The 71,240-nt window shown below is 37.3% G+C and overlaps 5 protein-coding genes across 14 annotated transcripts in view; 2 read left to right on the top strand and 3 right to left on the bottom strand.

The window, feature by feature from the left end:
* Positions 1–12,651: 12,651 nt before the first annotated feature.
* Positions 12,652–14,375, top strand: LOC137718650 (2-oxoglutarate (2OG) and Fe(II)-dependent oxygenase superfamily protein). Its single transcript, XM_068458203.2, has 3 exons — positions 12,652–12,806; positions 12,970–13,178; positions 13,443–14,375. The coding sequence occupies exons 1-3, from the start codon at positions 12,705–12,707 to the stop codon at positions 14,038–14,040; spliced, it is 909 nt and encodes a 302-aa protein (XP_068314304.2). The 5' UTR covers positions 12,652–12,704; the 3' UTR covers positions 14,041–14,375.
* A 1,011-nt stretch (positions 14,376–15,386) lies between these two features.
* NADK2 (NAD kinase 2) lies at positions 15,387–21,919 on the bottom strand. 2 transcript variants are annotated; one of them, XM_068457365.2, is made up of 8 exons: positions 21,507–21,919; positions 18,597–20,528; positions 17,467–17,588; positions 17,238–17,379; positions 16,919–17,143; positions 16,584–16,658; positions 15,898–15,999; positions 15,387–15,775 (listed from the first exon to the last, which is right to left on the bottom strand). In XM_068457365.2, the coding sequence occupies exons 1-8, from the start codon at positions 21,735–21,737 to the stop codon at positions 15,572–15,574; spliced, it is 3,033 nt and encodes a 1,010-aa protein (XP_068313466.2). In that variant the 5' UTR covers positions 21,738–21,919; the 3' UTR covers positions 15,387–15,571. The 2 variants fall into 2 exon arrangements, with proteins under 2 accessions (XP_068313466.2, XP_068313467.2); XM_068457366.2 differs by having other exon boundaries at positions 15,898–16,010; positions 21,507–21,845.
* Positions 21,920–33,427: 11,508 nt separating this feature from the next.
* On the bottom strand, positions 33,428–41,412 carry MEI1 (transcription coactivator). 2 transcript variants are annotated; one of them, XM_088699033.1, is made up of 17 exons: positions 41,082–41,412; positions 40,942–40,984; positions 40,351–40,472; positions 39,883–39,990; positions 39,403–39,547; positions 39,179–39,313; positions 38,492–38,584; positions 37,846–38,350; positions 37,622–37,764; positions 37,118–37,476; positions 36,851–37,018; positions 35,640–35,930; positions 35,168–35,545; positions 35,040–35,084; positions 34,870–34,958; positions 34,210–34,300; positions 33,428–33,976 (listed from the first exon to the last, which is right to left on the bottom strand). In XM_088699033.1, exons 1-17 carry the CDS (start codon positions 41,259–41,261, stop codon positions 33,899–33,901), a joined length of 2,973 nt encoding a protein of 990 aa, XP_088555159.1. In that variant the 5' UTR covers positions 41,262–41,412; the 3' UTR covers positions 33,428–33,898. The 2 variants fall into 2 exon arrangements, with proteins under 2 accessions (XP_088555159.1, XP_088555160.1); XM_088699034.1 differs by lacking the exon at positions 35,040–35,084.
* Positions 41,413–53,280: 11,868 nt separating this feature from the next.
* Positions 53,281–60,514, bottom strand: LOC137718359 (wound-responsive family protein). Of its 8 annotated transcripts, none has more exons than XM_068457895.2 (14): positions 60,031–60,501; positions 59,329–59,439; positions 59,122–59,214; positions 58,891–58,967; positions 58,304–58,416; positions 57,816–58,210; positions 56,992–57,091; positions 56,734–56,843; positions 56,498–56,584; positions 55,763–55,888; positions 54,624–54,761; positions 54,469–54,516; positions 54,061–54,162; positions 53,281–53,859 (listed from the first exon to the last, which is right to left on the bottom strand). In XM_068457895.2, the coding sequence occupies exons 1-14, from the start codon at positions 60,259–60,261 to the stop codon at positions 53,401–53,403; spliced, it is 2,190 nt and encodes a 729-aa protein (XP_068313996.2). In that variant the 5' UTR covers positions 60,262–60,501; the 3' UTR covers positions 53,281–53,400. The 8 variants fall into 8 exon arrangements, with proteins under 8 accessions (XP_068313996.2, XP_088554738.1, XP_088554739.1 ...); XM_088698612.1 differs by having other exon boundaries at positions 56,498–56,581; XM_088698613.1 differs by having other exon boundaries at positions 59,329–59,430; positions 60,031–60,495.
* Positions 60,515–68,521: 8,007 nt separating this feature from the next.
* The window catches only part of PTAC6 (plastid transcriptionally active 6), a 2,931-nt gene continuing 212 nt past the window's right edge, over positions 68,522–71,240 (top strand). The window contains exons 1-6 of the mRNA XM_068457597.2: positions 68,522–69,142; positions 69,231–69,299; positions 69,387–69,491; positions 69,764–69,883; positions 70,734–70,823; positions 70,913–71,240. The exon at positions 70,913–71,240 is cut by the window's right edge and continues 212 nt beyond it. Of these exons, the coding sequence (XP_068313698.1) occupies positions 68,642–69,142; positions 69,231–69,299; positions 69,387–69,491; positions 69,764–69,883; positions 70,734–70,823; positions 70,913–71,029 (1,002 nt within the window). The 5' untranslated portion in view covers positions 68,522–68,641 and the 3' untranslated portion in view covers positions 71,030–71,240. The remainder of the gene's footprint in view (positions 69,143–69,230; positions 69,300–69,386; positions 69,492–69,763; positions 69,884–70,733; positions 70,824–70,912) is intronic.

Here is a 71,240-nt window from a genome sequence, read left to right as displayed (position 1 = left end):
CCTCTTGTGATTAGGACTCCTCACACCTTTAGGTCTTCAATTTCGTCCATTCCTTTTGCTCCAAGCATATGCTATCCATTCCAAGTCCAATTTTGCTCCAAAATGCACCTTTTTGCTTCCTTAGCCATATGAACCTAAAAACACACGAAAATAGCTTAAACTACTAAAATAACTATGAACTAACAACATAAATGTATGAAAACAAGCTAACTAAGTCGCCTAAATATGCTCCTATCAGTGACTCCGACTTGTGTGCTAGTATAGATTAATTGAACACCTGATTTTATTTATATTCCTGTTAACATATTGTGATGTGGTATACTTCTGAATTTACTGTTGATTTGCATTGATTTCATATCTATACGTAGTATGATTTTCTGGAAACTATACATGTTTTACAGCTAGGGGTTAGTATGTTTAGAAAATAAATGGATTTTATAAACTTTTGTTTTTGCCCACTCACCCTTTTGTTTTTCGCCCCTCCAGCTCCTAGATAGCTGAATTACTCTGTGGTGTACGAGTATTAGCCGGCGACTCTGACATATCCTATTTAAATGTAGGAACTATTCCCGTTGTGTATTAAGTATTTAACTAGTTTCGACTGCACTATTTGTCATCTATGCTCTGAATATTTGTATTCTATGGATTCTACCCACTATTGCGCACTCACTCTATTAGTTTAAATTAGTTCTAGTTTTGATCTTAATTTGTTCACATTTTTGCATCACTTACACTTTTGGTTATAGCATGCCTCGACTCCGGTCGGGGTGTGTCATTTATGCATCCTTTTTCCCATGTACTTTACTCCCCTATCTATAACGCAAAATGAAACTGAAAAAAAAAAAAAAAAAAAAAAAAACGAGATGATTATCAAACGGACTCTACGAAATGATCATCAAACAAACTCTAGGCCTCGTTTAGAATTTAATTAATTGAAATACCAACTATTTTCAAGGTATATTGAAGCTAGAGATGAATAATTTTCAATTGTAGACAATTAGATATATGAAGGAAATCGACCCTTCTAATTCTACCATAATAGTTATGACCAGAATGGTTAAGTAATTTTAATGATTAATCATCTTTTACTACCTTCAAGTTTGGGACGACTTTTAAAATGCAATGAAGTTTCAATTTTCTCATTTTACACCATAAAGTATTTTTTTCGTCAACACACCATAAAGTATTGAGATTGTATCAATTTATGTCTTTGATCAAATTGGTTCTTTTGTTCTTCATTAAATTGATGACACGGTGAGCATGAGATCCCTATCTAGGGTAACATATAAGCCACATTTACACTGTGACAACCCGTTCCAAATTTTACGTTTTTATTTTATTTTAAAAGCGTGAATTTACGAAATTGCCCTAGAGGTAAGGACTTTGACTTCCGTTGACCATCGACTTGAGAGATGTGGGACTTATTCTTTTAGCATATCCTCGTAGTTCTCGTTGATACAAACGTATAGGCGAAAGCCGTTTGCAAGTCCGAATAATAACGGTATAGTTACGGACGTTCAAAATTGGTTATTCAAGGTTTAGTGTTAATTAAATTAAATCCCCACTTTGTGGGGGTGAAGCCAAAAATCAGAAATGAGAAAGAAAAAAAAAAAAAAAAAAAAAAAAAAGGAGGAAAGAAAGAAAAAAAAGGGGGGAAAAGCTCCCGTGGGTTCCGTCCGTACACCTCTCCGACTACCCATTTTTCAAGGCCGATTCCGGCCAACTCCGGTGGAGTTTTTCAATGCCACCACCACCATCTTGAAGCTCTCGTTCCCCTCTACAAAACCCACCCAAGAACCACCTTGATTAACCATGGAATGTGGCGGTTTGAGGCCACGAAAGTTGACGAAAATCAATAGTGCTCCGGCCACCCTTTTCGATTTTCCGGAAAATCGACAAAGCGATGGCTGATGCCACCACTTGGGCTTTGTAGCCCATCATCCCAGGAGCAAAACCCAACCAACCTTGACCCTGTTGGACCACCGTAGACGACGAATCGACGTCGGGAAGTTTTAGGCACCGGCCGACTTTGTGGGCAAAATTGACCATCTTCCGTCCACTTTTGGACTTCATGGCAGGTATGAAAGTTGCTCCACTCACTGAGATATTCATTTCTGTGAAGTTTGAGAATTTTTGGAAATAGTTGGATTTTCCGGCGAGTTGGGGCGGCCAACCGCCACCCGCGGCGGCGCGTGCGGCGGCGCATGGCCAGTGGGCCTTCAATGCTATTTTTAGGCTATGTCGAATGTCTTGAATTCAGTTTTGTTATTTGAATGACATAGGTTGATCGTTAGAACCTAAATTCGTTACGATACGTTGCTTGATGAAAATGTGAATCGACGATCCGACCGTTGGATCGTTACCAAACTTGGATACATTATAATATGTAATATTTAAAGATCATAGGAATTTATGGATCGGGAATCCGATGTATGGATCTTCCCAAATTGAATTTGTAAGTTAGTAAAATAAATGTTCACGTCCACTTGGTTTTGGGTAAATGGCGGAGATCCAACCGTTGGATCGTAATGAAATTTTAATATGTTATTCTAGAAACATATTGTGGATCGTTGGGAGTTGCAGATTGGAAATCTGATATGCAGATCTTCCAAATCGAGCTATACAGGGTTGTAGACCCTACCGTCGATCTTTGATCGACGGTTGACTTTTGGTCAATGGGTCTCAAATTATTCACATTTTTCTACACTCTATCACATTTTATGACTTCGTCACCTTCCAGGTGTCGGCCAGCACAGCTCTATTCAGGGTCCAAGTGGACTTTCTGGGTCGAGGTGTGTCATACACCATATTGATAAAAAATTAAAAAAAAAAGAAAAAAAACTCATCAACTTAAAGAAAGATTAGATGTTCAACGAGACAAAAGATATAAATTGATCCAATTTCAAAACCTCATGGTGCATTGTGAGAAAATTAAGATCTCATGGATCATTGTGAGACTCACCTCAAACATGGAGGATGTAAAATGTAATTGACCTAATACTTATTTTCATTTACTTCTTCAACACATTTTAATTATCGTGAGTTTCAATTTAAGTCCAAATTTAAATACTAAACGAAACCTGAAAGAGTTTATAATAACACCAACAAAAATGAGAAAAACTAATTGTAGAGGCTTTGACATTGTTAACAAATAAACCCTAGGACAGTTTACGTAACCCTATAATACGGTTATGTAAGGTAGTTATAACTAATCGTTGATAAATTAATCAAAGGGCTTGAATTGCTCAGTTGGTCATGGCTGACACACAACCAGGCTCTTGAAGCCTTCCATTTGTGACATTTTCAATTCTTAATTATAATTGACATAGGTTTATAATATTATCCACAAGAATATGCCCTATTGTTAATCAACCCAGCTGCTTAGTCTGCTTTCCCAATGAAATATTATATCTTTAAGCTTAAAATATCTGGAAACTGAGTGACTGCCGACCACGCCAATGACTTTCTAACCCAATTAATTATACAATTAAATAATAATTTTCTTAATTAATTAGCAAAGTATTAATCTCTGCGATGACTGATGAGACGCAGAGGTTGATTTAAAAGGAAGGGAACGACAAAGAGCATTATTAGGCAAATCTATGTATAGGGTTCAGGCACCCTAGACTCATTTTTTCCATCTTTGCCACCCCCAATGGCTCCTTGTGAGAGACACCATTACGCAGCACCATGTGAGAGTAGACACAGATGAGAGAATACTACTGAGACGTCTTGGAAAGAAAGGCAAGTCACAGTGAATTTGATTAGTTATTTAAAACACTGTGCATGAATATTAACTACGCAGACTCGATTCTCTCGAGGCACTTCTAAGCTACTCTCTGTTAGAAAATGTTTTGGGGGAATGTATTGAGTCAGTCACTTGGATCATGGACGACCCGTCACATTTTAAGAAATGAAACTTCATTAAAAAGGATCAAGAATTTACATAGGCTATGGATGTTAGGTGCGAACCACACAGCATACAAAAACCACATGGAAGATTATTTGAGCATCCATAAGAGCAAAAGAAATAGCACAACTCCATAATTACAAACTCATTATAAATACAATACAATTTTTCACCCACAGAGAATTTACATTCAACCAACATGAAAGATAACACTCACAAGGACTAAATCTTGCATGCCAAAAAACTAACATCAACAAAGAACAACAGTGATGAGTCACCTCCAATAAATGCCAAGTTTCCTCCTCATAGTCCTTTGCCAAACACATAAACCACAATTTTATATCTAAATTATAGTCACTGCTCTAATCCAAGGTTGAACAATAAGCTATAATCGCTACACAACAAGCTCTCATCAACAGAGCGAGTTACCATAGCCACATAGTGAAAGAGTGACCACAAACATGAGTTGTAGATTGTTAGAGGATGTGAGAAACATGGAGGTGAATAGACCAAAAGAGATTGCAACTCACCCTAAAACCAAGGGCACGTAAGGGTCGACAGTGGTAAATTTTTCCATGGGTTAAACGATATCACCAACTCATTTGAAAGTTACTTTCAAAGAAAAAGTCATAAGATGCATACATTAACGACTAACAATCTTTCATGTATTCATGAATGAATGTCTATGCCAATTTACGTGATAGCCTTCTATTTAGTAATAATTATAAGTGGTCTAAATTCACAATTTAACAATATAAATTCACAGTTTTACATCAATCTTCGGAGAAATTGTTGGAACTAGAGCTAGGTCTAGGGTTAGAACTATTGTTGTATATTGCTTCACTAACCGTTGACATAGGCTGATCCTCCAAACCGTTATTAGTACCGTTTCAATGATTAAGTGTGCTAAAATTCAGGAGATCATCGAGTTAGGACCACCTGCGTGGCTAGGCTTTAATTAGTAGCTCGGGAAATTCTGTTTCAGCTGATCTTGGGTTTCACCCTTTTGCTGGAGAGAAGTTTAAGCCTCAAATTAAGTAGAGTCAGAAAAGTTGAATTAAAATGCACCAATTTCAATCGGTTTACCTTTCGGCATTCAAACTAGTTGCATTAGCATGTGTTTGTTGGTGATGCCGCATTGTCTAAAAGTTGAGTATAGTTTAATTTGTTTTCTTGGTTAAAAAATAGGTGGAGGAGCAATCTTATTCAGACTGTCTCAAAAAACAAATAAAGTTTAGATTTTTTAATTTTTACTTTCACCTTCCTACTAGTTGACAATGCTTCGACTAATTTCTTGGCCGAGACTGTTGAAATATCCCACATCGATTGTATATCTGAGAAAAAAAGAGTTTAAATATCATAACCTCACTTTAATTAATACTGAAGCCCTTTGTGATAAAACCTCACACCTAATAGATTGTGCAGATGGTAATTATCAAGTTGGAAACCATATCGATGTTGTTGGTAGTGAGTCTTCGGCCCGTTTCTCTGATAATTCTACATTATTCTTATCTTCAAGGTGAAGTTGTATGGTTATGGTTGTTTGGGGTGGATCGTCATCCATTTTGCCTGTTCGAGGTAAGTTGTATGCTTATGGTGGTTCACCTTTAGTTTTGGCAGCGCCTCATGGTAGCAAGTGATTTTGTTGGCTTTAGGACAAGGGTTGTTGTTTTGTCTTGTAACAAGTCTAGAAGCTCATATTAAGTTGTCTGTGTTAAGTAACTAGTCTCGTTTTAGGAGAGGTTGAGTTCTCAAATATGCTCTCATCATACATATATATGTCACATCCCGGCCATGGCCCCCACCACATCTCGGGCTCGTCTCCACCGTAGCATGATATTGTCCGCTTTGGATCCCGACCATGCCCTCATGGTTTTGTTTCTGGGAACTCACACGAGAACTTCCCAGTGGGTCACCCATCCTGGGAATGCTCTCGCCCGAACTCGCTTAATTTTGAAGTTCCAATGGAATCTGAAGCCAGTGATTTCCCAAAAAGTCTCGTGCTATATGGAGGTGGGCATGTACATATAAGGCATAGAGGATCCTTTCCTCGTCAGCACACTTCCGGTCAAGGATTGGCTCCGATACCAAACTGACACACCCCGACCTCAATCGAGGCATGCTGGCCATCACGTGAGGGTGACGTAACCATTTCCGCACAGCGCATGTGGTTACGTCACCCTCACGTGACGGTCAGCATGCCTTGATTGAGGTCGGGGTCTGTCATATATGTGTTAAATAATCACTAAAATTTACGTTGGTTGTGCGTTATTCTCTCTAAATAATATCAGCTCTTATGTTAAGATTGATCACTAAAAATTGTTTATCCATATTTAGTCTTGTATCTTTAAGATTGGTCACCAAAAATTGTTTATCCATATTTAGTCTTGTAATCTTCTAGTCTTTTCAAATTTATTATATCTTTTATTTTATTTTATTTTTAAAAAAGGAATTGATGTTAGCACTCCAAATATTTCATTCTACACTCTTCACAAGTTTAATTTTCATATTAATTATGAAAAATTTGAAATGTAAAATGAGATTTTTGAACTATCTATAACAATTCCTTTAAAAAAAAAGTTATTATGAAGTTAGAAAACATCCTAAAATCAAACTAAAGTCAGCCTGGCCATTATAATCGTGCCTCACCCGCCTAGTTCTTTTCGATTTTATTTGTCTTGAGGGTCAGATTTGCCAACTCAAGTAAATATTGCATAATGAAAAGTTTACTCTTGAGAATATTAATTTCACATCAAAGAAAAAAAATGATCTTTGCTTGTAAATAATTGGATTACTCTCTAGTATATATAGCTAACTGGTTTTATGGTAAAACCCTAATTTCTTTATCCTGCATGTACTTATAAATAATTAGATTATTCTCTAGTATATATAGTCAATTGGTTTTATGGTAGAATCTTAATTTCTTTATGGCATTATGGCCGGTTGTGTCATGTGTGAAACTCAACAACCAGGCTTGAAAATCGCTAGACATGAAAAAGCGTGTTGATAGTATTAATCACATCAAGAAAATAAAAAGCATTAGATTTACTTATAAATATGTATTACCCTCCATATTATTAATTAATTTTCCAATAACCTTTTTACACAACTCTTAATTAATTAAAGGTTCAAGTTGAGTTGTCCTTTGACCTTCGTGCCCATGTTCTGTTCAAAAAATTTCACAATATTTTAACTTTAGCAAACTCGCTTGGCTCTTGACCCTTAATTACGACACCCTTATTACAACCACTACTTTAGTTTGAACTAGACAACTCCTTCTATACCAAATTAGGTTTTGGTTGTTTATTGTGTGGTTTAACCGAATTCTTTCTCCCCTTAATGTAAAAATATCGATGTATTAAAAAAAAAAAAAAAAACTCCCTCTATATGCAATGAGGGTTACAACGAGATGGGTTAGAGGAGGTAGGATTTGAATTCACTGGAGTCATGATAATTGAAGAAGTAAATGTGGTAACATTTTGTGACTTAGATATATACTTCATGATTGGTTCTTACAATTTGAACTCGGTATTGTACGAGATCATTATCAATAGTGTCATCATTATGCATTATGACCTAAACAAACAAGTTATAACCATATAGTACCTTAACTGTATAATGTTAGATTTTTCCACTTAAGCAGCCACAACCTTTCATTTGAATGCCAAAAGCAAATACACCAACTTTTGTGAAAGATTATTGATCAATCTTTTCAATTGATCGAACTCACTAGGAAATACTGTAGTGTTTTCATAAATAATGAAAACCAAAAGCATGTTGTAAACATGAAAATCCTGTAACGAATGAAACGAGAACACATGTACAAAGTAGATTTGTATTGATTTGCATTTGTAGGTTACAATCTCTGTTTACAATTTTTCCTCTGATTCAGTCTTCAAATTTGATGTAGATGCATAGGTTGTTGATCCAAGGGTCGTGATGACTTGATCTCGGACAAAAGATTGAAAGATTGCTTCAAGTTTTGAGCTTGAAAACAAAGTGTGGATGATCTTGACCTCAAGGGTGCGACAAAGGTAGTGTTTGATGCAGGATTTTATTGCTTCAAGGGTCTTGGCGAGTTGATCTTGAAATGAACGTTGCTACAAGTTTATAAGCTTGCAACAAAGTCTTGAAGGAATCGGCACAAGGGCTTGTTGATTATTCAAGGGAGTGTTTCGGCTTTGGTCGAGAGAAAGCTTCGGCTTTGGCTAAATGTTCTTCGAAGAGAGCTTTGGCGGCGTATTAGTCTACAAAGGTTTGGCAAAGGTTCTTCTATGTAGAGATTTTTCCGACCCTCATGCTTGTGGAAGGACCTTGTATTTATAGGCTTCTCAAAGCTTGCCTTTAGGTGGATTTGGCTTTGATTTATGTCCTAATTTGTCCATGGGAGAATTTCAGCCACTTTACTCCCTTGGCCGAAATTATGAGGCCTTGTTGCCTATTTTGTGAGCAATCTTCAATTCTTGCTTGTTTTATGAAGATGCCTTAACTTTTTTTTTTTTTTTTTTTTCCAATTTTGAGAGTATTTTGAGCCCTTGCCAAATTTAAGAGGGATTCTCCCTTGTTTGCCGAGTTTTTGGGAAGTTTTAAGCTTCCTTTGCTTGATTTGTGCCACATGAAGTTTTACGATGCATAATTTGTATGCAACGAAATTTACATGTCTACACATGCAGACATAAACTTAAATTGAACCTAAAACTTAAACCGAACTTAATTATTTTTTTCTCTTCGTGAACAACTGAACTTAATTATTGGAAGTTCTTATTGGGGTATATATTGGGACCAACAGCAAAAACTCTGTGAGTTGTTGGGTCAGGTAACGGAACGTAAATTATCCAACTCCGAAATATGTAAATAAAAACCTACATTTACATTTTTTGGTGATGCGTCCCACTAATTAAAGAGTGAAAATTATATGAAATCTCAAATTTACAATTCTTCCATTAAGGTTGAACTTTTACTTACATCTGCCGAAAATGTATGGGGATGCAAATATAATTTTTACATCTCAAATTTGCATTTTTTATTGGACATGCCCTAATCATTTTTAGTAGGTACAGAGAGACCATATGGTCCATACACGTACATATACGCATTGCTGTTCACACCTATATTCTACATTTTTTAGGGTTTTTCCCCGTTAGGAGAGAGGAGAGAAGAGATCAATACTCTGATTGGCAGTGGCTCCAGTAATTATTGATATATCAAATTATATCAAACCTAATGAGAATTATGTTGACCTTGCCTCAGCGTACGTACCATGGACAAGGAAAATGGTACTAATGATAATCCACCTATATACCACATGATATGGTCACTCCACAACATGACATGCCAGCATGCCATATACAGGAAACGATTTGGTAGTCTAAGCTAGCTAGCATGCCACATAACGTTATCCAGGTCCTGTTTATGGAAGTAATGATTAAGCCAGCTAGAGCGTAAGACCTTGTAGTCGAGCCTTTCAAACCGAAGAATTTATATGGCAATACACAATCCCGATAGAATTTCGTATCAATGAAATAAAAACGTGTAAGTTTTTGTCTGGTAGGAGTACATAATAGTATAATTGTATCATGTAAGTTGTTCTCCTCAAACCATACATACATATACAAAACAAAAACTTTACACCCTTAATACAACATCATGCATAGCATATCAAATTAATAATATAATATAATATGAAAAAGTTAAATTAAGTATTTCGTTATTCGTCTAGGATGTCATGCATGGTAGCGTACGAATTATTGCTAAGTCCTCTACAAATGCAGAAATTCATAAAGATAGGCTTTTTTGGTTTTAAGCTTGTCAACCAATCAAATTACACATATTATATATAGCATTATCCTAACTAACCTAATTACTTTAATCTACGTGATTCAAACTTCGGTTCCAGCTAGCACATTTTTTCATAAACATAAACATATGAGCCAAAACATGCAACGTGGCTAAATCTGTATCTCGAGAACCAAATGCCTACAAGCAGTCAACCGTTGGATCCTTGCAAATTTGACAATGGTTTTGAAGTACCACAAGTACAGCAATGCCTTTATTTGTTTCCTAAGCCTGAGTTCTTGATCAGACGGCCATGATCATCTCTGTCATCTGAATTGTACCCTTAAATTCGGACAACTGGAATCAAATCAGAAGGTTGTATGATGTGCCCTAGTACCTCTTAACATACATATAGTTGAATTCCAGATCACTAGCCCTACTAAAAACAATTCATGTTAATTAATTCACCCTGCGTGTATGTATCTGTGGAGGTTTTGCTAATTCCATGATCGATGCTGGTTAGTTGCGGCAATGGCAAAGTCAGAAATCGATCTCAGGAAGGACCTTTTAAGACATACAAAAGAAATTAAACCGATCATATCAATATAATTAATTGGAGAATATTTAAGGTTTTTTTTTTTATTGGAATGGAAAATTTATCAAACAAGAGTGATGGGTGTTTAACTTTTTATGAAAAATTTACTATTGAAATGATTATAGCAAAAGAACATAACTTGTTTACGAGCTTTAATAAAAGGGGAAGATTCGAACAAAAATTTAAGTTCATATTCTCAAAACTCTTACATGAGAGGAATTAGTTTTTCTATTGTTAAACAAAAGGAGTTCAGATTCAAAAACGAAGGCTAATTACAAGGTTTATAGACTTTATATATATAAACTGAATAAAAAATGAATTAGTTTTTCTGTGGTAAAACAATTAGTTTTTCTATGGTTACACAAAAGGGGTTCAATTCAAGGCTAATTACAAGGTCTGTAGACTTATTTTATATAAACTGAATAAAAAAGGAATTAGTTTTTGTTTTTCTATGGTAAAACAAAAGGGGTTCAGTTTGAAAAACGAAGGCTAATTACAAGGTCTGTAGACTTATTTTATATAAACTGGATTAAAAATGAATTAGTTTTTGTTTTTCTATGGTAAAACAAAAGGGGTTTAGTAAAAACAAAAAACAAGTTGTTCGACGTCAGTGAACCTCGAACTCATGACAACTTGGAACCATCAAACTACAAGTTCTTTATTGTAAATATTTGCAAGCCACACATATATACTCAATAGATGTCAGGATGGGCCTAGGCCCTCCTTGTGGCTCCGCCGCTGAGTTGCGGGATGTGAATTCCCAATCCATCTGCAAAACAACAGTGGTGTCATTCACATCCATCAACTATACAGTAAGATTTTTGACACTAAAAGAGTATGTACTTGCTTAAACTTTTTATTTTTTTCTTGTTTTGTTAGAATTCGGTTAGGTTTAGAATTTGAATATTCGATCCTCTCCAACATAAGAGGAAAAATAAAAAAATTACCATATGTTAACTATAAAATTATTAATCTCGTCAACATATAGTAATGGAGTTGACAATGTATAACATTTAAATTAATTATTGTTTGATGACGATTGCTTTGTTTATAAAGGTCTTCGCCCTTGCCTTCCTTAACCCTCAAACTATGCCTGCAAATCAGTGTATTATAAGTTTAAACAAGTAACCACTTGTCACAGAAAGCATTTGATTTCCATGTGTGTGAAAGGCCGATAGGGGCCACAAGGTATTGCTGGTCACTGTCAACATGGTGAACCATCGTCGGCAGAGATTTATGCCGTAAGTAAAATAAGCTTAAAATAATAATATTAGTGGATTAGTAATATATGGGGAAGAAACACCAGAAAAGAAAAGGAATAATAATGCACATGATCAAGGACATGCTATGTATGTTGCCATGAGATCATTGGAATCTATTATCTGGCAGATGAATGAACTAGAACCATTTCATTTGAAGAATTCTTTTTCTCATATCTATTCCCCCATCACGGTAAAAATCAACTTGATCTTACTTATGATTTTGAAATGTATATTTTTTAAAAAAACACATATGTCAAACTCCCTCCATAAAGTAATCTTACGTTATAATCCAAACCATTTGTAGGTCGCTATTCATAGATCATCTTTATGAATATTCATTGAAATAAAATAAAAAATTATTTAGATATTTGTATGTGACCGAAAAAAATAATCCATTTAGGTTATTAGAGATGTTATAAAAAAGTTTGATCACAAGTAGGGCTAGTTAAATATAGAAATAAACTCCACATTGTAATAAGTTAGAAGTCAAAGTATAACTTGATACAGAAGTGGTCCTCTACCACACTGGTGGGGAGTGTTGCCTCTACCACGACGTGAGTTCGAATCTCGTGAACTCTAATATAACAAACTTATCGTTTGACATTAAAAGGAAAAAAAAAGTATAACTTGATATAGATAAGATAACAATGATTTTCACACCCTAAAGTCAAAAAAATAATTTTTGTAACGATACCTTGTCACACTTCTTCCATATTTTATTTTGTTGTAGTAGTAAATTCTTAGTGGCCATCAAGATATCTATCCAATGGCAGCTAATTAATTTGGACATGATTATATGGTTCATGTAATTGATATAGTAATTAAAAAGAATAAGGGAAACTCAACGAGGTGAATCACCTGCAGGAAGAGTATGCTTATGTTGTGGGTTGCCAATGCTACCTCACAAAGCATTGACCTTGTATCTAATTTTAAAATGCGAAGGGTCACCGTCCCGTACCTTTTACCCTAACGGCTACATTGGAAGTAACAACAAAGGGGAAAAAAATATTAAAAGAATCAACAGTTAACGTCCAACAGATGGCGGGAAATTTTTCTATAAATAGGCTGATCACCACCCTTTCTTCCTCACCACATCCACCAACCTTCTCTCTCTCTCTCTCTCTATTTGTGAAGCGTAATTTTTTTTGTTTTAATCAGATCAATGGCAATCCCAGTTATTGATTTCTCAAAACTTGATGGTGAAGAAAGGGCCAAAACATTGGCTGAGGTTGCTAATGGATGTGAGGAATGGGGATTCTTCCAGGTACTAATTATTATCCATCTTTGATTTAGCTTATATGTTTGGTGGGGAACAACGTAATTTTAGCTCACTACTCATGTATTTGTGCTTCTCATTACTTTGTTGTGCTTTGTTTTTCTCTTCGTTTACAAAAGTGTTTAATTTTGGATGTTTGTGTTTTTCACAGCTGGTGAACCATGGAATATCGGAGGAGCTTCTCGAGAGGGTGAAGAAGGTGACTGGGGACTTCTTTAGGATGGAAAGACAGGAGAACTTTAAGAATTCCACACTAATGAAGGCGGTAAATGAAAACAAAAAATTGGAGAATGTGGACTGGGAGGATGTCTTCACCCTCTTGGATGACAACGAATGGCCCTCGAAAACCCCTGGATTCAAGTAAGTAATATGTAGAACTAGTAAGCAGCACGCTTCAAGCAATGCTCTCAAATTCCTAACATAATATGTTGTCTGGCTATCAATTTGACTCGTATTCCTCCTAAAATTCCTAATCAGTTATTCAGATTAACAGTTTGGCAACATAGCATGTTAGATTGTATGACAATGTCACATTTTAAGGGGAGTAGAATTTGTAAATATGTGATATATTATATCGCAGTGTTCAATTATATGGAATCTGATAATTATTTTTCATATTGATAGGGAAACCATGGAAGAATACAGAAGAGAACTGAAGAAACTTGCTGAGAGGGTTATGGAAGTGATGGATGAGAACTTAGGGTTACCAAAGGGATACATGAAGAAAGCCTTCAACGGTGGCGAAGAAGACAATGCCTTTTTCGGCACCAAGGTGAGCCACTACCCACCATGCCCTAAGCCAGAGCTGGTGACTGGTCTCCGAGCTCACACTGATGCAGGCGGTGTAATATTGCTCTTCCAAGATGACAAAGTTGGAGGCCTCCAAATCCTGAAAGATGGGCAGTGGATAGACGTGCAGCCATTGCGCAACTCGATTGTCATCAACACTGGGGACCAGATTGAGGTCCTGAGCAATGGCCGCTACAAGAGTGTTTGGCACAGGGTTTTGGCTACCCCAACTGGGAATCGAAGGTCAATTGCTTCGTTTTATAACCCATCAATGAAGGCCACCATAGCTCCTGCGCCGGAATTGGTCAAAAAGGAGAACCAAGAAGTGGATCAGACTTATCCCAAGTTTGTGTTTGGTGACTACCTCTCTGTATATGCTGAGCAGAAGTTCCTCCCCAAGGAACCAAGGTTCCAGTCTGTGAGGGCCGTGTGAAAAACATAAGATCCAAATTAAATGGGGATAAATTTAATTCGCTTTTTATCACTTGGGTGGTTAAGCACGTACTATTATTACATACTCGCTCGTCTCTCTCTCAACTGAAAAACTTCTGTGTGGGAGGAGAAAGCTGAAGTGGGTGTAAGTCAGTCTGCGTGTTATGTGCATGATGTTGCTTTTTTCTGATGTATTGGTGTGTAATCCTGAGGATGCTTAAAAGCTCCATTTCAGATTTGCTAGGTAAATAGTAAAATATTATGGATTGCAATCTTAAATTTTGTTATTGGTTATGCCCTTCTCCTTCTTTCCTTATGTAGCAATGAAACTTCCTTTTTTTTTTTTTTTTTTTTTTTTTTGACAAGACAATATCATATACGTACTATTGTTAGGGAGATTTAAGTTTTGAGTGTAAGGAGATGCATTTTGGCAATGCAGTACTCTTACCAACTGATCTAACCAATCTACATGTATCAATGGACTTTGATGGTCACTTTTTGGTTAATAGACTTGTCATAATTAGCTAGATGCATTTTAGCAATGCATAGATTCAACATAACTAGAAATTAAAATCTTTTTTTTTTTTGTGTTTTTCTTTTTTTTTGGTTTTATACTAACGAAGTTGAGAGGGAAGAATCTAGCCCTGGACCTCAGGTTACTCACTTCAGCTATAAGCCTATTACGTATTGTTTTTTATGTTTAACAGTTCTTTACGTGTTTTAGCAATGCATATAATCAACTTAACTAGAAATTAAATCTACTTTCCTTGGGTTTTTTTTCCTTTTTTTTATTTTTTTATTTTTTTAATTTTTTTTTTATACTAGCGATGTTGCGAGGAAAGAATCTAGCATTCGACCTCAGATTATTCTTAACCGCTTCAACTGCCAGCCTTTTACGTATTTTTTTATGTTTAACGGTTCTTTACATTCGTCTTTGATGGTTCCCTATATGTTCAGCAAATCCTAAGTATATCCACATGGCACAGCCTAATGACAAAATTCACAAAACCTAAAAGGAAGCAAGCCACCAATTGCCATAAAAACTTATTGACCATAAGGAATTAGTCATGCCACCTAATACTATAGTTTAGTGTATTCCTCTTCACTGGTAAGTGAGAAGTCTTAGTTCGATTCTTGCCAAAAGCCGATTTGAACCACATTATTGCTAGTACATTTTGAGACTTAACCCACTCCTCCACCCCCTTCAGCAAGTAATATCATTTGTTAGAAAGAAAAGAAAAAAAAAGAAATTGGTCCTACTTTCTCTAGTAAGATTTTCAATTCTAGTCTCTCTCATGAAAAAAAAAAAAAAATAGATGTGCTGGAAAATTAATAGCACTTAAAAAATGAAAAGAGGATCACTCAATAACATCCATGAAAGAGTAAGTATAATTTCTACTGCTTTATACTGAGAATGAACATACTTACTCTCAGTTTGATTTCCTCTAATCTGTAATATGTACAATAATATACAGAATCATTAAGCAAGAATGAAGAGTGGAGTAGGTTTCCTTTTTTTTCGTTTCGGAGGCTTAAAGGGCCTTTTGATCTAGTCTTTCGTTCCAGTTTAGGCAACGAATCAAGCTTCGAAACCAATCACCTGTTTGGTCACGTTTGTTAACAGTTGGAAGTGGGTGTTCGCTCATAGATATTCGGACAGAGTCTCCTCTTGAGAGTTGCTGCCTTCTCTTTCCGTCAAAAGAAACCCAGGCATTGCTTCGAGCATCGCTTGGAATCTGTACAAGTAAATGAGTTATCTCATGAATACAACAGCTCGCTATCATTATAAAAATCCTCTCCTAGTCCTCCAGATATAACAATAAATAATGCTGGAAGCGTGGGGGAAAACAAGATTCACCTTCAATTCAAGCTTTGCAGAATCTGGAAGTATAACTGGTCTAAATGAGAGGGAGTGTGGGCAGATTGGGGTAAACAACATGCACGGGACATTTGGATGCACCTGCATTTCATCTTATCTAGTGTTAGAAGCACAATGACTTTGTTAAAAATCAACCGCAACAACGAGAGACAAATAATAAAAATTGTGGTTTCAGCATGAATTTCTACTTTGATTGGTCAATATGTATAATATCTTCAAATTGAAAGTCAGCAACTTGCTTATAAACTTGCCCCACACTAGTTTGAATTAGCCAAATAAATAAGGACTCCTACGTGTGCTTAAACACAAACTAGCAATTTTCTGAGCAAACACCTCATCAACGTTCAGGCAAAAAGCAACTAAATGTCTAGCATAAATTAGGAATACACACACGCACGCATATGTACTAATATAGACTTTGAGCACCACTTCTAAGTACATTAAAACAGACGTCTGCCATACGAATTTCCATAATCTTTATAGTAGGAACTAGCATTTTTAAACAAATCATATACAGAAATAAGTATATGGAAGAGAATTTCTCTTTCATTAGGAAATATCACACCTAACGCAAACCGAACCACCCAAGCCCTTCAATTTGCACAAGTTCCAGGTACCAAATATTGAAAGATGGTCACTACGACACTGAAGAGGACTTTGCTTACCATGGAACCTCCTGCAGCTGTAGAGTATGCAGTACTTCCTGTAGGTGTAGCGATAATGACCCCATCACCTTGGACCTAAAAGATGTGGCATTTTTCAATAGACAGCATGACAACATAATTGTTACGGAAACTCTCCATGTTATATGAATTTCATCACATCAGATGCCATCCATATAGTAATTACTCTCACAGATTTGACAGCTAGGAAAAGAAAAAGAAACGGCCTTCTATGACTGTGGAGAACAAAGTACAACTCATTTACTCGTGAAAAGTTTAGGACATTATTAGAGCCTATTACAATAATCATTTTATAAGATATGCAATAACAATCTCACCTTGGTTATAAGCCGGTCTTGTTCATAACATTCAATCTTAGAAAGGTATGGATTAGAACCTCGATCAACAACTATTTCATTCAAGACATCAAATACTTTCCCAGGCATTGCTTTACCCTTTCGAAAAATCTCACACCTGAGCCGCATTCTAAGAGTTATATAAACACCATCACTTGTGTTATTTCCATGGATCACTTGCCTTAAGTCCTGCATATAGTCATCAAACTGATACAAAAATATAAGATGGGTTAGACAACTGACAATCTATGAGAGAACATAAATCAACTACAAGCCTACAAAAGACAATCAAAGAACTCACCGTATGGGAAGTCAAAAATCCAAGAGATCCAAGATTAAATGATACAATTGGGGGAACAGCACCTTTAAACAGATTTGAAGCATGGAGTATAACCCCATCTCCTCCCAGGCATGCCACAAAATCAACCCTCTCATGCAAATCACTGAATGTATCAATCAAGTATAGCAAATTTCCAATAAGGTCGTGAAATATACAAACTGCTATCCAACTTTAGGTACAAGTTTGGTACCTGGTATCTTGACTATAGAAGGTCTGAACAAATCCAAACCCTGGGATTCTAGCAAACACATCATGCACATCCGGTTCCACCAGAACATTCATTTTCTCTTGGTAATACAAGAAAGAGACAACCTACACAAAGACATGGAAAAAGCGATAAGAATATCCAGCGAACAAACTCACAAATTAAATAATCGTACATTTAAAAATAACTGCTGACATAGTAAGATATCTTCCAATATACCAGCAGAAAATAAAAATGCATCCATATACTGTATGGTGCACACAAGGCCCTTTCACAGAGGGATCCCTACATTTGCAAAACTGGGAATCCCTTTGTGGGGACCATGGGGCATTGTCGCTTAACGATCTAAACAGTTTTAAGTCTTCCTAAATGATCATCCTTGTTTATGATAATAATCCCAATCAGAAATCATTAAGATATCTGACTACATTAACGAAATAGACAAACACAATGTTTCTGGTAAACACTTGCATGATCATGAATCCGTGATGATAATCAAAGGGTTTGACTGGTTTTTTACTAGGATGATTTGTGGATGTAGAATGAAAAAGATAGTCAGTTCGGAACATTGAACTATAAGAGGAGAAAGCCCACCTGGGATCCCACTATATGTATGCTACTGAATGCCAAATTGTTTGAAATACATGTGTGGAGGAGCTGTAGTAAGAACATGTTCCTCTTAATTTAGCCTTTAGTTTGTTCAAGTTCATGTACTAGCAAAGCAAGCAATCTTTAATGCTTAATGAACTAACCCCATTGCCTAAGTTGTTCATTCTCATTGTAGTGGATGTAGAAATTTTGTAATGAGCATGATCTTTCCGGTTTACACTCTTGTATTCATACACATTAATCGTTGATACAAACTCTGTATTTTTTTTTAAGAGAAAATTTATATATAAAAAAAATAATAAAAAATAAAAAAAGTAAAAAAAGAGAGATGCAAAACAATATGGACAAGACTTCCAACTAAATAACAGAGTTTAGAAACTCTGACTGACACCAGTTCTATCATTAGACCACATTGCAAGTAAAAAATGAAAAGTATCATCTAAAAACAGATAGTAGGTTTTAGATATGAGTAGAATATTTACAGATACTAGATTCTCAGATGGTACCTCTTTAGCTTGTTGCATGAGTTCTTGCCCTAGCTTCTTCAACACTAATACTGTCTTTGGTGAGGATTTCCACATAAGCATTTGCTGCTGGGTACTTGGATGAGTGAAGGCCAAGGAGGATTCCGTCACCTTTTCTCGGCTACAAGAGAATCCATCTGTTCGAACTAAAAACATCTCAGCTTTCTTTCTTGACTGCACCCTTACAACACCAGTTGCAGAAGCACACATATTTCCTTCAATTGACCCCAGGTCATCGTCTCCTGAAGCTAAGGTGGCTCCACCATTACTCTTCCTATCCTCATTTACTGCTTTAGGTAAGACACTCTCATCATAACTACTACTCGGAGTAGTAGACACATTACTTGCAATTTCATTCACTTCATCAAATCCGTTCACAACTGGACGAACAGAACCAGAATTAACACTAGTCAAATACTTCCCATTTCCAGAAGTAGAGGTCTGGACATCTGGAGACAGATCCTTTCTGTAAGGTGGCCCATATGAATTTTGTACCACCACAAGCTCGGGTGCTGAATTGGTACCGCCTCTCTGCATTGTTTTAATATTGATACTTCTGGAAATTGGTAATGTAGCCAACCTTTTTAACTGATGATTAAAATAGGAGTGAGGTGAGATGCTTTTTCTCCCCAGAAACCTGGACATTTCTTTTCTAGAGAAAACATTACAAGGAGGAACTTGGGCATTCAGGGGTTCAACTTCCCTGCAAAAGTTCATCATATTTCCTTCCCCATTTTTATCTGGTTCTACTGATGTCATGCCTTGGACAGACATAAGGCTGTTATATGTCCCATTTGAGCTCTGATTTGTTTCATCCCTATCTGAAGACAGATCCTTTTGAAATACACCATTTAAACCATAAGTTTTGTCCAGTTCCCCTTGCAGTGGCTTGTTCTTTCCCGGGATAGACCTTTTCTTAGAAGTGGAAGGCTCCAGCACTTCGCCTGCCCCATTTGTATTTCGTAGTAACACATCGTTGATAGCGCTTGACTGCTTGGAGACAAACTGCACATTATAACGCGATGAGTATTGCCTCCATCTAGAAACCATGGCAGAAGTTCTCAAGGCTCCTTCCTTACTATGAAGATAGATCGGCTTCTTGCTGCAATCTGAAACCAAAGATGCAAATTTCTCAACCTGCTCCATTGAAGGTGCAGTCCCAACTTCAACTGGAATTTTGACCAATTCAACTTTCCCAGATGCAATAGCATCATCTATGGCTGAATGATAAGCTTTGTCTTTTACAGTCTCTGCCCTAAGGTCAACAATAGTTTTATATCCTTTCTCTAGTAACCACTTCAGACCTTCTTCTGTTACCTGGCCACCCCTCCAAAAAGCTATCTCCGAATCTATGGACCTAATGTCCTCTTTACAAGAGGATAAGTAAACAGGAGCCCAATTCGCAAAAAGTGTATGGCAAGGATAATCCTCCCCGCGGGGAAAACCAGAATCATAACAGACATTCTTCAGTCTCTGAAGTTTCCTCCATACATCCAAGCTTCGATCATCCCCAGGAACCAACCAGTTTTCAAGAGCAACGTGCAAGCTCTCGCAACACCTTTTCACCTCACTCCTGAAAATGGCAAGTGGAGGAAGCTCATCCTCCATTACACTTAAATCTGCAAGGCGAATGGCCGATCTACCAGAAAGCACATCCTCCCTTCCTTTGTTCAACAGGGATACCATACACCCAATCACAGAGACAATTTTATCCTCCAAAAGTGGTTTTTCCTCTGATGGGTAATCATAATAAACACTACATTCACCCGTTACTGGATTGCATAATGTGTCCATCAATGCACTATGAAGCCGTTCAGCACATCTAAAGATTCTACAGTATGCCTCAATTTCTGCAATATCTCCAGGAATAGGACCAATTCTAGGTAATTGTGAAGGATCATGAGGCCGAAAGCTCTTCAAATTCAGAAGCAGTGTTAGTCTACTATACAAAACTTGCAAGAGGTCATCAAGTTACTAAGTTTCCACTATAAATCATACACTTCTTCATATGATTAATATCATCAAAATAAGGTTATATACACAAGGTTCGCAAATTAAGCACACGTTTTGAAACCAACAAAGACATGCACGCTGTATACAAAAACAAAGGGTAAACTAACAAACTGAAAGGGATGAAGGGGGGTGTATTCAATTGGGGATTTGAGAGATTTAAATGGATTTTTATGGAGTTTAATTGGTTTGTAGAGATTCTATGTAAAATTTTGATTCAATTCCCACGAAATCTCATGGGTAGAGGTGAGATTTGTGGATGCTTAAAACACACTACGAAATCTCTCCAATTCCCTCTAATTCCTCAACTTTTTCAAATTCTTTAAAATCAAATTCTAATTGAATACACCTGGAATGTTACAAACTTTTTTAAAATCCTAATTGAATACACATTGAATTTCAGAGAATCACTTAAAATCATGTAGATTCATTAAAAGAATTAAATTCCCTCAAAATTCCAACTGAATACACCCCAAAATTTATTCCATGACAACACGTATTTCTTGCCGCCGGATTACGAATGACATAAACACGGTTCGATTGGTTTGTGTTGATTCCAAATTCCAAAATCCAGTTGAGAGATTTTCAACTAGTAAATAGCAACAAAAATCACCAATAAAAGTGCGAGCACTAATGATCGAAACAATTCGAAAGCATATAAATTTAGACAAAATTGATTTTATACACAAAATCTAACATAACTCTGACAGTAGATTATCAAACAAATCCCAATCAAACCCATTTCTTTGTTTTGGCCAATCAATGAAACCCATTTGCAGTTTTAGCATAATCTCAGTCCTTCTGTTACCAATTCAACAACTCCACCGCCACTCAAATGTCAGAAACAAGGGAGAGAATTAATACTAGAATGAGTAGTCTAACCTGAGAGTCCAAGCCGAAGCTGAGAGCGAATGGCTTCGAAAGCTCTGCACTGACAACGAACTTAAGCCGCCGCCTGAATCGCTCTTTCCTCTGGAACTCGAACCCGAACCTGAAGAACTTGACGGCAGTGGTGCTGCTGCCGGAGAACTGGCACGGCGTAAAGACGCAGAGATGGGGAGGCGATGAAGCGCACCGATTCATGTCGACGACGACGATGGCCAGCTGGCACATGAGGCTGCATGCCACCTTGTGTGAATTTTTCACTGCCCAATTTGCATTTTCTCTCTCTCCTTTTTTTTTTTCAGTTGTTAAACACTTGTTTGGATGACGAGAAAATGAAATGTGTTGTGGAGAAATTGAAAAATTATTATATACTTATTGAGAAATTATCTAAAATCTTTTTGTTTTGTGGTAATTTATTTTCTTGGTGGAGATTGGTTCTTGTTGGATAATAATTTTATTTTGAATCAAATCATGTAATTGGAGGAAATTGATTGGATTATTTGGACATTTTATTGGATTAAGTGCTACTCTTTTTGGAGCCTTGTAGAACGCATGAGAGCTGCGTTTAACCATCTCAGTTATCAAGAAAATGCAAATCATGCCCACATAATAAACATCGGCTATCTTTTCCTCCTTAATAAGTTCAAAGTTGGTTTGGAAATACCTTTAAAATAATTAAAAGCATTTTTAATGAAAATATTTTTAAAATCAACATTTAATAAAAATTCAAGTAGATCGTGAAAAAATATTTAAAATACTTCCTACAAGAAGCACATACATGGTGTTTTTTTCAAAAAGTACTTGATGTACTTTTGAAACCAAAATCAATTTCACCAAAAACGTTTTCAATCATTTTAAAAATACTTTCAAACCACTCCCAAATCTTGTGTACTTATTTTGTGTGAGACATTTATGTGACATGTCCATTATTTTGACACCTGGTCATTCACTTGACACCTTCAAATCAAACTATGATGATCTCCTAAATAAATAAATAAACAATTGATAATACCAAGCGTCCGCTACAAATTGTTCTTGCCTTCTGCGCACGGCTTTCTTCTTCTTCACTAGTACGCTTCTAATGGAACAATTCTCTTCAACTTCTTTCCACACAACCTTCATATCCAAGTACTGAACCATGCAACTATATACACCAATATTGTTCTCAAATATGATCAATCGCCTATCTCCATAGGTTGTCTTCCGAAAATACGAACTTTAATCTTCAAATGGGTTCCCTATAGCTCATCTTTTCCAACCATTCATCCCAATTTTTTCACTTAAGAACAAAAATCTTCTAATTACTTGGCAATCAGTTTATTCCCTTATTATCTCCGATCCCTAAATCGGATTCCACAACCCTCACAAAAGACCATGTCAAAAGTGACAGATCGTATCCCCGCGGATGTTACTGCTGGTGAAATGGTTGTAGGAATCCTTGATGTCGATCAGCATTTGGATTGGCAGTGTTCTAAAAATCGGCTTAGGGGGCCACCTAGGTGCGGGTCGGTGACATGTTGTTCCAATTAGGTGCCAATAGGTCGACAAAAACGAGGAGGTGTTAGGCGCCTGCCTGGGGCCTAGGCGGTGCTAGGCGTTCCTTTTTTTTTTTTTTTTTTCTTGCCTTCTCTCCCAATTGCCGTTCTCCCGTCGCCTTCCACCTCTGGTTGCACGAGTCATGAAATCTTAGTGAAGGAGAGAGAGGGAGAGAGAGAGAGAAGGGGGCGAGAGAGAGGGAGGGTGAGATAGAACGACCTGCTGCAGAGAGGGATGAAGGGGGAGAAAGAAAGAGATCCCTGGTCTGTGCAGAGAGGAGACGAGAGAAACAGCAGTCTCATCTGACGAGAAAAGTGGGTGGGTGCGGCTAACTCTGCTAGGGTTAGTAAAGTTTATTAGTTAAAAGTTTGGGCAATTTTTTAAAGATTTTCAGCAAACACAACTTCAATTTTTTTAAAGAAAACATGGGCCCAATAATAATTTAAGGTTATGGTCTTAACAAAAACTCTAAGGCTTTATACAATAATAAAGTTATGGTCATAATAAATATATATTTTTGGTTTTTTTTATTAACACTCCACATTTTGTTAAATACACCTTACTTAAAAATGTAATACTAAACAACTTGTAACTCTAATATGAAATGACTATTCGAGCCCTCATAGCTACTCTTACTCATCATTGTAGAACAAAACTCTAAAAACACAAACACGTTGATGAAAAAATATCTTTTGATGAATGGAACAAAAAATCTAGTTTTGCTCCTCGTTCATTCCTTGGCTTTCACATTCAAGAAATTATTTAAATAATGGAATAAAAATTTGACTTTTTGCAAAGCCCTGCTCTAATTGGAATCCAAGAAATAGAAAGAAAACTAAAGAATATTATAAAATTTTAAGATGTAATTATATGTAATATTCTTGTGGCTGTTTGATGAAGAAATTCAATATTTTTTGGCTGGTTGGAACTGACATGACCTTATAAGAACAGTTCCTACCATTTGTCCATTAGCCTTCTTAGAATCCAACGTGATTGTTCAAGAAAATTTGACGGATGTTTATAAATCAAATAGCAAGATGGAAATTTTATTCCACAATTTTATTCATCTTTCTTGTCTTTAAAATGTGGATTATTCTTTTGTTTGAAAGAGATGAGGAGTCTAATGTGTGGCTAATTAGTTGATGATGGTGGGGTGTGGGGTGTGTGAGATGTGAGGTGTCACGTGTTAGGTGTCAGGTATAAGGTGTGAGGATAGTATTGGAAAAAACGTGAGATGTATTAAGAAAAGTTTTAATTTAAAAAGTAAATGTGGAGTTTATTAAGTATATGAGGTGTAGTCAACAAAATGTGGGATGTTAATAAAACAAGTCTATATTTTTTATTGTTTTGTATTTTTTTTTTTAAGATGTATTATTTTTAGTGTAAACATGTATTTATTTAGGCTTATTATATTAACACCCCACATATTGTTGAATGCATCCCACATTTGCTTTCTCAATTAAAATTTATCTTAATACACCCCACATACTTTCCCATAATACCCTCACACCCCACACTCTCAACATTTATTTTATATTTTCTACACCCCACATTTTCTATATACACTTCACACTCTTCGCATCTTACATCTTAGGTGCAAGTGAAAAATCATGGAATTATCCTTCTTCTATTTATTTTAAGTAAAGAAATAACATGGAATTGAAAAAAGATTAAGGAAGTATCCTTCTTCTTGTTTTAAGATCATTATGTGTGCGCAGAGAGACATATGGAGAGAGCCATAAGGGATGTCTAGCTCTTGGGTGTCAAACAATTACTGCAGTTTTTGTTTATGTATTTGAACTCAACCACAAAAACAAAAACCCATGAATAAAAAACAAAAAGTACAAAACTTTCAACATGTTCTTATATCTACATTCAATGTTCTAAAAAACAGCTTAGGCGCTGGGCAGTGGTGAGCTGAGACGTTTTCTTGCAAATTGGTGGGAAAAATCAGATGGGCTCTAGGCGGCTGCCTAGGCGGGCTAGGCGGCTAATCGGGGCTAGACGGGGCTAGGTGGGGCTAGGCGGTGCTAGGCGGAGCTAGGAGGTTTTTTTTTTTAATGAAATTAAAAAAAATAATAAAAAATCCTATCTAAATCTAAGTGGTTTAAAATTGTGAACTTGTTGTAGATGTGTCATCCTACAATACTCCTCACTATGGTTATATGGCATATATGCTTAATGTGTTTTTAAATTTTGGACTTGTTGGATACTCTTTTTGCATATCATCATTCTTTTATTATCTTATCTATGGATTTCGTACAAGTATAATTTTTTGTAAGTGTCAATATGCACTTATTTACAAGATATACAACAAATTTACCTAAATCCGTCTAGGCGCCCGCCTAGACCCCGCCTAGCCGCCTAGGCGCTAGGCGCCAACCCACTGCCCGACTAGTGCTTAGCGTTTTTTAGAACCTTCTCTGCATTGCTTTAATAAACAGCTCACAAGAAACCAACGAAGCATTGATAGGCGTTGCTTATGTTTTGTAACAGGTTATGACTTCCTTCCCTGTTCCTGGAGATGCATTGATATCACTACTTCATGACAGTTTTCTTTGCCTAATAAGAAAGAGAAAGCTTTATCAACAAAAACTAGCACCTTCATCTAAGGGTCATCAAGAACATTCACTTTGTCTGAGAGTTGAAGAAGATAAAACAATTTAAAATGATTTGGGGTGTATTTAGAAATTGTGTAAATTACACTTTACCACCTCAAGTTTGGGGTCGATTTCAATTTCTTACAACATCTTTAAAACATTTCAATTTCATACCTCAAGTACTATTTTATTTCAATATAATGCATCCGTTACATTTTACATCCATTGATCCTTTAAGAGCTTACATGGCTGCCACATTTATGCCACGCGGCTGCCAAATGTATGCCACGTGGAAAAAGAAATCCTGAATCTTCTCAAAAAAAAAAAAAAATTTAAATTGAAAACTGATGTGGTAGAAACGAACATACAAACTAAACCCTTTTAATGCAATTGTAGTATGAGTAAATAGGGATCGTTCTATCCGGGGATTAGAAGGGATGTTAATCAACATAATTTTGACACAAAAACCCTAAAAACTAACTAACACACACTAAAACAATGATATGGGGATTTTTGGACGAATTTTAAAAAACTAAAGTAAATTGCATCAAACAAAGTAAATTGTGAATGAAAATTGGGTGAAAGGCTAGCTAGAGGATTCTTCTCCACACATAAATCATATGCATACAAATCGATTTCCAGTTATTATTCCTATAAACCATGAATGACAATGCCCAAATTAATCGTGAACAGCACTAATTAACTCTCAGATTTTCCTAATTTCATTGAATTGGACTCAGCGACGCAATCAAATTATTCTTATCAAGTTCCCTAGATAAACAGTATGATAAAGATACATATCAAAGATCATTAAGTTCTATGAGAATCATAAGCATTGACAAGGCATTCATAACTATAAAAAGCATGATACTCCTGTCAGGAATTTACTTAATGCAATCATAACTAGTGACTTTTACTACTTGTGAATATAAGTTCATAACGATTAGGTGAAATTCCCTTATACTCTAGCATCAAATCCCTGCATGCATACTAAGTAGGTCTCCTTAATAAACATACAAGAATAAGTTCTTTATAAAACAGATAAGTAAATCGCATTCATGCTTTATGAAACAATAATTGGAGGAAATCAATTCATATAAAACATATATCCATGGCTTCGAATTCACCTCTAGCTAAAACGAAACTTAGCCACTCATGTTCATTGTATTTGAAAAGTAATATAAAATAAACATTGAAATTATGAAAGGATAGAAATAACTCTGGATATCTCCAAGGCTTGATTGCAATTTGCGGCACAAGACTTGGGTGTATCTTTGCACGGCACAAGCTCTCATTTTCCTATTACAGGTCACAGCACACTTGATTTCTTCTTGGAATGCTCATAAAACCTGCGGCACCCCTGAATGTTGCAGCACAATACAATTTATAAGGCAAGGGTGCAGCTGAAACCAATGAGGAAAAGGATCGATGTGTTTAGATGGAGTAGGACTCCTAAATTTAGATGGGAAGGATTTAAAATAGGTTAAGGACTCATTTTTCAGCTGGAGATAAGTTTAGATAATGTTGGATTAAATAGGATAATGTTTGAATAATATAGGATAAGATAAGATAAGACTGGATAAGATAATGTTTTTCCTTGTCTTCCAAGCTTCAATGCCGATTTCTCCAAATCTTAAGCACATGTTTAACACATGTTAAACACCTTTTAAACCTCAAAAACGTCCATCCCACTTGTTCTCCACGCATGTTATCCATTCCAAATCCAAAACTGCTCCAAATTGCTCATTTTGTCCATTTATTGTCATCTTAACCAACTGAACCTGCAATAACTCTTTTGACCTCCCCTCCCATCCAAAAACCCACCCCATCCCACCCCCACCTTCCCTGAAGTTTGAAGCACAGTAGGTCGAGAAGGCGTGATAAGAACTGGTGGCCCTATGTTCGGATTTCAACCAATCGGAGCTTCCCAAAACCTGGGGGGTGGCGATGGAGGAGGCGGAGGAGAAAGTCTTATTGGAACAAAACTTTTATTTCTCTCTGGAGAGTGATTCTTCAGCTCGAAAAGGTTAGATTTTATTGGGGACGACAAGGATAATGATGGGGACGATGATACTGATATCTAATGAGGTCGCGACGGAGCTGGGAAATTGATTACTGAGTCCAGCAACTTCGATTTCAAGCCTATGAGGCTCAAATTCAACACTAGCGAGACCGTGAGAGACCCAAAACTTGATGAGGAAGCAGATTTCGAACATGGGTATGATGCAATTCGAGAATTGAAGCTTCTTCTTCCGAAGTTGACGCCATCGACGACCTTAAACACTCTATCGAAGCTTGTTATTCTTAAGCTACCATGTTTGGGACTTGGGGAAGATCCTCTGGGAGAAAAGAACTCATTTTTGTCGTCGGAACCCAATTGGGAATTCTTGAAGCTCCATCTAAAATTATGCTTGTGAAGTGGAGGAAGCGGCTGCAGCTCCGGGAAGGTGAAGAGGAGAAAAGGCTTGGGGAAAGTGAGGGTGGGGTGGGTTTTTGGATGGGAGGGGAGGTGAAGAGAGTGGAGGAAAGGGAGGTGGTTGGGAGGCTCGGGAGGGAGAAGAGGGGTGGGGGTAAGTTCTGCATTTTATTTTTATTATTATTATTTTTTTAGAAGATTTAGGTTTTTTTTAATTAAAAAATTTTTTTTTTTGCCATGTGGCACAAATGTGGCAGCCACGTCAGCTCTAGTACTTGAGGTATGAAATTGAAATGTTTTAAAGATGTTGTAAGAAATTTAAATCAACCCCAAACTTGAGGTGGTAAAGTGTAATTTACCCTTAGAAAATTTTTAATTATTTTAAGGTTGAAATTGTCATTGTATAGTAGGTTAAATAAGTTATTTAATATTAAATTTAATGTGGGTTGCATTCAACATAATATGGGGTGTTTAAAAACAAACCATTTATTTATATAATATAATAAATTTATTCAAAAAAAAATAAAAAATTTGCCTAGTCCGCCTAGGCGCTAGAGCCTAGCCCATCGCCCGATTAGCGTCTAGCATTTTTTAGAACCATGTTGATTGGTATTAGGGATAACATTATGAAGATGACTGATACTGCTAAAATTTTTAATTTCATGGATGTTGACATCAGAGAAAAGTTGTTGATGTTCATGATTCTTCAAACACTTCATAACAAGTACAGCCAGTTGAAAGTATCCTACACTACACATGACAAGAACTGGGATGTTGATGAATTGATTGAATACTGTTTTCAAGAGGAGACTTGACAAAAAGCAAGAAAAAAGGCAAATATGTCCAGTTATGAATTTTGTGGAATTTGGCAAAGGGAAGAAGGGGTTCAATGTATCTTCTAGTTACCCTGGTAAGAATTCTAAGTCCTTTAAGAACTCTTTTAAGTTCAATGCATCTGATAAAGTAAATGACTCTTTAAAGGGATCTAACAATTAGAAAACTAAAACTAAAAACATTGATGTTGTGGAACTAAATTCCCACACCATAGCGGATAAAAGAGGTGAGCAAGTCTGGTTACCTGTAAGAAAGCAAATAACTGAAGCCAGACCTTGGACCAGTTGGGTACTGGCCAAAGGCTTTCTAACAGTCAAGTTAATAAGCAATATTAAGACTCAAGCAGTGGGCAAGAGAATATGTGTTAAGGAAGCATTACCAGAGGTTTGCCCTAGATGAGGGTATTTATACTAGCGAAGAGATAAACCTTTTAGGATATGGCATTCATATTAAACCAGGAGAATCAAGAGGATATATAGGATTAGATATTGTTTCCTCTTAGAAGTGTGATTACTTGCAGCGTACACCAATTCTAAAAAAAATTGTAGGAATCTCCAAGAATATAGGAAGCTCGTCTGATCCCCAATCGGATCAGGTTTCTCTATCTTTGGACAAGAATGGTTAATCTCATAGAAGTAGGTGGACTTCGCCTACCTTTTCGGAGTATAACAAAATGTGGTGGTTCGTTGGTTCGTTTAAGCGACTCAATCCAATCGGAGCTATTGAATCTATGATCGGAATTCCGAGGAAAGAGTATTCCGACCTCACTTTGGTCCTGAAAAATCATGGTCTCACTATTGCCCCTAACTATGTATTTGAAAAGGCGTTCTGCTTGAGGATGGATAGTTATCCAATGACCATGTTTTTCCGAGTAAATTCGGATAGCTACCGTTTGATATTCTTTTGACATGTGTCGATCCAGTCTCGTTATTGTTGAGAGGTAGTGGAGATGTTTCGGATTCAAGGGTGTTATCTTAGGAATTGTTCCATAAAGACAGCAATGATGGGAGACATCAATTTGCGTGTACATGAGGAATGAGGAGCTGTTTTTTATATTTACGAGTGAATTCGACCGCCGGATGCACAAAACTCGAGGCGAGACGTTTAGGATTCAACAGTGAGATGATTTTGAAAAATCCTCTTTAAATAGCCTGAAACTTCTCCTTTACTTTTTGTATTTTCTTCTTCATACTTCTGATTAAACTATGGTCTTCGTAATGTTCCACCAATGTCAATAAACAACAATGAGACAGTCCTTGAACTTCCAAAGTGCGTAGCCAGAGGGTTGCGATTTTTTCTTTAAGGTTCATCAAAATTTGGTGGTCGACTTCAAAATCCAATGAAGATATACCAAGTCTTCTGCTAGATTCTCCTTTTCTTAAGCGTCCTCATACTGGGATCCACTTCCTTCCTGGATTTTCATGGCATCTTTTTGCTAACTCCTTGGTGAAGTAAGGGAGTTGTAGAAGCATCGAGTCGCGGTTGCATATACCTTGAGTCACCTCTTTGATTATGTTTGCCAAGTGTATTTTCCTTTAGGTGCTAGAACAATTTTCGCTAAGGGTGAGGGCTTATCTCCCCCGATGTTGTACTTTTTTGCCTTATTCATGGGACTTTGACTATTCAATGAATATTTGCACATCTTTCCAGAGTAAACTTAACTCGGAGTACTAAGTGACAAACTTAAACACGAATAACGTTGTAGGCTTAGGTTGGGTTTCAGAGTACTAAGTGACAGATTTAAACACGAATAACTTTGTAGGCTTAGGTTGGGTTTCGACCAACTTGATAACATTGCAAAAAAATGTTATTCTCAAAACTTAGTGTTTATAAAGATTTCCGCAATAAGTAGAGTACTACCATTCTCCAACACTAGGTCTAAAACCCATGAAAAACTCATTCTTCGAAACTTGCTTTAATGCATGGATTGGATTAAGGATAAGAAAATAATTAATCTTGTCTGGAATGTCCTCCAGATCTTAATGTCAGCCTAATATTTCATCGCAACATGTAACCAAGAAAGGCTTTCCTTCTTAGTCCAAATTGCATGCCTGTTCCTAGTGAACATTAAACAAAATGTTCGTTAGGGACTTGGTCCCTAACACATGGGATCAAAAACACTTTTGGAATCCTTTTGACAGACCCTATATGCATCAGACTTGATAGTTTCTTATCGGATGACACATAACTGGCTTTGCTAAGTTACTTCCTCAAATTAGAGCTCCGTTGGTATAAAATTTCCCTTCAGGATTTCCTAGTCTGGATGCCTCCTTCAAACCTACATTAGGCATGAGATCGCCGCAGAACGTACTTGACTTAATATGTTGGTTTAAGATAGAAATAATCGTACTCCGGAGTCAGAGTTCAGAGCCACTACTAGGATGATTTATGGGTCGCCCTTCTCTAGGTCACACCCTTCACTTGCTTAATACGCTTTGGGCCTCTTAAGTAGTTAACATAAACACCACGTAATGGGTTATAGAAGACTCCTCTAACTCTAATACTTTGAATTTTTTAGACTTGCACTTTTGCATAGTTGTCAAAGCAGTGTAATACGTAGTGTCTTGGCGTATTCCATATACAGCAAAAAAGAAAAAGGAAAGGAAAAATTGTGAGATTTCGGTGCATTATGGTAGCTTGGATGAGGTTCGGAATCGGAATAAGATGATAGTCAAAGATACATTTGCATGCACAGTAACTACTAAAATCATGCTAAAGCAATGACATTGAACTGCATTCCCTTGATGAATGTTGACGTAGAACTGATTGGTCAAATTGGAAACAAGCAATCAATGTCGAGTTTGATTCACTTGTGAAACTTAAAGTGTTTGGACCTGTAATTCCTAGAACTCCACATATGAAGTCCACTGGCTATAAGTGGGTTTTTGTGAGAAAGCGTAATGCCAAAAGTAAAATAGTATGATATAAGGCACACCTTGTGGCGCAAGGTTTCTCTAAACTTCCTAGGATTGATTACAAAGAGGTGTACTCCCCCATACGGACGTCATAACGTGCCGCTACCTTATTAGTTTGGTAGCTTCCAAAAAACTAGATATACAGCTTATAGACGTGGTAACCACGTATCTTTATAAGGATCTTAATATGTAAACCTACATCATTAGTTCCCGAATGACTAATATTGAGTGGATCAAATAGTTCTAGACCACGGAATAGCCTCTCAATTAGATTGAGGCATTCGCTCCACCAATTGAAACAATTTGGGCATATGTGGTATAATCGTCTAACTGAGTATTTGATTAGTCAAGGATATGTGAATAATGAACTATGCCCATGCATGTTTACCAGGATATCACATTCTAGATTTGCGTTTGTTTCAATTTATGTCGATGCATGAATCTCATTGGCACTCCTAAAAAGCTTGAGAAAATTGTCTTGCACCTGAAGTCGAAATTTGAGATGAAAGATCTAGGGAAAACTCGATACTGTATGGGCCCGGAGTTCGAACATTGTTCAAATGGTATTTTGGTACATCAATCGAACTACACCCATAAGGTGTTAAGATGCCTTAGCGAGGATAGAGCGAACCCTTCGAGTACTCCTATGGTTGTCCGAACGCTAGATGCAAAATGCGACCCTTTTTTTCTAAAGATGATGAGGAGGTTTTGGAGCCTGAAGTTTCATACTTGAGTGCAATTGGTGCTTTGTTGACTTAGCACAGTGCACTAGACTAGACAAGACATCTCATTCATTGTTAATCTTTTGGCAAGATATAACGATGTGCCTACGTGCATACACTTGACTGGTGCTAGAGACATCCCTTGTTACCTTAAGGTAGTACGGATTTGGGCTTATCATATCCCTTTGGATTCTTGAGTGGAGTGATGTGGTAGAAACTAACACACAAATTAAACCCTATAAATTATGCAATCGTAGTACGAGTAAATAGGGATTGTTCTGCTCCGGCGATTAGAAGGGATGTTAATCAACACAAATTAAACTTACAAAACTGAAAACTAAGTTAAACTAACATCAAAACAATGACTGGGGGGATTTTGGACAAATTTAACTAAAACAAAATTAAATGGCAACAAGTGAATTAAGTTGTGAATGAGGTATGGATGAAAGAATGGCTAAAGGATTCTTCTCCACACACGAAACATATGCATACAAATCGATTCTTCATATAAACCATGAATGACGACGTCCCAAATTAACTGTGAACAACACTAATTAACTCTCAGATTTTCCTTAGTTCATTAAATTGGACTCAAGATGCAACCAAATTATTCTTCTCAAGTTCCCTAACTATGAAAAGCATGATAGAGATACATCTCAAAGATCATTAAGTTCTGTGAAAATCATAAGCACTGACAAAACATTTGTAACTATGAAAAGCATGATACTCCTGTCAATTTACTTAACTCAATTATGACTAGTGACTTTTACTACTTACAAATATAAGTTCATAGCGATTAGGTGAAATTCCCTTATATTCTAGCATCAAATCCCTGCATGCAAACTAAGTATGCATCCTTAATAAACATACAAGAATAAGTTTTCTATAAAGCAGATAAGTAAATCGCACTCATGTTTTATAAAACAATAACTGGATGTAATCAATTTATATAAAACATATGATCATGGCTTCGAATTCACCTCTAGCTAAAAACAAACTTAGTTACACATGTTCATCCTAACTTATAAGCAGCTCGATTACCGGTTGACGGAAAGCAAGCATTGTTGTAATACAAAGATTATCGAAATTATGTGTAAACACATCCAGGCACGCACAAGAGATATAGTTTGCCATCAAACCCTCAATCTTCAAAACTTGCACAAATGCCTGCCGAATAATTGCCACTACCGCCTTTGCTGAAACTTTCAGCAAACAAGGTTTACCTGAAACAACCACTTGAAGAAGTAATTGGTCTGCTACCACCAGTGGTTCGAATATATATTTCATCATACGGCATTTAGCAAGAAGCCTTCGAGTTAGCAAGTGGTTTGACAATATAGATGGGGGACTGCACTAGTATTTCAATTCAAGACAGGCTGCTTCGGGTTCGTACTCTGTCTATAAGCATTTGCCGGCCTGACAAATCTTCCTCGTATCCAACAACCTGCGTTGTAAAATTTGAGCATGAGGATGTAAAATTGGAAGGAATTTGGTTAGAGCCATAGACGTTTTTCTAAATGTGTCACAAGTGCATAAGGTTCACCGAAATTGACAAAATTATGTTTCCTAAATCCTAATGTTAATATACTAATAACAAAAAACTATAATAAGAACTTGATAGGCATCAGATAAGCATTCAGATTTAGATAGAGCAATGCAGTTGAGTATCAGCTGAACCTGAGACTCGGTCTGTGTTTCGCTAAAACCATCGTAAAAGCCAGCCTTTTGTTCTCCGGAAGGATTGTGGATGTCATCTTTTTTCCCAGCACTGAAAAAGAAAATAAGTTCAATATCAGAGTCAAATGAGACCAGAAACATAATGCAGAACTGTCATCTTTTGAAGCAGGATCAGCAAATTCTTTATACAGAAGCCTAGTAGCAAAGGAATTCTTTTAACGGAATTTTCGCATGACATGATTGCCTTGTTTTTACACCAAAAGGAATCTATGTCACACCATAACCATGCGACAAGTCTCACGACAATTTGGTCAATCATAGATCAGGGATAGAATCATATATTGAAATCCACATACATGAAATCAAACTCATATTTCTGATTCATAAAGCATAAGAAAGATACCGCATACTATCACTCAACCAATATCAAGACAAAAATTAAAAAAGTAAATCATACACATGCTCAAAGTTAACAATCCCTAATAATATCCTAAGGGAGAGGAAGTGTGGGAGTGAGGGAGGGACAAGGGCATCATCCGTTCAAGAAAGTAAAGAAAACATTTATTTTCATTAGTCAAACACATGCAACGATTCATTGGAACTTTGGTGTGAAAGGACATATATGAAATAAGTTATACGAGTAAAAAGATATAATGTCACCTGTTTAACCAGTTAGATCTCGATAATCCAATGGCAGAGTGAGAATCTGAGCGCTCTTCACGAAGAGTTGAACAATCCGGTGAAAAAATCTGTTTGACAATCAAGCAATGTAGTCATACAAAAGTTGATAGTGAAACAATGAAATTTAGCATCTAAGGGTAAAAGGATACATTGCTATCACACAAACTCCTCCCTGGTGATTGCTGATCATGAATCTACAGAGAAAAACAGATAAAACTTACAAAACCGATAAACTTGAAAGGCAACCTAAAGATTGTAAGATATCCAACATATTTACCTTACTTGTCTGCTCCAGTAAGTCCTCAATAGCAGAAGCTACATCAGGAACAACTGAAGAAACTTCACCCGGAACTTTCTTGGTACAGACAGGAATACTTAAATGCACCCCAGAAGAGTCAACTTTTGAAACCCTTGCCTTCTTATTGGTAAAGCTTGATTCTTTGGCCTCTTCTCTAAGGCTGTCATTTCTATTGCCAATAAATTCAGCTGATGAGTTTCTCAGGTCTTGTAACTGACTTGGACACTCAGATGAATTGCTGCCAAATATTGTTTGAACAGCTTGTGTAGGATACTGACTCGTGGTGCACAGCCCTGCCTCTTGATCTTCAGCAGTGACTTCTTTTGGACAAAATTGGTCAAGAGTAACGACTTTATTCTGCCAAACAGTGAGGAGTTAAGGCATGAACAACAACAACAACAAAGCCTTTTCCCACTAAGTGAGGAGTTAAACAATGATAACAAAGGCATACCTGCTTCACACATTCATATATCCAGTCGGACGTAATTGTGTGTATACCATATTTAAGAGCAGCCTCATACTTTGGTCCATTGGTAAACTTGCATAGCAAATGGGTAACCTTCCTCGTAAACTTTTCCACAAATTTAGCTCCAAGTGTATAACATAAATTTCTTAGTAAAACTCTATCTTTCTCATTATATTGAGAAACACAAAACCGAAAGTTTTCATATCCAGGCAAAGGAATCAGGCAGGGAAGTGGAGCATATAGAATGTGACTAGTAACATCCACCAAGCATCCGTCCTTCAAAATTGTTTTAATCTCATCAGCATTTGGAATGAGCAGAGTACATACTTATTTTAATGGGAATTCACTAAGTCAGGAGCTAATCAAATGATAACATACAGATATAAAAGGCAATAATAAACGACAATAAGAGAAATAAATGTTAGAACAGTAAAACTAATTCAACTTTATGCATCTAGGTCTTGGAATATATGGTGAGGTGTGGGTGAGATCTATAGAGGTCTTTGTTTAAAATCATACCCATCATGTAAAAATATAACATAATACATAACAGCAAAATCCGCTTTAACAAATGAGTTTTAAAGTGTTTCCAAAGATAATACAAGGACTGAGGAAAACATAATGGTGATGAGAAAATTATTTAAATAATATAAAAAAAAGGATACATCTCTCAGTCCCCATTAATTGATCCTTTTGTTTATTTCTTACAGAAAGTGGAGAGTAAAGAAAGACCAATGATGGGTCCAAATTTCGTGAAACACTTTAAGTCATGTTGGCATTCCATATCAGAAATCCAATCTAAGTTCCCTGTCCCTTAAAATCATCACGCTTGTGAGATGAAGATTTTTGCAGCCTCAAAGAAAGTAGGCTTTACCTCACAGCACCCACAACTCAATATTCTTGTTTTCTCAGTTAGGAAAACTCAATATTCTGATCTTAAGAGAGAGAAGAAAAGAAATAACAGTTTCTATTTTCTTCTCTCCTCCCCATCAAGTGGAAAACACAATACCAGGTTGAAGATGCATGCATATAATTTTTTACGATGTATTCAGATATGCATGCATAAATGTCAAGTCATGTTGCAGCATGTGGAAGAATTGGTTATCCAAACATGTGTCGGCATATGGTCATGGAACAGAAGGAAAGGCCTCGTAGACATTGATCGAGACAATGCATTTATGAATTACAGAATATACCTCCAAACATGACCTGATCCAGTGACTTGATACATATGTACTTTCAGTAGCATCCAGGGATATAGGTCTCGCACCATGACATTCAATAGTGAAGTGCACTTTCTGTTTTATATGGCCATCAACTAACTCTCCTCCCCCTTGAATTACCCATTCAATGATTTGACCTCTCTGGCAGTTAAAATAAAAAATATTACACATAACAACGAAATCAAATCAAATGTTAAAGTTATGAGGACTAATTGTAAAATCTGCATTTAAAGAAATTACCTTATCTTCAGGAAAGGAATTTGAAAAGCAAAATATTCTCCCCTTAAAGACGGATGATGGCTTGCCATTCTGAACATTGAAATCATGTTGCACCTTCTGTAGACCATTTGTTTTATCATTTAATTGAACCTTACTTTTGCCATTTAGGACAGTTAGCTTACTTCGTTTGGATAGTCCAACAGCTGCTACCATGGATCCGTCACCTTTCATGTTAATTTCTGGTTTCTCTTCTCTGTTCTTCTCCAACATTCCCATTCCAGTTGCAGCACTTGTTTTCCTTTGTAATTGATCAGCAGGCATGCTTAGATGAGCCATCGAGATTCCACCTTTAACCTTGCTAGTCATACTTGTTAGTGCTCCTGGATAAACAAAATTACATATATATCTGAAAGACACAAAGACAGATAAAGCTACAATTTCAATCCCACAACATAAAAATTTGCATGTGCTTGGGAACAAATATAGAACTAATTAACAAAAATGCATGTTTAACTTATTAAAAACCTTCAGGAAGAAGTAGATCATGGGCGATGTGCCTTTGGAGAACAGGGATCTCTTTTTTCTCATGATCACAATCTTCAAGCCAGGCAGTTCTAACAACATGAATGACACCTAAAGCTGCAAGACCCCTTACCTCTTTCTTTTCGCTGAGAAATTATAAAAGAAAGTCAGATATTCCAACAACAAAGCAATAATTATGTCTTAACCATCCAAAAAGAACAACTTACATTTCTGAAGGAATTCCAACTACTATGTGCGTCAATTTATCATTGAATGACATATACCGGGAGCCCCCACCTCTGCGAACCATATTAACCAGTCTACGCAATTCGGAAGCTTCAAAGCCAATAAGAGATATTCTACATTCTGACAAGTACAGGTCATCACCTTCAGACTGAGAATCATCGGCAACACAACCATCAAGGTTAACTTCACTTTTGGACTCCAAGGGATCCAAGGTAGGTGCCTTACTATCCTCATTTTTCACAACAAAAGGAGCATAAGAAAATATAGTGGTCATCTTTTGTGAGACAGTAGCTTCTAAATCAGAATCCACAGTTCCAGAACAAGGGGCAGCTGTCAAGTTTGAATCTGCAACCACCGATGGTGGCACAAATTGCAAGTTCCCACTAGCATTGCTTTGGCTATTCTGCAAAGTAAAGCAACCCCTTACACTTTTATTTGAAGATATAGAAGCACCTTGAACAGGATAGGACTCCTCATTAAGACAAGCTATTCATCCAAAAAAAGGGGAAGATAGTGAGAGAGATGATTGCAAGGGCTGACATATAGCATAAAAACCCAAGAGATGGAAGAGTATAAAGTAAAATCCCATAAATTCAAAGATTGCCATAAGCTGTAGTGAAGCCTTACCTCTTTTAGAAATAGATTGATCAAACCATGTTTGAGTTACAATCTGAATGTGGCCCCATCTTCGTGCAACCTTGTATTTGTCACCTTCTGGAGCTTACAAATAGTCAAGAAAACCGACACATAGAATTGAATAACACGCATTCTCGAAACTCAATGCTGATTGATGATGCAGGATTAGAAGGAAGATATTCGTGAATGCACTTTAAGTAAAAAGAACACACGCATATAACTGACCACTAACCCGAACAGAGATTGAAAAACAACAGTCACAACAAAGTGTTCATGCAACCTAATTGTTTTCACATCAAGGGAGCGAAAGAAAAAGCAGCAATGCATGCAAAAATAATGCACTTACTCATAAAATCAAATTAATTTACAAAGAAAACTTAGGATTGTGTAGAATATGTTTCTCATAAACCTGTCTTTATGAAAATCAATCAAGTAATTAAGAAATACTGAATAATTTGAGGTTGCAGAAAATTAGAAAAGGTGTTGTACACTATAAGAAGTCGAAGGTGGGGTTGAAGTAGTGATTCAGAAAAAAAAATGCAGCTACGAATAAAACTAAATCTGGGTTTATAGCATATTGAAGATAAAATACCAAACATAATATTTAAAGGTTTGCTTCATAAAGTTGAGACTTGTACTTCTATATATGCGGATATGAAGAAATAAAATAACACATACAATGCAAAACAGTTGTCTTCATCTTCGAACCCCAAAAGGATATATCAGAAATTAAATGAGTGCACTTCTTTGTTAGTTCAGCAGAATATTTTCCACCATTTTCTATGATAAGCTTTTCAATCTTCTTTCGCTCATCTGAAGAGAAAAGCACATTTAGCAACACATTTAAGAATAACAAAAATATACTTACTTCTTACACAGAAAATAGGTTGCTACTTGAGAACCTGCTGGAATTCTGGTTACAGAAATTGTCAGCCCAGAAAAAGGAAGAACCCTAAATGAATCTTGAGACACAGTGCGATGCTCTTTCCAGCACTGATACAACCAATTAACAGTGATAATTGGCTTCTTCAAAGTATTTAAAGCCCACTGCATAAAGAATAATAACTCAGTAACTACATCTCTTACCATAAAATATCTGCTATAATCCCTTTTCCCAAAATACCTTCTCAGATAGTGTCTGATTTATCGTCAGACCCCAAATATAAAAATCCTTCTTCTTTAAAGCGATTGCAAGAGAACCCCATCATTGAGTTCCATTTAGAATTTACAAACATAGTCAAATTATATGAAATTGCACGTGAGAGTTTGTAAATAAGTTTTTTAAGTTTTGTTATTAACTGACATGTATAGAAATTTCAAATTCCAATACACTGATGGAGAAATGAATCAAATTAAAGAAACAGAAAGGTTAAGTTCCTAACCTTGTATTTTCCAGCCAATACATTCTTCACAATGACAAAGTTAACATCCAAAGATGTTTGCGTTTGCAAAACTCCCCCCATTGCTGTTACTAACTTCTCTATCTTAATCTGCAACACAATGATAAGCAATGGAATATCAATGATGAAAGAGAGGGGGTTGTTATGCTGCTAATAAATGTAATAGATAGGAGTGGAGATGAACAAAATCGAATATAAGAATGCATGTTTCTAAATAGTAACAGTAGAAGACAATTGAAAAACCTGGATAATAAACTTTATCAAATGGAAGTAACAAAGATTGAAAGATTTTTCTGCTGAACTCAGAAAGAACAATCAAGAAAAAAAAACTCAAATAAGTGATTCAGAGATAGATGACAGATGTTTGCTCCCATTGTAATACTTAGTACGCTACTGTTAGAATTTTGCTCCAATTTGAAATATCACACCCACAAGCTGCAGGCACAATACCTTTTCATCTCCCTGAAAACCCGATGCAAGTACTTTGGAACCATCCATTGCAAGGCAACAAGTAAACCCTTGTTTAGGAAGAGCCCTATGCTCGCTCGCACAAGCAAACACGCATTGAGGACCTGCTCAACATCAGAAACACATATCCAAGTCATCACCACTTCCCAAGAAAGGACTTGAATTAGAAATTCAAAAGAACAACCATTCATCCCGTATCAAAAACTTCTTAAGTTCGCACTGTTTACGATTTAACAGATACCCAATTGTGCTTTGACTTAATGGTTCAATTGGGTAAGGCCATTAGCTATCTGTAGTCTACTTAATTAACTACAGAACTGTATTACAAAAAAATGAAACAGAAAAAGGGAAACATTTCGTGCAGACTTGCTTTGTATATCACTATGAACCATTCTGTAATTAAATAACCATTATATTCTCTAAAAACAATCAAGACCCAATTCCTCATTTCACTTCACTATAAACAACAAAATTATAAACCCTGATTCCTAATTCACATAATCGAAAAGCAAATACTGAATCCGAATTTGCACAACAAACAGTGAAATGCAGCGAAATTCGGGAGTAGCATACCTAGCAAATTGCAACCTTTGGCTCTAAGATCCTCAAACTTCACCTGAAAATCGAGAGAAAAAAAAAATATCAGAAACAGAAATTGAACGACGCGAATACAAAAAAAGCTGAGATTTGAGGGGAGTTGAGACGACACACACGTGATCGGAGGACTCGATGACGTGGTAGTCGTTGGGGGCGGTGCGGGAAGGGTCGCAGCAGAGGAAGACATTAGCGCCGTTGTGCTTAAGCGCGTCGTGAAGAGCGTCGAACATCTCGGGTGGGACCAGGTTCCGCGACATGAAGACGTTGGCCCCCTGAAACGCCGCCGTTTTCCGCATCTTGGGGGATGCCGGAGACGTCGAAGACGGAGCTCTGGAGAGAGAGAGAGAGAGAGAGAGAGAGAGAGAGAGAGAGAGAGCTGAGTGGAATCAGTGAATTTAGGTTTTTCAGTTTTGGAGAGCTCCTCCGTGAGGTTTTGAATTTGGGGATAGAGAGAGAGAGAGTGAGAGAGAGAAAACAAAAACAAAACCAAAAAATTAAAAAAAAAAAAAAAGGAAAGGGAAAATAAAAAGGCGGGAACTGCCTAGTGCAGACGTCGCCGTTGCCGTTGGGCAGTACGGATTGCAATCGCCTTTTCTGTCTCCTTTTCAGGCAATTTAACAAAAAGGTTATTTTCAAATTTCAATTTCGGTTTCTTATGTCGAGCATATTTTATGGTTGCGCCTAGGAGTGGGCATAAAAACCGCCAAACCGCAAAACCGCATTGAACCGTAAGAAAAAAAACCGAAAAAAACCATGTTGACCGGAAAAGTCAACTTTGAATGAAAAACCGAATCGAACCGTTCAAAGCGGTTTCGGTTCCGGTTTCGAATGACCAAGAACCGGCCGAACCGAACCGAACCATTTTATTAATAATAAATAAATAAATTATATATACACACACATGTCATGGTATAATAGGTTGAAAAATTGGTTTCACTAAATTGCAAGGCAGAGGATCCTATCCCAATTAGGGTTCATTTTCACTTACACACATGGCTTCACCTTCACAAATCACACCGCACACACCCCATTCCTAAATCCTAATTCCCCCATTTCAGATTTCACATAGACACAGTCAACCCTGGCGACCCCCACTCATGACCTCTCATCCTCAACTGCGACGGCCCTGATCATCCCTCCTCCGCGACAGCTCACGACACTTCGTCCTCCGTCCTCCCTCCTTGGTATTTTCTCTATCTATATCTAATTGCACTCTGTACATGCTTAAAATAGTTGGTGAAATTGCAAAGATCATGTGCGTTTCTGGGTCATATGTGCATATGTTGGTTTATGGTTAATCGAGTTTGCAATTTGCAGCCCAATATAGAGATTTTTTTTCTCTTACATTACATGCCCACATGCGAATGTGTAACCTGTCGTATCCTATGAGCTAATGTTTGTTGACGATGTTACATTTGCATTTGGAAGAGAGTGTTGTGATGCCATTCGTGTTACTGCTATTTGAGATGTGGTCCTGTGGATTCTTTGTCTATAGTAATGGTAGTTTCTTTTGCTAGCTTTCTATGTGACTATTTAGGCCAAGATTCTACATTTCTGGTATTCTGGTTGTGAACTATTGATGTTCTCTGCTTGTAATGTGTAATCTTTTTTTTGTCAAATGAATTGGAATATGATGCTTTTGTAGAGTGGTAATTGCTCCTCGTTAATGCTTCTCTCCTTGTATCTTCTCCTCTGTCTCAAACATGTTAGTTATTGTTCCCTTAGTTGATGTCTTCTATGTTGAAAATTAGTAATATCTTGACATGCCAGAAAGGAATTTGATGCATTTGACGAACATGAACCAACTAACCAAGTGTAGAAGAAAAACTTAAGGATAATGTTTGACCTACTTCTACTTGAGCTTGCTGATAGATAATTGACTTTGTATGTGCAACTTATCAATGGCATGGGCTCGTATTTTCTTTTGAATTGCTTCTTGACATCTCTACCGCTAAATAGGAGGTTTTGTGAAGAACTTTATTCACTGAATTTGTGAACATGCATTGAATTTCAGGGTAACAGATATAGGTATAGTGCACTTGGTGAAGAACTGCAAACACATAGTTGATTTGAACGTAAGTGGCTGTAAGGTACTTGTCACTTGGTCCCATCCTATTTTAGTGCTTTGTGAGTTGCAAACTATACACTTTGAAACATATATGCATAATTTGTATAGTTTCTATTCAAACTTATCTCTGCAAAAGATTGGTTTTTATTGTCCTGAAGTAGGTTGTGGTATGCTTCAGATGTATCCCTTATTTAAGTAAGTATTGTAGGTGACTCCGTGACTGACTGATATGTTATATTGGCTACTCAACCTTTAAGTTTTAATAATTATTTATTAAGAATTTCTTTCAATTGTTTATTTTGATGTGGAAATCACAGAACCTTTCAGACAAACAAAAGTTTGTAATTAATTATTAAAGACAAGGTAATAGATGATAGGAGCATATTTAAGTGATTTAGTTAGCTTGTTTTCTTACATTTATGTTGTTAGTTCTTAGTTATTTTAGTATTTTAAGCTATTTTCATATGGTTGTAGGTCCAAATGGTTAAAGTGGCAAGAAAGTGCATTTTGGTGCATTTTGAAGCAGTTTTGGGCATTAAATGGATTGCACATGCTTGGAGCAATGTGGATGGACGAAATTGAAGTCCAAAGGAGTCTAGGAATCTGCTAAGAAGATGGAAGAAATCAATTCAAGACTTGGAAGAAAAGGAATCAACTACAAAGAAGGAAACATGAGTCAAACTTCCTTATTTTGACTTAACTTTCCTAATCTCTTCCTACCTAAGTTCCAGCAACTTTGAAGGGTTCCTAATTAATTTAGGACACTTAAATATATGTCTAGAAAACTTAGTCATACTTCCTAATCCATGCCGCACCTATCTTTTCTAGATTTCCCTTTTTATTGCAGCAAATCACATTCCCATTCTCTAAAACATCATTGCCGCAGCCTTCCCTTTCCCTTTTCCCAATTCCTTGCTACATATTTTGTTTCCCTTTTTCCTCTTAGAATTCTGATTTGTTACCCTTTTTCCTTGAGGATTTGGAGCTAAAACCCTTCCCAAATTGATTACTTATTGCCCTAACCTTTCTTCCTCTATATATACATAATCTGCTGCACTTATGGGAGATTGGAGACAGCCATACACATCCATACGAATTTTCTCTCATTCTCTCCATTCATTCTGCCATCATCCACCCCCTACCACCATCCAACCTATCCATCCATCACCATAATTCATACCCAAACACCCTTGTGCAGCAACAAAGAAGGAGAAAGAAGAGAGGAGAAGCCTTGGACGTTTTGGCCATTCAAGCTTGGATTGTTGGAGCGTTTCTAGGTGTATTAAATCTTTGTTTTCAATGTTTAATTTATATTCTCTTTGTTTTGTTGTAAACATGAGGAGCTAAACTTGTTTTAGCTAGGGGAGACTTTGAAACCATGATTATATTTGCAATATGAATTGATTAATTCCAGTTGTGATTTCATAAATTGTGAATGCAATTTACTTAACCGTTTGATGGATAACTTATTCTTGTTTGTTGATTAAGGGTGCACACTTAGTTTGCATGCATGAATTTGGGGCTAGAATATAAGGGAGTTTCACATAATCGTTACAAACTTATATTCACAAGTAGTTAAGGTTGTTTTCACAATCATGTTAAGTAAATTCCTAGCATGAGTATCATGATGTCATAGTTACAAGTGCTTTGTCAATACTTATGATTTTCATAGAACGTAATGATCTTTGATTGTATCTCTATTATGATGTCATGTAGGGGACTTTTGAAGAATGCTTTGGGTTGTCGTATGATGTCATCCAATCCAATAACTTACGGAAAATATGAGGGTTAATTAGTGATGTCACAGTTAATCTGGGGTGTTGAGGTTCATGGTTTATCGAAAAGCAACTGGAAATCAATTTGTATGCAAGTGTGTCATGTGTGGAGAAGGACCCTCTAGCTAGCTAATCACCCATCCATATTCCCCAAATTCGTTCAAAACTTTGTCTAGTTTGGTTTCTATTTTGTTTTAATTCAAATTCGTCAAAACCAAAACCCCCCTTTGTTTTAAGTGTCAATTAGGTTAGAATCTGAGCTATTGTGTGTTTTTAAGTGTTTTGAGTCAAAACTAATTCAATTTTCGTCCAAAGTAAGTCCTAGAGTCTAGTTTGAGTCTTTTTGATTGTTTTGTGTTGTTTTGAGTCTTTTGAGTTTATTTTGAGTCATATAGGTTTAGTTAAGAGTCTTTGAGTTTGTTTAAGTGTTTTTAAGCATATTTTTGTATCTTTGAGTCAGTTTTCATTAGATTAGCAATCCCTCCTAATCCCCGGCCTAGAACGATCCCTACTTATATCTATACTACAATTGTCAAAAAGAGGGTTTAATTTGAGTGCTATTATATATCACATCAAATTTTTGGCGCCGTTGCCGGGGATTAGCAACTTTGCTAATCCCCCGTTGTTTCCCTTTGTTTCTGTTTATGTATTTTAGTTTTAGTTTCTGATTTGTGTTTTGTTTTTGTTGATTTTAGGTACTAGAGAAGTAAGACATGGCACTTGCTAATATTCAAGTTCAAATAGCGAATCTTACTTCTCTTTTGTCACAAATGCAAAGAGCTGGTACATTTGATCATAATCAATCAAGGAACAACGTGTTGTCCAATACTTACAATGCAGATTGGAGTGATCATTCAAACTCTATATGGTGGGAATCTCAACAAGTTCAACAAGAAGGATATTGGCAGCCATATGAGGAGTTCTATTCAAGCCCTATGCAGCCATCAAAACCTGCCCAAACAAATTCAGGTTCGTCTTTGTATAATGATACGTTTATTAAGTTACTCACCAATTTGTCTCAGGGGCAAGAGAATCAAAAGAAAGCAATGCAAAATCGAGACAAAAGGTTGGACCACTTGGAAAAGCAAATTGGGCAGATCGCGGAGTTCGTAGGACAGTTTCGAGACCAAGGCAAATTCCCTAGTTCAACCATTGCAAATCCGAATGGAGGATTTGAAACTACCAATGCTATCACATTAAGAAGTGGCAAGGAGGTTGGAACGGACCCTCAACCATCAAAATCACATCACAAGGAAGTTGAAAGATTGCCATTTGAGGAAGAGGAATACACCCAACCCACGGCAAGGGTGGAAACACCTTTGCCGCAGGCACCTTTTGCTTAGAAATACATGTATGTTTTTGTTGATGCTTAAGTTTAACAGTAGCATTTTTATTTTTGTCTATTTTAGGGATGACGAACCAATCAACATCACATGGTTTTTGTTCTTCTGTTGCATCTGTTTCTTCATCATCGCCTTCGTCATTACCGGGTCCAACACCATCACCACCAACTGAAACCCAATCCCAACCACCAACTCAAGCACAATCACCAACTCAACTGAGTGGTATTCCTCCATTGCCTCCTCTTGGCTACAGTAGGCGTAGGTCAACAGTGTGGGAGCATTTTGTAGAATACGATGTCATAGAAAACATTGTGAAGCCGGATAGGACCAAAGAAACAATAATTAGAAGAAGAGCTAGGTGTAAGTATTGTTCTACTACCTTTGCAGCTAACCCTTTTGGAAATGGTACTTCAACCGTTAGAAAACATATTGAGGAAGGAAGATGTAAAAGTTACCCGGGAAAAAATCTAGATAAAAGGCAAAAGATTTTGTCTTTTGATGATGGTGTTGGTACTCTTATGGCTAGGGGGAATACGAAAGAGGATTGCATAAAGGCGTTGGTACAAATGGTTGTCTTAGATGAGTTGCCATTTACACATGTTGAAGGGAGAGGGTTTAGGTTTTTCTGTAGTGTTGTTTGCCCTCATTTTTATCCACCATCTCGTAGGACACTTGTGAGACACTTTGTCCTCATGTCTGATGAAATGAAAGCAAAATTGAAAACAGAGTGAGCCTTACATAGAGTTAGCCTCACAACCGACACCTGGACAAGTCTTCAAAAGGTAAATTACATAGTGATAACGGCACATTTCATAGATAGTAATTGGAAGTTGCACAAAAGAATACTAAACTTTTGTGTCATAGCTAATCACAAAGGGAACTCCATTGGAAAACTTCTTGAGGTTTGTTTGCTAGAATGGGGTTTGGAGAATGTTCTAACCATCACGGTCGATAACGCTTCTTCAAACAAGGTAGCAGTAGAGTATTTGAAGACAAAGATGTGTCATTGGCAAAATTCACGAATGATACTTTAGGGAAAGCACATGCATGTTAGGTGTTGTGCTCATATTGTTAACTTGATAGTTCAAGATGGTTTGAGGACGTTAGATAAATCCATGTTAGCTATTAGGAATGCGTTGGTGTATGTAACATCTTCTCTACAAAGGGTGGAAGCTTTTAGGAGTTATGTTAAGAAGGAAAAAATTGAATGCAAGGGTCTTGTTTTTTTAGATGTGCCAACTAGGTGGAATTCCACCTATTTGATGTTAACGAATGCTTTGAAATTTGAAAAATCTTTTGTGAGAATGGGAGATGATGAGATTGCATACTTGTCATGGTTTGGTGAAGATTTGCCGGAAGAAGAAGAACGGGTGGGTGAACCTTCCAATGGTAAAAAGAGGTATGGGCCACCAAATATGGAAGATTGGAGTAATGCTGCTATTTTTGTCAATTTTTTGAAAGTGTTCTATCAAATGACATTGAAGATGAGTGTTACTTTGCATCCGGCTTGTCATAGTACTTTTTCTGATTTGCTTGCAATTGATGAAGAGATAGTTGATTTGTTCGTCAAAGAAGATGTGTTATTGACTCAAACCTACACAAGCTTGATATTGCATGAAATGGCACGAAGCATGAAGGTAAAATTTGATAAGTATTAGGGTGATCTTGTTAAAGTGAATCCTTTTCTATTTGTCGGACTTGTGCTTGATCCAAGATATAAATTGGGTTATGTGCCACATATTTTGAAGCGTCGTGGGTGTAGTATTGATGAACTGGGTTATGTACTATTGATAGTTAGTGGAATTTATAATTTACTCTTTCAATCAGCGGCAGTCAAAATGCATACTTTAAACCTACATATGGCAGTCAAAATGCATAAGATTTTGTTTAAATTTGTGTGTGGTAGCAAGTTGAAATTTGTCAGCATATTCTGTTTAAATATGTGGCAGCAAGTTGAAATTTGGAGCATAATGGCAGTCAAAATGTGTTTAAATGCTTTAAAATTTGGGATTGAGTAAGTATAACATATGTGGGTATGACTAGAAAGGAACACTACAAATGCATAAGATGTGTAGGAAAGGTGGGTTATGACTCTAATTTTTGGATTTAGTTGGAGCTTGTAAGAATGTACACCTTTTATATTGAAGTTTCGGCAAGAATGAGATGAGCATGAGATGGTTTTTATTTTTCTTGATGCTTCTTCAAACTTGGGAAGCCCATGCTTCCTCTCTGAAATAAGTTGTTTGATTTTGCTTGCTTTTTGGAATAAGTTGTGTGATTAGATTATATGTTGTTTGATTAATTGATTGTGTACAAGAGCTGTTGATTGTGTACAGGAGCTGCTGCTTCCTGCTTGCTCTCTGAAGTTTCAAAACCTGCAATTTGCTTCATCATTTTTTTGTTTGTTGACTAATTGACCAATGCATATGTATTTTAGTTGTCTCTTTTTGTTGACTTGGTGCCACTACCAAAGACGTTTGCATTAAAAAAGATGTGTTGTATGCAACTTTATGTAATCAGTTTTAGAAGATGTATTTGAATGCATAATGATTTGGTGTTCAAATAATTTATTATTAGGAACCGTAAACCGGAACCGGTGTAGACCGAACCGTAATGTTCTAGTAATAAATTTAAGTGGAACCGCACCGAATCGAACCGTTAATATATTTCGGTTCCGGTTCCAGTTTAGGGGTGGAACCGGACTAAACCGCACCATGCCCACCCCTAGTTGCGCCGTCCATATTTGATATATATGCCTATAATATTCAGTTTTGGTTAGTTCGATTATAAGAATTTAATTTTGCATTAGCCAATTTTCAGTTTTTTTCTCTTTTGGTACACTGGTGGGCTTACAAGCACAAGGTCCAACCTAAAAAGGGACATTTCTAAGGCGTATAGACCTTTCATAAGGAAATTTTAAATTACACATTCACAACAATGCAATCCCAACTCAATACAATTACTCCAAAACAATATATGGTTTAGTTACTTACATTGGTGGACAGCCCGCCTTGCAACTCAACGAGCTGCCTCCAAAAATTAGTGTCTCCATCCGTCCTAATATCCAACAAGGCAACCAGACTAACAATGTAATAAAATCATAAAGGTTCATCATTGTATTCAATTACTCAAAAAATTTCATACATAAATAAAAAGTAAACTTTTAAGAGTAATTTACTCCTTTTCATTCTCCTTCACCATCTTGAAGTGATAGAAATGTTCCATAGCATCAAGCAAGCACTTTTTGTCTACAACTTTAAGTAAGGCAATTCTCTGCACAACATCCTCCAATGGCTCACTAGCATGGAGTTTGGCCACTTGGTCACGTTAAAGATCACCGCAGTATGATCTACCACTTTCCTATTCCTTTTATGCCCTTTCTTTGTTGTTGCCCTTGTGTACCTAACCTTATTTTGGTTCCCAAATGCTCGCCCTCAAGTGTGAATATAACCACCTCATCATCGGTATTGGAACCATTGACATCTTCTTTTGCGGTCCGGTACTGGTTCTCCAACCAAAACAAATAGATTGGCACATACACTTAAGGGATTGTCCCAATCAACAATCCCTCGAACCACCTTCAAAGCCTCTGCCCCCACAACTTTCATAATCTCTTCCCTTACAACCCCTTGGGTTCCTCCCTTTTCCTTCATTTCTTGATCCTCCTCATTCTCATCCTCACCCTCTGCTTGTTCCTCCCCTTCTTCCACATCACATTCTCTATCACCATCTTTTTCACCATCCTCTTCTACATCTTCATTCTCATGTACAACCTCTTCTTCTTCCTATACAGGTTTTGTCTTAAGTTCCATCCTTAAATACTCGACCAACTTGGTCAACTCTTCCAACTTCTTAAACGTTGTCATCTCAGAAATGTCATTCTCATGGGCCAATCACACCACAAACACCTTCAACTCCTCGATCTGCATTTTCAACTCATTAACATCATACATGTCAAAGTGAAGTTGTCTAGCAACAAAACATTGTCCTCATCGGTCTATGTCCAGTACGCTTGGTTCTTCTCCATTTTCGTGGGGACAACCTTTCAAATCCTAACAGTTTTCAAATTAACACCACTTATCAAAATTACATTTCTCACACATATTCATACTAAAAGATTCACAAATATTTATACATTTAAAAAATTCATAGACAGTGATACCTCTCAACTCTCAATCATGTACAACTTCAATTGCTTCCTTGTTATCTTCCACCAAACAAGCTGCGGGGTAGCTGCTAGATATTTATTTAACAGTAACATAATGATTTCTCTAGTTGGGGAATTTTTTTTGTACGCCCACACCTACACATATTGCTCGATTAGTACTCAATCACAGTAATAAAACCAATATTAGCAACAAAAGCAACACATATTTCATGAAAAGCATAGGTAAACCCTTTGCAGCCCCACCCAGATTGTTGCCCCATCTTGCTTCCCCTCACTTCATCTTTCTCCTCCTCATCTCCCTCACCCTCACCATCAACTCTCTCTACCTATCCTAGAAGTAGCGAAAAAGAGGTTGTCTTGAAGTTATTCAAAGAAAATGGCACTCATGCAAAATTGTTAAGCCTATCCATATCCTCCATGAGGTGGAGGTAGTCTAGATTCACAGCAAAATTACTCTTTGCCCCCAACACAGCCTCAACAAAGTATACCAAACCCAACTTCAACACATCATTCTCGTTCTTGCATTCTTTAAATGCACTTTCAATCTCCCCACAAGTCACATATATCTTTTACTAACTTTCTTAAGGGTGGTCTTGGTTTTACCCTCTGCCCTTCTCTCTTACCCTTGCTACTCTCTCTTACAAACCCAAATTTCTCAAGCAAATACCCCCTCACAAGCTAATGCCTTATGGCTTAACCTCTACATCATAGGGTTTGTCACATCGAAGCTCGGTAATAATGCAAAAGTCTTTTGTGAACCAGGTAAATTCGCACTCCATTAAATAGGTTAGTTCCTCTGGGTCGTTGACCTCTTCATTAACGACTCTTTGGAGCGACAACTTGTGCACCAATTGGCCACTAAAGGCCAATTCATCAACATGCTCTAAGTGGCAAAAGCAGGATGTTTGTGCCTCATTAAACTTCTCACTCGTTACTCCTAGCCAAGGTTCTAAAAGACGCTAAGCGCTAGTCGGGCCAGGCTGGGGTCTAGGCTGCTAGGCGGGACCTAAGTGGGCGCCTGGGCAGACTAGGTGGATTTAAGTAAATCTATTATATTTCGTGTAAATAAGTGTTTGTTTATACTTAAAATATATATAATTTCATCATAAACTACAAAATAGAATCACATATATATATATATATATATATATATTATGAAGTATTGGAACATAATGAAAACATGGGGAATAAACATATAATGTACGTTAATTTAAGTATTCAACAAGTCTCTTATAATTTATTGAAAAAAAAAATAAAATGCAAAATGAAAGTTATCTATTTTTTGTCTAAGTAAGTCGCAACCTAGGCAGGTTTGTGCGGGCTAGGATGGTGCCTAGACGGTCTAGGCAGACACCTCAGCAGGTCTAAGCACCCTTTCTTAACTTTCAAATGCCAAAACATTAATCGGGGCGATAGTTAGCCGCCTAGCGCTGTATTTTTAGAACAGTGCTCCTAGCACATGAGAGACTTGGGATAGGTTGTTAATACTTCCCCTATACAAATACTCTTCTTTTGTTGCTAATTGAACCCCATGAGTTGCCAACTTGTGTACATAGAACAATACAAGCATTCAACATAACTGAATTCAACAAAATTTACCCTTACACAACCAAAGTCAACAATGTATACACTTAAACAACATGTCAACAAGTTTTCATAACCATACGTCTACCGTGAACAAAGCATCATGACTTAAGTAATATCAAGTTAATTCATAAGATTAAAGAATATTTCATCAACAAAAATCAATCTCAACTCAATAGTATAACTTAAACAAAACAAAAGTGAACAACATAGCGCCTATACACATCCTGTTGAAAACACTTCATAAACCCACATCCACCCAAATTTCATAAAATTTTCACATATATCCACCAATTTTAAATAATTTCATCAACGAACATGCATTATTAACCTTAAACACTAAATTAATTAATCAAATTTAACGGAAATAGCATTTATTCTAGGTTTCAAATTTCCAAACTCACCAATTTCAAATTGACTTTGGGGAATGAAGATTTCATCAACACAAATCAATCTCAACTCAACAATATAACAACAAAACAAAACTGAACTACTTAACCCCTATACACAACCCGTCAACAACACTTCAAAACCCAACACCACACCCAAATTTCCCAAAAAATCCACATATGTCCACCAATTTAAACTAATTTCATCAATGAACATGCATAATTAACCTTAAACACTATTTCTATAGTTCCATTTTCCAAACTCACCAAATTTGAAAATGACTTTGGGGAATGAAGTATGAAGTCGAGTATTGTGCAAGGACTCTGAACACAACCCGAAGGAAGCAAGCACCACATCTTTTCTGTCATACTGACTGAAAAAATCTGAACCAACTTCGCCTGAGTTTTTTAACATGCTGTGGGGAGTCCAGTGAGTTTCAAATGTTGGGCGGTTGTTGGGGAGAAGGAGAGTTTAAGTTGAAAAGAATTAACTATTTTTGGGTCTTATTTTGGATTAAAGACGGGTTATTTATGACTCGGTTTCCCTCTAAACTTGTTATAATTGATTTGTCTTCGACCATTCAGATTGGGTCCAAAGGACCGTGTTAGGTGTGAACTTGGTCTTGGGCCCGAAATGCTAAGACTGTTGGAAACAAAATAAGGGAGTGCCATCCACACACCCCTTTTTTATTTCTCACAGACGCTTTATTAATTTCTGTCATTTGATCTTCTTTAATTTAATCGATCCAACAACTGCAAATTAAGAGGGTGTAAGAAATAAAATAGGATGTGGATAGCACATCCCTTTTAGTGAACGCGTGAAAAGTTGAGAATTAGAATCATTTTCATTTCCATCCAAGGTAGGCAAAGTAAATCCTACAAATGGTTAGCTAATTAAAAGGAAAATTACCGATTTGAATTTATATTTACCGAACGATGGGACCAAAAATTGGAAAAAGAAAGAACAGTAGAAAACTAGATTGCAAAATTAAAAGTAAAAACACAGCTTTTTGCACTCTATTTAAAGGGCAAATCTCAGATCCATCATATCATATCATAGGGCACCAACCATGCAGTAAATTTTCTAATTAGTCTGCTATATATTATGTCAGCTAGACTGCTCCACACTTGGAACAACTGTGGACTGGAGGTTCGATTTATGGGGCGGCCCGGCCGCCGGCTTTAAGGACTTGTGCCTTTCCTCCCCCGACTGAGAAGGTAATTTCTCCGGGCGGATACGACTTTCATCCAATTCTTGTTCTGGCTTCCTCTTCGTCTTCTTCTTCGTCAATGCACCGTCTCCAACCCGTGTGTCGTCTGCGGAACTGCTTGAACTTCCCTTGAGCTTCTCTTGTTTAAGTCTGTCAAAGCTAGGACCGTTTATTGGACCAGGTACCCCCAAGGCTGCTGTTGTACCAGATGTCGGCTTGTTTGTCGGGCTCTGACTGTTTTGTTCAGTTGCCATTCTTTCTTGCATTAATAGTTGCTGGGTAATTGACCTCTCAACTCGAATAGTCTCTTCTGTTCGTGGTGTCAACATCTTTTTCCTCCTAATTTTCTCCTGCTCCTGAAGAAAAAAATTTGGCAAACAAATGGCCGAGATAAATACCTACTTCCATGAAAGTTATATCAGATGATGCATGGAATTGAAACCCATATGCAAGATACATTACAATAAAGACTAAAACCCAGCAGACTGATGTTAATTCCAAAATTGGCTCATAAAAAATCCGGACCATAAGTTGAGAGAGTGTGCAACTTTACGCACTTTATTTCGGCTGTATCGCTCCCTCCGTCTCTCTTTTGACCTACAAATTGCGCGTTTGATCCCATGATTGTCCATGAAACCATTAGGCCACAATGCCGCTAGCTGAATCACATAAGACTAAATAAGTCAGGAAATATCCACAAAACAACTGAAGTCCAAGCAACAACAATAGAATACAATCAATAAAACTAAATGAATTTAAGTGAATACAAAATCTTCATAAAAGTAGATTTTGAGAAACATGCCATCACTGGTTAACGGTTCCTTTGAAGGACTCATACAAGGCATATACGATCTAAGTGGAAACGCCAAAATACACCATTAAGAAGCATCAAATCCTAGTCCTAGTATTTATTATCATGTCACATATCACAAAACAGGGGGATAAACCCCGAAAAGGTGAAGTACCTCGGCATACAGCTTTCTTATTTGCGGCCCTGCATCTTCATCCAGCCCCTAGAACCAAGAAATATATACCAAGGAATAAGACAACAAAAAATGAAGTTATCTGCAATATAAAGGAACAAAATGCCCAATACGAAATTGAAAGCTTGAGTTAGTACGTCAACATAAAGGTCATAGAGGTCACAAATCTTGTCCTCCAATGCAGCATCCATGCTAAATTTTCTTTTCGAAAGCTCTTTTGTTCCAGAAGCAGTTTCTTGAAAATCATCTGATGCTCCAGCTTGTTGTTCCAATGCCTGAGAAAAACACAGTTTGCATTTTGCATTAGAGCCATGCACAAAGGTTATTCTAATTACTTATTTGACATACAAAAAAGGTTATTCTTGTTACTGTGATGGAGAGGCGAATTAAAAACACTTTGTTCAGCATCTTCTCACAGCGAAACAAATATGAAATACCTTCCACATAAGGCAGTACTTAAAACACGAGTTACTGAAAATCCACTTTCATTTTTCACTAAGTTAAGTACCAATGAAGAAAGGATGAGAGCAAGTAATGTAGGATGACTTTGGTCAAAAGCAATAAGGACAAATTAGCAACGAGCCAATAAAAGTAAGCTGGGGAATCCAGGTAAACACAACGAATGTAGAGAAGAAAATTGAGCACCAAGACAGAATGTCATCTGAACTAGCACAACAAATGGCCCCCTGAACAAGGGGAACGCTAACTGAACCAATGTCCATAATGTTTTAAAAGGCGAAGGCTAAGCCAAGGCATTTCATGGATAGCCCCGCCTAGGCAACAGCCTTGAGGCATGAGGCAATAGCCTCATGGGACCTAAAATTGTTAATATATATTATACATATAAAATATAATCAACAACAGAGTCAAAATCAAACATTATAGAAGAATAATCAACAATCAAATAAAAAATTTCTTCACTGTAAGTGAGAAACCCTAACCTTAAAAAAAAATGCCTAAGCTGCACGCCTCAGGCATGCCTCGACCATGTCTAGGCAAGTTTAAGCCTACTGCCGCTGGGCAGAGGCGTTTTCATCACCGCCCCGCCTCCACAGCCGCCTAGGCGTGCCTCAAGGCTCGTTTTTTAAAACACTGAGTGAAAGACATGATGACCACTTTTAGCAAGAAAAAATTCCATACATGACTTCATACCATCCAGACACCAATATATCTTTTAACAATGATCATAGTCAATATGGTTATTCCAATACTTTTACCCAGGAAAAGAACACAGCGTATTAAACACCGTACCGCAGCAAGGACCTGCAACACATACCTTGGATTCCAAGGATGGGGCCTTTATCTTAATCATATCTATAACTTCCTTCTTTACATGTTGAAACCTCTCATCTTTCTCCTTTTTTGCTGAAATACCCATACTAATCATGACCTTTAAGTTTCTCTGCAGGAAAAACACATTGCACAAGCATAAATAGCAAATCAACTTTCTTCATAAACAAGAAGCCAAGATACTTAACAGCTAAAAGAAATAAAAACAACTGCACACTCATTATGAGCAGCATTACTGTGTATATGTTATATCGTGTTCAGATTAGTCATCCATAGCAAGCATAAGAACATCACTTATATAAAAAGAAACAATTACCCTTAAACAGTTACTAAAAAATTATCCATGCTATTATTTTATTTTATTTTTTTACCGTTATTGTCATTAGATTTCCTTTTGTAACAGAAACTAATTTATGGTGACCTTATAAATTATCCAAATCCTCAAATGATAAAAGAGCCAATGCTCAACCATAATGGAAACATAACCTAGAATTCATGATAGTGATGCTGGCTTCTGGAATCATCACTAAAGTAATAATTAAGTATGGATGGTTGATATGTTTATCAAACTACAGCGTTTTTCTCACTAAGTTCCAGAACAATAGGCAAACATAACTTTTGAGTTCAGGTCCTGCACGTGAAATGACCTATAGTTGACAATGGGAAAATTAACGAACAAGTATTGGAGAGCCAGTGTTTTCTTCAAAACAAACTGTAATACCTTTAATGTTCTGAGCTGTATTAAGTGACCAAGAATACTCATAAGCCGGTTAAGTAACTCTTTTGTTATTTTCCCATGGCTAGCCTGCTGCAACAAAAAGAGCATTTATAATTAAATTTATTACAGGTTTCAAGTTGAGATGCATGTATGTATTGAATATTATGAATACGACAATTCAAATAAAGCACAACACCACAGAGTTAAACAGTTACAGTCAAAATAGCTAGTTTGAATACCGCTAGTCTAGCAACTTTAGCAAGTTTCATCTTTAGTTCTCTAGGTAATCTCCTTTTAATTGCTTGGGATGAATTATCTCCCTCTTGATTATCCGCAGCAGGTGGCCTAGCTGCAAGCGCACACAGAATAAAAGATTACTGAAGCAGTTTCCTCAAATCATCATAAAAAAAAAGAATAGAGAGAGAACTGGAACAAACCCAATGTATCACTTAGAACAAATAATAAGACAAAAATGTCAGAGAAATAATAAAACTTACATTCAGCTACCATCTTCTCTAACTCCCTAATAGCCTTTTCAAGCATTGAACTTTTTGACTTTATACTAGAGCCATCCTTTTTGTGCACATGTGAAGATTTCTGCAGAATGTTAATGTTTGAAATCAAATCTACCATCATTGAGAACAAAAGTACAAATTAAGATATATGCACATGATGATCCATTAGGAACAAAGACGACCTTTAAGGATATTCTCAAATTTCTAATACCTTCAACAAACAAGACTATAATGTTCAGTGTTTGTATACATATGAGTACAAACAAGAACTGGACTGGGGGTACATGGAAGATGATGAAGCCTTGAGTACAAGCAGGCAAACATGAGGCTAGTACAAGCAATTTTTTACCTAACACATCTACACTGTCTAAAGAAACTAATAAACCAGAAAGTCCATGCCATGCCTGATTGGAAACAAACTCAAATCTTAAAGAATGATTGGAGTATAAAGCATAAAGATTCACAAGTCCACCTTTCTAAGACTTTTGCGATTTGCAAAAGACAATAACAGCAATTAACCTCATTGTTACTTGGTTTAATGAATATTCACTCCAAAGGAGGTTCCTAACATGTAATCAACAATAAAAGCACTAAACAAACACCCTTAACCTTCTTTGCACGGACACACTTATCCAAGTGCCTCGACTCCACTCCAGTTTCTTTTAGCCCCTCTTAGATTTTTGTCTTTCTCTACGTCTACTTGTGTACTCATATGACACCCCTCGACATCTTCTAGCACATTTTATGATGTATACCAAATTAACAATACAATAACAAGAAAAACATTAGTACACAATAATACTCACAGTTGTTGGAAGAGAGTACTTTCCATCTGAGAGATTAAGGTCCGGAATCTCACGAATCCCATTTTTATGTCTGGCCCGAACCGATGATTCCAACTCATCAACATTACTTGATGCTCTCCCAGATTGGTGTTTGGTTTGTGCATAAGCACTTTTGTCATGGTATCTCTGATATGAACCATCACATGATCCACCTGCATCTTTAAATTTGTTACTTGAGTCTTTGGACAAGAGGACTCCTGCCTTCTGCTTATCTATATCCTTCACATCCGCTTGCAGTACAAAAGCATCTCCGTCTGACACTTTCATAAAAGAAGGGTCCATTACTGTTTTGGATTCAGTAGACTTCCTTGTGGATGAAGGTCCAGAAACATTCAACTGATTCTGAAATTTCACATCTGCACGGTGTTCAGTGGTTCCAGTAATGGTTTGAGTAGAAGTAGATGAATTCTTCACAAGTGTTGGTGTAATCTTTGCTGCTGCTGTCTTACCAACTTTTGTGTGTTTATTTGGCACATGAATGTCATCATTTTCCCCAGGTCCTTTAGCCTCTTTTCTTCGCCTTTTTTTTGGTTGTTGGTTAGGTAATGCAGCAGGTACATTACTAATAAAAGGAAAAAAAATGTCAAAAATTATTTAATTAAAACACGACAATGTCAAAAACCTATGTATGAAACTCAAAATAATTTCATTCCTTAGGCAAACCCAATTCCTCTATTGATGTAAGTGAACCCAAAAAATATCTTCCCATGTCCACTTTATTTAAATAGGAACTGCTGATATCACTGTTCAGCCAGGGAACGGACAGAATAGTACCTATAGGATAACTATAGCCTGTAATTACAAGTAGATCAGTTCCCTCAAATAGCATCTATGTATCATTTTACCATCACGTTTATGAGCTACTAAACATAAGGCTTGTTGTATTCCAGACTTCAATAGGCCATAAACTATGCAACGAAATGGGTGAATAATATCTAAGGTCTTGTATGTATAGACCACGGAACTAAGATAAATAAAATTACATATATATCTAAGTCCACACAAACATAATCAGGTGAGGATAAAAGAAACTCACATGCGCTCCAGCGTTCCCCTGTTTACAAAGAATCCATCATGTTTTATGGCTGAATTATCAACTTCAAAATATTCATCCTGCACAACACATAATGAAGGAACATTATCAAAGCAATAAATATAAAAATAATGTTAGTTCAACAAGTAAAATGGCACCAATTAAATCCACACAATGGCCAACACATATTGAAAAGCAAAAAAAAAAAAAGATTAATTGGATAGAGATAACTACCAACTCAGCATCATCAATAAAAGAGTCTTCGGTATCATACTGATCGTCATCAGGAACATCATTTGGACCTTCATCATCACTACTATCTTTACCCTGAGATATATTTAAATGGAATTGTAACAACAAATTTTTATGTAACACAAGAAGAACTGTTTTATAGCAAGAACCAAAAAGTGACATTATTTATGAATAAACAAATAACAATACCATATATAGGCGTTCAATCTTCTCAATAACAGCGCTAAAACGATTTGGCGCAGCTTCATCTTTCCCTTCATCTTTTGCTTCATCTCCAGATGGTTGTTGGACCTGAAACAACTGTGAAGCACCTTTAAGAAAATGAAACCATCATACTATGTGGTCCAAAGCAACTCCTTGTCCAAGAAACAGCATGTTCAGGGGTACATATGCAGATTGTGCATATCTTTTATAAACCAAATCGCTATCAACACTCCACCGTCCCAATAAAATCTGATAGCCATTCATGATACGAACTTAAATCCATCCAAATAAGATGCAGTGAAAATAAACATCTTAGTTTCGTAAAAATGCATTCATGGAATGCAACAACGGAACCTACATTCCCAACCCATATTAGACTCGTCATAATCTCATAGACTTCGAAAACAAGCTACGAGTTTCTCAGTGACTAAAGCAGCAACTAAGCATCCACAAAACAACCGAACAGAAGTTACAACTCCTAAAAACAAAACTAGAACGAGTAAGTCGTTCATGCAATAATCCTCAAACAATTTTCACAATTGCCAAACGATCAGGTTACATAAACTGCATGTAACAAGCAAATCACAATTAACAAACAGAAAATTAACACAAAACCCAATCACCCAGCAAAGCAAACACAATGTGCAATTGACAAAAGTCACAGTCTTTTCAATTAGGGCGCCTCACCGGAGCTATCCGAGACTCGAGAGCAGGGTGAGCGTTGACAGGAGGAGGTTCCGGTGCCGAGGTCGAGGGCCCACCATTGACCTTGTTCGTGTCCTTCATGAGCTTCCTCCACGAGACTATGGTGGTCTCGCCGGGCCGGAGATCCACCGTGAACATTTGCCGGTCACCGGCTTTCACAAACTTGGACGAAGGCCTGGAGGATTCGCCGCCGCCGCCCTTCTCTTCCTCCATTGGGGTGGCGAAAGCCGGTCGAGAATTCTAGGGCAGAATTGGGATCGAGAATTTGGAGAAATTAAGATGGGAGAAACATTGGGGACTAGGTAAGCCCTAGAGAGAGAAAATTGACTCTAGAGAGAGAAAGAGACGGGAATTGGGCGGGATAGTGAGAGAGAGAGAGGAAATCTTTTTGGGGTCGGGATTTTAACTGAATTTTCTCGACTGGATCTTGGGAAATTTTTCTGGGTTAGCTTTTGTTTTTTGTTGCGAGAAAAGGAAAGAAAGAGGGAGGGAAGAGGATCCGACGGGTGTGATGGTGTAAACCGGATCCGAACCCGGCTCGGATATACTATGAACTCTGATTGCCAACGTTCGGTTATCCAAAGACAAATCGCATCCGTTAAATCCCAGATGTGTTGTAATGATCTATATGTGTGTTACTTATTTGGAATTTTGGAGTAGGAAAAGTAATAAATTGGAGGGGAGTTGTGAATCTACACACACACACATACATACTAGCATTTGCTTACACATTTTGTGTGTATGAACATATTTTTTTTTTAAGAAAATGAGAAGGAGAGAGGGAAAGGGTGGGGGGGGGGGGGGGGAGGTTTTTGTTTTTGGTTATTTTTTATTATTATTGGAGGTATTTTAACATCACTTGTAAGTGAGGCTTCAATAAAAAACAGTAAAATTTAAATCTGTGAAATTACATTATTGCCCATCATTTTTTTTTGTGTGATAGAAGACTAAGTAGTCTTCTCACACTTTTAGTTGACAAAGAGGGTTTCATGAATTAATGGAGATATATATATATATATATATATATATATATATTTATAAAGTGAGAAGGCAAAAAAGATGAAACATTCAAAATGGCAAGAAATGCTCCTCCCTAATTAAGAATTTCAAAACCAAACAATTTAATTAATAAGGGTAAAATGGTAAACTACATCCTTTTGAAGATTTCAAACAAAGCACCCACTGCGTGGGTAGTTACTTGATAGAATTAATACTAATACATAAACATAATGAATAAAAGGCCAATTAGCACATGCATAGGCGTGTGCTAAGGAGCTACTACGTGAGAGAGAGAGAGAGAGAGAGAGAGAGAGAGAGAGAGAGAGAGAGAGAGAGAGAGAGAGAGAGAGAGAGAGAGAGAGAGAGAGAGAGAGAGAGAGAGAGAGAGAGACAACGAATGAGTATTAGGTCAATCACCCGTAACGACCAGTAACATTCATTCCCACCATCCCTAATTCAATACTAAGAAGTTATTCTCTTTCACAACAATTAGATCAATGGTTAGCAATCACAATTTTCTTAGACTATGTGGGAAAATAGAGAAAGCAATTTACGTGGAACAGATTCACTGTCACGTGAGGTCTCAATTCGGTAATATATTGTCATGTAGAAAAAATTTCTACATAACAATATATTATTAGAAAGAAAAAAAAAAGCCACGTGACAGCAAAGTCATTACATATAAACATATAAGTCTTTCTCGATAATAGTACTCATATACGTTAGAGCATCTCCATCTGCATTAGGGCAAAGGTAATGCAATGGCAATGAAATTGCTTCTATTGTTCACTCTAAACAGTTGTGCAAGTCCACTCGTTTAAGAAGAGGAAGGACAGGCAAGGGCAATGGCAATGGCGATTACTATTCACAAATATTTTTTATTTGTATGCCTCGTAAGTGTGACATCCCACATCGCCCAAGGGAGTGATCCTTATATGTATATTCTCATCCCTACCTAGCACGAGGCCTTTTGGGAGCTCACTGGTTTCGGGTTCCGTAGGAACTCCAAAGTTAAGCGAGAAGGGGGCTTAAGCAATCCCATGATGGGTGACCCACTGGGAAGTTGCTCGTGAGTTCCCAAAAACAAAACCGTGAGGGAATGGTAAGCCCAAAGCGGACAATATCGTGCTACAGTGGTGGAGCGGGCCCGGAAAGTGATCTGCCTCGGGCCAGGATGTGACGGTAAGTGTGTACTTAGTAAGTTTATTCTTTGAAAATAAAAGTCTCTATTTAACTCTAACAATTTAATTTTAAATACAAAGCAAGCATAACATTACAAATAAGCATAATTAATTAAAAAATAATTAATTTGTTTAAATTTAGTGTGTTTTAAAAAAATATAATTTTTTTTACTTTTGGATTAATTATGATCCTTGATTTCCAATTTTTTTTTTTTTTTAAATCAGATGCACCAGATTATGCCAGGTGGCCCAATCTAATATTTTTAATTTTTTTTTTAATGTATGTATACATCTAAAATTTTGTTCCTTCCCCATACATGACTCTAAGAAAAGTTGAATACTAGGTTGATCTACCCTTACTTTTACTAGATGAACATCTCATAATAGAAATAAATGATTTTTTTTGTTATCTCTTGATTATTTATATATAATTTCCATTTTTACAATCGCATAACCAATTATTCATGATTGCCTAGATCATTGATGCAAAAAATATCTAAATATCAAATTCAACCTCTATAAAACTTCTTCAAAGTATAAGAAGTTCTTAGGAAGATTAAAGAAAGAATCTATTCTTCTTCCATAAAGAATTTGTGGAGCAAAAAATAATTAAGAAAATTATGGAGGTGACACGTGGACTTTTGGGTGAAAATGACAAAATTACCCTCGAAGCACACCAGGATTCCCACACTCATGCAACAAACAATAACAGCTCAATCAAGGAAGAGTCAAAGGTGATCAAAATGGTATTTATTCAAATCTCTCTAATCACTCCTCATCAAATCCTTATTCAAAGGGTAACTCCCAAAATCCTATTTAATTTGGGATTAATTACCATGTTAATTGCAAGATAAATAATATCTTGCAATTATTCTCCAATTACATCATATATGGCCATCCACTATTCTCCAAATAGAGTCGGCCACTCCCTTATAAATATCCCTATTATCCTACTAAAAAACTAAACCATTTGCTACCCAAAAACTCCTAAATACTTTCTTTTCATAATTCTAAATTTGGCATCGGAGATTCTTAGGCCAAAGTCCCCCATTCATCGTGGGCACGGGAGGCTTTTTGCCTTAATATTAGGTGTTATTATCTTGTAGGTGCATTTTCGTCAAAGGAGAAGATGGTGGAAATTTGCATCCACAAATTGGTGCTTTCATTGAGAGTTTGATTCACACGCTCGAAGAAGACTCTCGTATTCAAAGTTTTTCATTTCTCGTTCGTTCGTAAATTTTTCATACTTTCTTATTCCTATAATTTTTTAATTCTTTGAATAAAGGTAAGGGAAAAATACAATGACGGAAAATTCCAAAACCACGTTGAACGGAACTTCTTACGTTCAAAGATCCAAATCAAATGATGGAGGACGAGACGTAGCCCTACCACGACGATCTACGAGGCTCAACGCAATGGCAAGATGATCAACTTTGCCACCAACGAGCACCACCACGGTGGCAGTAGGGAGTGGGCCAACTTCATGATAGCAGGATCATCAGGCCACGACCTAAGAAAGGCAAGCCTTGGAGGCAACCCATCTTGTTGTCACTTTAGCAGCCCAGGCCTATACAGTAACCTTGCACACCAATCCCAGGTCCGCACCGAGAAGAGAGAAGGCCCAGTGTACGTGTACTTTCGCAGCACAGCCCACTCTCGTGGCCCTCCTAGCGGCCTAAATCAGTCCAATACTGGTTCAACAGTCTTGGCTTCAGATTTCTGGACCGACGATTGAACCGGGGATATTTTCACCTCATTTCTTCGTAGATTTGACATATCCCAACTCAAATCTCGCACCTAGAGTCCATTCAATTCCATTATTCAAAGAGACACATACCGTCCAAGCTTTTTCCAACCCAAATGACGAATAACACTTGTCTTGACAAGTCATAAAGTTGACAAACGCCCTTGCGCAGCAGACAACCTTGGTAAACCAGCTTTTGCAACATACCAAGATATAGCGTGCCCTAGACGAGGTGTTCCGAAATAGGACAAGGGCAGACAACAAACCTTTTCAGCATCGTCCCGGTAAACAGCTACTTGACCAGTAATGAACCAAGTGTTCTGGCAGTGTACGCTCCAGACTGGGCATCCAAGATAGCGTATACTCTCGTTTTAGCGTGCAGAAAGATGCTACATTTGTCGAAACAAAAGTAATCATTGTATCTTCCAATGTATGTGGAATGTTTCGTTCGCTCAATCTTGTCAATGAAAGGTGACTTGTTTATGTTAGTCATGTCTTGTCGTAGTACCTCACCAATGACCTTGTTGCATTGAAAATCGTGCAATTGCTCGGTCAAGAGCCTCTCTACTTCTTCTTGAATTTGTTTTGTTAGGGTGGCGGAGCTCTTGGCTGCCTCTAGTTATGACCTGCTGGTTTAGGTTGCTCTTCCATGTGTTAGACTTGTCTATGTCGCGGCTGCAGTGCATATGGTACATTCCTAACAGACGGGTGAATTACTCGCAAACTGCCGGTTGAACTTGAGCCGGATTGAGTGACCGTTTCTCTCCATACGTTGTGTTGCCTACTCCAATGTGAGGTGGATGATGCTCCTTGCGAGCCTAGCCACAAATGAACACTTCGCCTGGAAGGTTGCTTATGTTGATTATCGGAGTGTGGCCCCAACCGTGAATGTATGCTCTTCCGTGGTCCTAATCAAGAGTGCAGGTTCCTCCACACGCTAAAACGAGAGTATAAGTTATCTTAGAGGCCTAGTCGGGAGTGTACATTGCCAGAACGCTTGGTTTTAGTACGCGAAAGAGCGTGCACTCTCAGTTAAGCCCATGGATAAACATACATTCATAGTTGGGGCCACACTTCAATAATTAACATGAGCAACCTTTTAGGCGAAATATTCATTCGCGGCTAGGCTCGCAAGGAACATCCTCTACCTCACATTGGAGTAGGCAACATGACGGACGAAGTGAAGTAGTCACTCAATCCGTCTTAAGTTCAACCAGCAGCTTGCGAGTAATTCGCTCGCCTATTAGGAACGTACCACATGCACCACAGCCGTGGCATAAACAAGTTGAACATATGGAAGAGCAACCTAGACCAGCAGGTCACGATTGGGGGCAGCCGAGAGCTCCGCAACCCCGACAAAGGCAAATTCAAGAAGAAATAAAAAAGCTTTTGACGGAGCAATTACACAATTTCCAACGTAATGAAGTCACTGATAAGGCACTACGATAGGACATGACCAGCATATATAGGTCACCTTTCATTGACAAGATCGAGCAAATGGAACCATCTTACATACAATGGAGGGTACAATGATTACTTATGTTAAACGCAATAACTTAGTTTAATTGGTGCTAGGGGCAAACAGGTACCAGAAAGACACACTGACCAAACCACTAAGAACCAGGGTCATGTCTTATTTTCATCACAACTCCGCGCTCAAAGTCGTGCCTGCCTGATTCAAGGCCCCTGCCCGCCCATGATCTGTCACCATGGCCTCCAACCGTGCCTATCTTGCACCACGGCTCCCAATCGTGCCACCTTGTGCTCCTACCTGCATTGACTAAGCCCACGACACTTCAAACTTCAAAACATTTAATGACAGAGCAGAATACGAGGCCTTACTAGTAGCCTCTACTAAGGAAAGACTTAGTGGTGGAGAAGTTTTTAATCCATTCAGATTCTCAGCTGACCACCAACCAAGCCACAGAAGAACATACGATGAAACATTCAAGGAAAAGATAAACTAATTGTTCTTCAATGCAAGAAGATAAACTAATTGCTCTCTAGTGTGAGAGAGTAAACTAATTCCCTGACACCCATCTAGGTCTGCTCTCTAATGCGAGATGATAAACTAATTACTTTCCAGTGCGAGAGGGTAAACTAATTTCCCAACACCCATTTGGGTCTGCTTTCCAGTGCGAGAGGATAAACCAATTGCTCTCCAGTGCAAGAGGGTAAACTAATTCCTTGATACTTATCTGGGTATGCTCTCCAGTGCGAGAGGATAAACTAATTGCTCTCCAGTGCGAAAGGGTAAACTAATTCTTCGATGTCTATCTGGGTCTACTCTTCAACGGAAAGGAGCAAACTGCCAATGAATTTCCACACTACTACTCATTTTGATGTGATTAGTTAACTATTTTCATGTTCCACAGAAATTTATCAAATTGTGATGCAACCCACACAGCTCAAAAGATCGAATACTCAAAGACTAGCTAAGTAGTAAATAGTTAGGGGCAGTAGCCACTTCGCACTTAACAGTTTGCTCATCTGACACTTCATCTTCAGCATCTCCGACCTTGGCATCTCTATCCTTAATTGTTCCATCTACGACAACTGAGAAATCAAACTTAAGCAGTTTCCTCATTCTTTACAAGCAACACAAACAAGGTAGCTCAAACCGTGGCCCATGCCACGCCACTTCCTCAACCTATGCCAAGCTAGCCCTTGGTTCCAGTCAAGCCGAGCAGCATAAGCCGTGGCCCTTGCCACACCACCTCTTTGGCCTATGCCAAGTCGACTCCTGGCCCTTGCCAGCTGACATGCCGCACCACCTTAACGACTGCCCTGCAGCAGCATCAACTAAGAAGAAGACAAAGAAAATTAAGTTTTTCTTACATTGGTGCGGCACGGAGAAGACAAAGAAATCAACAGAAGACGGTTCTTTGCCCTAGTAAACGAAGAAGAATGCTATGGGAGAGGAACAAACATCCTTTAGCTTTCTCTCTTTCTTAGGGGGATAAATAATTGCCCTTCGAAGTTAATTTAATCCCCTATTTAAGATAGGCTTAAATAGGCTTTGGAGACGATTTATTTCTCTTTCCTAGAAGAATCTAATTATAAGTCCAAGTGGGAATTTGCATCAAAGTTGGAGATCTCTACACCTGCTGCCCTTTCCTGTGAGCAGCCTAGTAGGTGTGAGGGCATTTATGGAGCCAAAAATAATCAAGAAAATTATGGAGGTGACACGTAGACTTTTGGGTTAAAAGGACAAAATTACCCTCGAGACACATCAGGATTCCCACGCTCATGCAACGGATAATAACAGCTTAATTAAGGAAGAGTCAAAGGTGATCAAAATGGTATTTATTCAAATCTCTCTAATCACTCCTCATCAAATCCTTATTCAAAAGGTAACTCGCAAAATCCTATTTAATTTGGGATTAATTACCATGTTAAATGCACGATATTATTTCATATAATATCTTGTAATTATTCTCCAAGTACACCATATATGGCCGACCACTATTCTCCAAATAGGGCCGACCACTTCCTTATAAATAGCCCTATTATCCCACTAAAAAGCTAAGTCATTTGCTACCCACAAACTCCTAAACACATTCTTTTCAGAATTCTAACTTTGGCATCAGAGATTCTTCGCCCAAAGCCCCCCCTCCCCAACAATTCATTGTGGGCAAGTGAGGCTTTTGGCTTTAATCTTAGGTGGTATTATTTTGCGGGTGCATTTTTGTCAAAGGAGAAGATTGCGGAAATTTGCATCCACATAATTCGTTGAATAATTTATAACCTAATTTGTTCTTCAAAGTATAAGAAGCTCTTAGGAAGATTAAAGAAAGAATCTGTTCTTCTTCCGTAAAGAATTCATCCAATAATTTATAACCTAATCTTCTTCTGGAAATCCGAGCTATTCTAGCATGATATTGGGGAATCTCATTGCTATTACTCAAACAAGCATGAAATGTATGCTTGCTTATTCGTCGATAGGGCACTTGGATATGTAATTATTGGAGACTCAAATGGTGGATAAGTAAGCATGATAACTTATATGTTATTTTATATCTCTCCATGAATTTAGAAACTTTTGCTTGCTTTCTATCATTTGGTCTATGTACCAGAACTGATAACATTTGAGATTATGTAGGATTATAGACAAAGGATTTTTTTTTGGCTCTCCCATTAGCCTTATGTCTCTTATCCTTACGAGTCTTCCTCCACTCTCAATTTCGAAAAGGTGGAGATGATTTTTTGTGGGCCGGGGACAATTCAACCCAATTGCCGTTGCAATTGGGGCATTAGAAGAGTGCTCTTAGCCTTGGTTTGATATTGAGGTGATTTTGAAAAAATTGGCTATAAAAAAAAACTGACAGCTTTTTCATGTTTGGTAAACATTCAGCTTCAGCTTTTTTTCACAGTTTTTGATGAAAAAAAGCCAAAAACACAAAGCTACAAAACCCAGTTTTGAAAAACCAGCATTTTTTTCACTTCTGTTTTATATAAAAGTTTACCAAATACTCTACTACCTTATTTCACAGCACAACACATCAGAATCAGTTTTTTTTTAAATCACAGGAATACCAAACTAGCCTTTATAGTAACTTAAACTAAAGAGTAAAGATAATAGCGCGCGCTGTTTATCTCTCACGCTTCATTTCCTTATCCAAAACCTGATAAACCTCCGAACCTACAAAACCTGACAACGCCAACAGCCATGAGAGCAACCGCTCTCTTCCTCTCCCCACCACCACTACTCTCCACACCTACCCCTCTCCTCCTCCTCCACTCACTGCACCCACTCCCCTTCCGCTCCCTCAAACCCAATACCCTCCGCAAACACCCCCTTACCCTATCCCCGTCCCCTACCACCCGCTCCTTCCTCGTCCACGCCGACGACGGCGACGGCGACAGCGCAGGCCCCGACGACTACGACATGGACGACGAAGAGCTCGAGGAAGTCGACAACAAGAAGGACTTCGACATCGAGTACGACACCCTAGCTGCTGCTGCAGCTGCCGCCGCCGCCGCCAATGGCGAAGAGGACATCGCCATGGTGCAGAGCAAGAGCTTCGTGTTCACGCAAGGTTGGGACTCGGAGATGGTGGTGGATTATCGGATTAACGAAGACGAATTTCACAAGATTAGCTTGCTGGACTGCGATTTCTTCATCAGGAAACCTCCCGATCCCGATAATGACGTCTATGATTTCAGAGAGGTATGCATTTGATCTAATTTTACATATTTAAGTTAGGAAATTTAAATTTAATTAGAAAACTTAATTTATATATTTAAATCTTGTGTAGATGTATGTTACTCCTCCGGACACAGATGTTTATGCGATTCCCAGGGTCCTTGCTCCAATGCCTCAGAAGGTAATCCACAATCTACACTGAATTTTGATTTATTAAAGCTAATTCGACATTTGTTTGATAATTCATTGCTTGTTTTGGATATCGTAGTACATTCGATGTGCGAAGAGTGACTTTAGCTGCTACAATGTAACTGAACCACCCATTGATGCTCCTAGGGATCCATTGTACAAGTCTGAACGGGACGTGTTGAAGGTATGATTGATTTTGAGCTATGAATTTGGTTTCATTTTGAGCAATTATGTAATGGGTAGGATTGTGGCGATGGAGACAATTGCAATTTGATTGGGTGAAAATGGTTCGAGATATAGCATTAGCAATTAGCATTACAACCATATGTACCGTTCTTCTTTATCGTTGGCAGTTCTTTATGCGAATGGATGGTGTTTGTATATTTCGTCCTTTTTGATGTATGAATGTCTCGTTTTAGAAATAGCATTATTCATGAGGCTGCTTCTCTGTTTCAGGTTTACTTGACAAAGCACTACAGGAACCGGAGGTTGGGGGACCCTGATTTTGTGCTGGATTTTGAGGAGATTTATGTACTTGACTCCAAAACAAAGTCCATTAGCAGAGCTAAAGTTTTGGTGAGAGTTTTACTTTTTCTGTTTCGCTTTCCTAATGTGTCCTTGAGATTCTCCCTATACTGTATAATGCATATGGTATCACTATCTGTTCCTGCCTTGTATATTTTTAGAAAGCCTTTTTAGCTCAGATGGATCATATAGCATTGACACTCTCTATGTGAGTTTGCTAAGAAATTGACAGCAATAGCCAATAATGCTTGTGCTAGTTATGTGTATTTCCTTAACGGGAGTTAACTTATTAAAGAATACTGGCCAAAATTTAACCCGTTGTGGATTTCTGGGAAACACGATTACACAGTATTAGTTTTTGAATCCCATTTCTCACATTCTGTGTCTTGACCTCTGCTAAACTAAGTGGGATGTATCATTAAGATAGAAAGTAATATTATGTGAATGTCTCTTTGAAGTTTTGACTATATTTGGTACCAACATCTGGATTATGTAATTTGCTCTTTAAGGTCTGTATGACACTGGCTTTTGTGTAGTATGATGAATCAGTAATAATATGATGATAGAATCTGATTTCTATAGGTCATTCTCACATATATGCATCATTGGTAAGACATAGAATGAGTAAAAATTCAACGGAATCTTTTATATCTGGAATATGTCCATGAATTCCACTATATCCTTCCCCATCCCCATTTTCACTGACATATGATCAGAGATGAACCAAAGTAGAAGACAATGGAACCACAGTTAGAAAGGGAGCATTGCTCTTTACAACATAAGTAGGACTGCCATAGTTATATATATGTGTGTCAATCCAACCGCTCAATATTCAGTGCAAAGTGTTGCTAGTTTATGAAGTTTTTCTATTTATTTTTGGGGAATGTTATGCCTTGTACAGGTCAGTGTTCTGGGGGGAAGAAGCAGAGATAGGAGACACGACCTGCTTGTAATACGTGATAATGGAAACTCCTTCAGAATAGTTCACGGGGTAACCAACTCAGTCTGATCGAAATTGCTTTCTTTAAATTTAAATTTGTTATTCATTATCTGATTCGCTCTTCTCTTGTATCCTTTCAGAGTGAAAAAGATGATCCGACAACAGTGATAGAGAGGGAAGAGTGGAATAAGACCAGACAGGACATGGAAAGGCATCTTAGCAAGCTACGAGATTTCAATGTTTCCAATTGGTTCTAGTCCTTCAGACAAGTTTGCAGATAACATCATGAAGGCACATATGCAACAAAACTCAGACTCCCATCGTGTCACTATGTGCGAATATATCAGAGATCGACTTTCAAGATACACTAGCTATCCGGATTAACTTAAGTTGAGTCAATGCTCAATATCAGAAGGTCCTCGTTCCTGATGTTTTGGCGGGCATATTGTGCTTTTGTTTTTGCGAAGT

Source organism: Pyrus communis, chromosome 8 (genome assembly GCF_041283825.1).
Source record: "Pyrus communis isolate YQ-2024b chromosome 8, ASM4128382v1, whole genome shotgun sequence".
Lineage (NCBI taxonomy): Eukaryota > Viridiplantae > Streptophyta > Magnoliopsida > Rosales > Rosaceae > Pyrus > Pyrus communis.
Note: the sequence above shows the minus strand (reverse complement) of the source record. Positions and strands in the feature narration are given on the sequence as shown.

Excerpts from the sequence above, each read along its gene's own strand:
- LOC137718650 (XM_068458203.2), top strand. The coding sequence starts at position 12,705 with ATGGCAATCCCAGTTATTGATTTCTCAAAACTTGATGGTGAAGAAAGG. Across the intron at positions 12,807-12,969 it reads AGGAATGGGGATTCTTCCAG|CTGGTGAACCATGGAATATC; the intron begins GTACTAATTATT and ends TGTTTTTCACAG. Across the intron at positions 13,179-13,442 it reads TCGAAAACCCCTGGATTCAA|GGAAACCATGGAAGAATACA; the intron begins GTAAGTAATATG and ends TCATATTGATAG.
- NADK2 (XM_068457365.2), bottom strand. The coding sequence starts at position 21,737 with ATGTGCCAGCTGGCCATCGTCGTCGTCGACATGAATCGGTGCGCTTCA. Across the intron at positions 17,589-18,596 it reads TCATGCAACAAGCTAAAGAG|GTTGTCTCTTTCTTGTATTA; the intron begins GTACCATCTGAG and ends GTCTTTGTGTAG. Across the intron at positions 16,659-16,918 it reads AAGACCGGCTTATAACCAAG|GTCCAAGGTGATGGGGTCAT; the intron begins GTGAGATTGTTA and ends CACATCTTTTAG.
- MEI1 (XM_088699033.1), bottom strand. The coding sequence starts at position 41,261 with ATGCGGAAAACGGCGGCGTTTCAGGGGGCCAACGTCTTCATGTCGCGG. Across the intron at positions 37,477-37,621 it reads TGATCTACTTCTTCCTGAAG|GAGCACTAACAAGTATGACT; the intron begins GTTTTTAATAAG and ends TTGTTTATCCAG. Across the intron at positions 33,977-34,209 it reads AAACACAGACCGAGTCTCAG|GTTGTTGGATACGAGGAAGA; the intron begins GTTCAGCTGATA and ends TTTACAACGCAG.
- LOC137718359 (XM_068457892.2), bottom strand. The coding sequence starts at position 60,261 with ATGGAGGAAGAGAAGGGCGGCGGCGGCGAATCCTCCAGGCCTTCGTCC. Across the intron at positions 57,092-57,815 it reads AGTACTCTCTTCCAACAACT|AAATCTTCACATGTGCACAA; the intron begins GTGAGTATTATT and ends AACATTCTGCAG. Across the intron at positions 56,844-56,991 it reads AGAGAAGATGGTAGCTGAAT|CTAGGCCACCTGCTGCGGAT; the intron begins GTAAGTTTTATT and ends GTGCGCTTGCAG.